Raw genomic sequence first — 72,089 nt, 5'->3', positions numbered from 1 at the left:
CACACAATCTACCTATTGTACTCTTTACTTTAGGTTTAAGAAGCTTTAGGTTTAAAAAGGACAGGGAAATTAACACACAACTGGTATATAATAGTTTGCCCTAGAAATGTCTGATATAAAAAATCATTGATGTAGCATCGTATTCAAAACATGCATAAAATTTCTTGATATCATTCCACATAGGTAATAGGGGTTCACTGTACAAAATCGTTTACAAAGTCACTTAGATGAATGATTTGGGATTATGGTCTATACTACTGTGTGTAGCTTGATGTAAACAGAATCCTACTATGCAATTTTGCATCATTTACGGTGCCATGTTAATACTTATGCTTTGCTTCAGTTTGTTTTCAGAGTTCTGGCTGGTTTCACAACCCTAATCCTACTGCATTGTTTATGGAATGGCCCATTTTGTTGATTGCATTGATTCACTCTGTGTAATCAGCCTTGAGCCCCAGTAAGAAAAGCCGATTACAAATAACGTAAATAAATATCTCCCAGCAAAACTAGGTAGACTTTGCAATCTGCATTAGATATGGATTTAAAGAGTACCAAGTCTAAAATCAGGCTTCTGCTCCCTGTTCAGAAGCAATATACCTCCACCAGTGTGATGTAATGGCTAAGAGCAGTGAACTCTAATCTAGAGAACTAGGTTTGATTCTCCACATGAGCAGCAGACTCTAATCTGGTGGACCAGGTTTGTTTCCCCACTCCTACACACGAATCCCATTGGGCTTGTCACAGTTCTCTGAGAACTCTCTCAGCCCCACCTATCTCATGATCGGGCTGAGACTGCCCTGGTGCCCTCTGCGGAGCTCTTCACAAATGTCTCCCTCAGGGGAGAAAAGAAGGGAGCCGCCATTTTGGCCCAGTAAAAAAAAAGGCGCCAAGAGTCGAAACCCTTTACTAGCCCTTCCTTGCCACCTCTTCCCTACACACACAAACACTGAGGGGAGGGGGGTGACGATTGGAAGACTATAACACTATAAACTAGAAGACAGACACAGGTTTCACACAGCAAAATACTAGCAAGGAGCGGCCAAAGATCCGTGCTCTCCCGGTTGAGGCAGGAAAAATACTGGCCTAAAATGGATGCCAACAGGAAGCTGCAAAAAATTGAAGTTCCTGCCTCCCAGAGACTGGGATGTGAAATCACCCACCGAGATGGCCTCCGCCTCCAGGAGAAAGGCGATGTATAAATCCAAAGCTGCCTTCTCCTCTTCTACCAGTGCCCAAAGGAAAAAGTAGAGAGGAGTGTTTGCTTTCACATTTAGCATGTGGCCTTCCCCTGAAACATCTGGCTAGCCACGGTTGCAGAGAGACTACTAGACAGAGGGACCCTTGGTTTAGTCTGGCAGGGCCCTCCTCATGCTGTTCTTAAAACTGCATGCTTTGCAGTGCAATCCTATGCTGAGTTCCCTAGTTTAAACCAACTTCTTTTAGTAGAATGGCAATAGAATAACTCTGCCCATTGCACTGTTAATCAAATTAATCAACTTGTTGATTTATTTAGTTGGTTGGTTAATCAACTGCTTTTCAACTAAAAAAAGCCCAATGCTATTTACAACACACAAAAACTCAAAATGCAATTAAAAATCAAAATAGAGTTGTGCTGCACCATTTCTTATTGGCGTACTTCATAGACCCTCTCTAACAGGCTGGTGTTCAAACTCATCAAGAAGGCATTTTGCAAAGAGGCTATTCTCAATTCCTGGGAGATAGTGAGGAGCACAAAACCTCAACTTATTTAGTTATTTCAACTAACAACTAAACAGGCCATAGTTAGATGTTGACCATATACTAATTCTTTTGAATCAGTCTACAAAAAGGCAGATGAGAAAGATTCTTTAATCAGTTTTGGATACAAAGAGACATGAAAATTAAGGGCTGATTAATCAGCTTCTCATAAATGTCAGTCAAAAACAGAACTGAGAGGCGCATCACTGAGAGTGTTCAATGGACAGAAGATGTCAATAAACTTCAGAGTTTCTGCTGCCCAGATGGTTTATTCTGGAATCTACTCACATTCTCACATGTGCTGCGAGTTTCAAAGTTTGCTCTTTGATTCTCACCACCCACTATATCACAAACACTCTTAGCACTCAGCAGTAATTAATCTGGAATCACTACTATTAAGATCTGATTGATAGGAGTGGGACCTGCTTTTCCATCTTGTCTTACATCACACTGGTGCTGTCTGAAAATTGCAAGGGCTGAAAGACTCAATTCCTTCTCATGAGCAGGAGAAATTATTTTTCCAAACATACCCATTCACGCATGCCTCTGGTTCACATGTTCACAAGAACACTCTTGAGGGCTCGCGTTTGCGAATGGGCTGTTGCAGATCTAATGACACAGGGAGAACTTGCCACCACAAAGTTGTTCAATGGAACCAGAATCACCTAGGGGAGAGAAATCAAGTGATGTGAATTGCCTGTGTGAGCCAGGCCTAAATGCTCACTTGCTTCCAAAGAAAAAGGAACCTGTAAAGGACAATCTGGTCAAGAATATGAAACAATAAATTCACGCCAGAGGGTAAGGAACAGACAAACTGAAGGCCTATTGAAGTCAGCAGAATGATTTCCATTAGTAACATAATGGTAAAAAACAAATATCATTAATCATTTTCTGCTTTGTTCTAATCTGTTCATAGGCTGCTTTATCTCAAAAATGAAGCTAAGGAAGGGAAAAGGCAAGGAAAAAAACTCTTCAGATTGACCACAAGTGGCATGAAATCATCTTTGTTTATCAGAGTTGCTAAGGGATCAGCCACAGGCTGGGCTAGGCATCCAGCCCTGAGGAGAGCAAACCTCTCAGCCTTGGTTGTTGGTTCACAGTGACGTAGCTGAGGTGGATGGATTCTACACGCTCTCGCCAGCCAATGCCTTGTTTTATGTCCACAGTTCAGTTCTCACAGCAAAAATCTGTTAAAAATCCATACGTTCCCACAGCTACCACAACACAATATTTATTACTTTTCTCATCTGTAACAATTTTGAGGTGAGAAAGCACTTGCCTCAACATTTCCTGCACCAAATCTCAAAGCAATATTTAACATTCTGGTATGATGGAGCAAGTCCCCTTAGTCGCCTCATGTCTAACTCCCCACTAGAGTCACTATCTAATCTTCGTGCTGGAATATATGAAATCAATAGACATTAGTAAATCATGTGGCTTTTTCCACGAAACTATCCGATTTCAAACTGCTTTGGGACTAGTACCTCGGAAAATGTTTAGTTTGGCCATCCAAGAGCGAAATTCTAGAAGTAGAAGAAACAATCAGTGAGCCCTCCATATATCAGATAATAAGCACTACCCAATAAAACTTTGCCAATATAGAGCTACCGCCATCTTCTTTTACTCCTATTAGGTTCATTCAATGCTAAAGATACATTGTATTTACGAAATGAAGACCCTGTCCTTGCTTCTCTGACTCAAAATGCATGTGAGGTACCATGAATCTTCTGGACCCGGGATAGTTCCAGTCAAATCAAAAGAATTCCCCATCACTATCTGAGTTATCATGCAGACAATAAAAATAATAGGCAGGCATGAAATCTTACCATCTGGTCCAAGGAAAAGGGTTGTTTGTTTTTGTAATGTATGTATTTATTTTATTTATTTTTTATATTTATACTGCGCCCTACCCCCAAAGAACTCAGGGACAGCCATTTTCTCCAGCCCTGCAAGCACACCTATGACCACAACATCATCAAAAACACGCCCCAGGCAACTTGTCGAGTGATAACTACTGCTTTCCTGAGAAGAAAACATGCCAAAGACCTCTGTGATAGAACAGAAGACAGTGGGGCATCCCCTCTTCTAGCACCAAGAGAGGCTCTAGCCAGCCGAGAGAAAATAATGAGCAGAGTTGCCTCCACATGTGATGACACCATTAGGTTTCCTGTCTACCTCAGTGGCATCAGGGGAAGCCAAAGTGATTCTGAGGCCCTGGTTTTCTTTCATTCCAGGATGGTGCCACAGAATCACATTCATCCCACCACTGCTACTCCTGCCAGGGCCAAGATAGGAGTGGCTTCAGTGCCAAATATAGATGAAGAGAGGCCCCAGGACAGTGGTGGCAAACCTATGGCACTCCAGATGTTCATGGACTACAATTCCCATCAGCCCCTGCCAGCACAGCCCTAGGCTATTCCACTTGTGAGGCCCCTCAGAATCCTTCACCCTCACAACTAGAGGAAAATGGGTTCCACTTCAGTGAAGTCCTGGAAGGACAAAATCAATCCAGAAATCAATGCTAGTGTAGAGTTATTGGCTTAAGAAAGTATTATTCTGAAATGGAGTGCAAGGAAAACTGCGGAAGGGTTGTTTAGAGACTACAGGGCATGATGACAGCATGTGTAAGAAAGTCCTGGGACAGTGTCAAAAATATTATACACCTCGGCTGGAGGCCCCCTAGATTTTGAGGCCCTAGGCTTCGGCCTGCCAAGCCTATAAGTAAATCCGGCACTGAGTGGCCTTCCCCTCATGCAAGGTGGGTAGGAGCCACTACTGCCAGCAGAAACCAGCTGCCCAAGCTTCAGCCAGGGCAGATGCAAGAGGAGACAGGAGCCTGCTCATCTTCTTTTCTCCCATCCTTTGGGGCCCCACAAGCCTGGGAGAGCAGCTCCTTTTGCCCACTGGCTAAGACCACCCTGACTAACACACCTTAAAACATTCAAGTTTATCAAGGTCCCAGAAGGCTTTGTGATGGGTGCGCCTCCTTTCAACATGGGGCAGCCGAGGAGTAACATGGCTTATTGTGCCAACAAAAAGAACAGTTTCAGGCAGGGACATACCAGCCTAGGGACATGGGGACACCCATGTTCCCAGGTGCATGCCTTTTGGTCACAGATCCTGGGGAGGGTAGAAGTCAGGCTTCAGAGTGCCCGGAGGGCAGGGCTTGGGGTGAAGTGAAGTCTTTATTTATGGTCAATGACCAAATATGGCTTGGTGTGGGGGCATGCCCCCAAGCCCCGCCCCTGAGCACGGGAGGAGGCGCGGGGGGTGCCCGGAGAAGCAGTTGTCTCCAGGCGCCATTCCCCCCCCCCCCACGCCTCTGCATTCAGGGAGCTGTGTGGCCTCGCACCAAACATGTTTGCTCCCTTCACTATTGTTAATGATATCCCCGGTGGCACAGGGAGCAAACACATTGGCATTTGGTTGCTCCTTGGCACCCAAACCTGGCTGCTGGGGCCATTGCACAGCAATGCTGGCATCCAATTGGACACCAGCACAGGAAGGGGGTGGGCCAGGGTATTTCCACATGGGATTTATGGCTGGGAATGCAGTGGCCGGGGCTTTGGAGTAACTTCAGTTAGTCCTATGGAGAGGTTTCAGGTGGGTGGGTTTTTAAAAATTTAAGCTACTTCCCCACAGCGTCCCCAGCCACCTTGGACTTTAGATGGGGGTGCCTGGCACAAAATGAGACACACATTAACTTTTTATCTTTTCTTTGTTCTGGGGAATTAGCAGAAGGAAGTTGCTGTCAAAAAAGCCAGAGGAGTAAGCAACACAAAAGCTAGTTTTTCCCCAAGTACAATTTGAATAATTGAAAAGAATTATGGTTCTGAGAACAATCACAGCAGAGCTGCTGACGCAGCCACAACCACACCTTTGAACAGGCCTGAAAGCATTTACAAGGGCCCAGGGGAGATCTGTGGCTAGATCTTCCAAGCACTTGTCTTTTGTAAACAGCAACCATCCATGGGTCCAATCCAGCTCAGAACTGAGGCAAGGAGAAGACAATGGTCTTAATTCCTTTCCCCATGTCAGTGTTCCAACTCAAAACATTATCGCCAATTGCCACTTTGGGTCAGGAAGGAATTTTCCTCCATGCCAGATTGGCCAGGGATCCTGGAGGTTTTTGGTTTTTCTCAGGCCATAGAGCAAGTTTAATGGAGGGGATGGGGGTATTTGTGGTTTCCCTGCATTGTGCAGTGGGTTGGACTAGATGACCTTGAGGTCCCTCCTAGCTATATTTTTTCTTTTTTTTCACCTCCACTTATTTACTGCCCTGCAGTGGCGGAGCACTAAGGGGACGAGGGGTGCGTCGCGCACCGGGCACAAGCCTGGGGCGGAAAATCGCCCCCGGCCCCTCCCCCTTTTCCCCGCGGCCCCAGCTGGCCCCACGGCACACACACACATTCTCGCTTCTTCCACACTTTGTGCCTACATTCCTTTTTTTAGTACTTTTTTAGGCTGAAAAAAGAGGCCTATTTACAGTTCAGGCTAAAAACTGCCTGAGGAACTACAGTTCCCAGGAGACCTTGGGGCTCACAAGGTCTCCTGGGAAGTATAGTTCGTCAGGCAGTTTTTTCCCTGAACTGTGAAGAGGCCGCTTTTTTTAGCCTCAAAAAGTACTAGAAATAGAAAAGGAACGTAGATAAGTGTGGGGAGGGGGGAGGGGGGCAACACAGGGGGCATGGGGGGTGGAAAAAACACACTGCGGACTGGGCGTAGTTTGGCCCAGCTACGCCTCTGCTGCCCTGATCTGGATGGCCTAGGCTAGCCTAATCTTGGTTCATCTCAGAAACTAAACAGAATCAGCCCTGGTTAGTATTCAGATGGGTGACCACTGAGGAAGTCCAGGGTTGCTACACTCTGAAAACCTCACTGGTCACCATAAATCAGCTGTGACTCGATGGCACTTTCCACCATATTTATTAAAACATTTATTAAAATATTAAAACATTATTTATTAAAACATGCCTTTCTCCTTGGCTCAAGGCTGTGCACACATAATAATTTGAACAGTGTAAGTTAAAACCAAATAAACATTTAAAACCTCAAATAACGCCTTCAAAGATGTCAGTTGTTCACAACCCTCCAAAAGTCCCAGCAAACAAGAAAGGCTTCACAGTGCATCCTGAATATCTCCAGCTGGGGGACTCACCTCAGCTCTTCAGGAAGTTCAAGCAGGAGTTAAGATGGGAAAGGCCCAGACTCTGGTTGATGTCGGGGGCCACCCTTAAGAGGGGAACAGTCACCAGGTGGCAGTCTGAGGACTGTAGCTGGTGCGGGGGGTCATATGAAAGGACCACCAAACTCCTGTTTACTGTTGGACTAACATGGACTACCCTTTTGGAATTATTCCCTGAACAAGTCTATTAGACTTGCTTACTGTCTGGACTCCTTTCCAAAATTAATATATAAAGGATCACCAGAACATTCATAAAATCAAAGTCCCTTCACTTACTTCTCCCAGAGACAGTGCTTCTTTTAACTTCTTTCTCGGTTCCCTGGACACCAAGAAAATATTACCCCTTATCAGTTTTCTGCACAAGTAATCATGTACTTCTCGTTTCAGCGATAGGGCAAACTCCAGGTTACAAAGCATTTACTTCTTGGCAATAACTTCCTCAATTATTGGGGGAAGGTAACATAATCGCCATGGACAAAATGCAGCAGAAAACAGAAAAATGATACTCTAAAAATGAACAGGTTCCCAGTGGAAAAGAACTATGTATAGAGTATACTAGCCATAAAAATTGGAAAGTACGTTTCTGAAGAAAATCTGGGCTACAGAAATGTTGAATTTTTCAGCTGGACGATGCTCTCTCTGAGAGAATACATAACCACATTTCTTTTTCCCCCCAAAAAAAGATTCTATTGATTCTCAATAAAATACATATAATAGAGCACGAGAAAAAAACACAAGAAAAAATGCACTCAGTATCAATTCTGACCTCCATCTCCACATCCATTCCGAGAAATAACTATCTTATATTCAATCTCTCTGACTAATATATGTCATCACAATAATAAATTCATACCCGATACAAAATCAGAAATGCAAAAAGGAACAGAAAGCAAACTGAACTAATGCAATATCCTCTAGGATCAATATCTTCTTCATTCTAAAACTTAAATTCAACTGACAGTAAATCTGAGTCACATTGCTCAATTTTTTTCTAAAGTTAGTTCTTTCAACATTTCAGTTAGCTTATCTAATCCCACAAATTCCCAATTTTTATTTAGGTGGGGAGACAGACAGACAGACAGACAGACAGACAGACAGACAGACAGACAGACAGACAGACAGACAGACAGACAGACAGACAGGTCCAATCCAGAAATGGAGAGATATGCAGAGAATCTACTTCAGGGCACAGATCCCTTTACTAGATCAAGAACTGACCCCAGGGCACCAAAAAACTAGATGTAAAATTCACACTGAACTTCTTGCACCAAGAAGTTCAGGCCCAATGCTGTTGAAAGGGGAAAGACACTTGAGAGGGGAAACCCCTAGATTTTAAGAAGAAAAAACCCTAGCATCAAAAACAAGCCACATAAAAATCAGGAAAATAAAGAAGTTGCCTTTGGACACTTTTTCTGCAAAACCTGAAGGTTTATATCCTCCATATTTCCATCTATTCAGAAGAAGTTCCAGCAGTTACTGTATGGAAAACAACCATTTGAATCACGTTTGACAACCGTAAGCACTTCTATGAAGCTGTCTACACTCTACACAGCCCCATCTGCAGCCAAGAGAGTCCAGATCATCTTTGGCAAAAGAATGCAAAACACATGGGTGGAACAGATATCCAGGCTGAGAGCAGGAGTCTTTTAATCCTTGGCTTGTTTCTGTGGTTGGCAACGTTATGTATTGCAGATTTTCAAGTTTTTAATTCTTTGACCGTGGCAGTTGTATTATCTTCCCTTGATAACAGAGAGTATCTGTCTAGGCTTTTAATTTACTCTCTGCCTGTGTGAACGGGCTCACCATTTCAGCCAATTCATTGGGGATACCAGCAGGAAACAAGCCAACTCTACTCAGGTCACTGGAGTTACCATCAGACTCCCTCCACATCTTTCATTTGACAATTACACCTTGGATTCACACCTTTGTTCTAGCAACTAGGCCGCAATCCTAAAAACACTTTTCTGGGAGTAAACCTCACTGGATAAAATGGGACTTGCTTCTGCGTAGCCACTTGGAATGTTCCTGAGTACCAGTGGATCATTGACAAAAATAGCCAAATGGAAATAATATGTGAAGACTCCAGGGTTCAAGCATGTCTGGAAACCACACACTCAAGAGCTGGAATCACGTGCTTTTTCTAGCAGTGTGGGGGAAATCTGCAAACATTCAGAGGTACTTGATTACAACATCACATTGCCGAAGGCTGAGCAATTTCCAGGGCTGAACACTAGTAAGCCCAGGCTCAAATGAAGTATTAAATAAAACCTCCTATCAACCTTCTAACGAGGGGGAGAGGGGAATCGCCCCACCAAGATGCTCAAGTGGCAAAGAATCCATAGCTCAGGGATCAAAGGGATCAAAAGGCAAGGCTACTACAATGAAGATGCCCTCACTAATTGATTATGCTATCTTCATGGTTACTCACATGCTAAATGGGTAGGGATCTCACCCAACACATGCAAATCAAGCTTGCTAATTGCACCCCTTTACACTTGTTAACAGGCAAATGGTTCTTTCTCCCACCCTGGACATCCCACAGGTATATGTATTCTCCACTTGCTTTACTACCATCAGCTCCTCTGAAGATGCCAGCCACAGATGCAGGCGAAACGTCAGGAGAAAATGCTACTAGAACACGGCCATACAGCCTGGAAACCACATAATACCCCAATCCCTAGCTCAGATGTATTTAAAATATTTATGTGCCTGCTTTCTCCCCAAGCACCTGGGACCCACTGATGTCCTTGCTAGACTGAGGGCACACAGGAAGGGCAATGCAGTGGCAAAAGGGCTTTGCTTTCCCTTATTCACTCCACACAACATGGAAATTTCCACCTCCTCCGCCTTTGCTCCAAGCTTGACACCTGGACTCTAGTACTATGGAGCACAGGTAAAACTGCAAAGTCAGTCAGACATGATGACGCAAGCCTGTTGTAGCCCTCAGATCAGCTGCTGGTCATTCTGAGTATGCTGGAAACACAATACAACGGCAATTCTGATGTTCTGCAGAAGTTGCAATTACAACCGTCCCATTTTTTCACGATGAGAAGTTCTTCTGGCACTGACTCAGGATCATAATGTACTGGGCAGCATTATTTTCTTCCTAATCTATCATTACACAGCATTCTCCACTGAAAAAGAAGGACACCAGCTTAACGCAAAAATATAAGCGACATCCCAAATCTAATTCCTGCCTCACTTTGCTCCTCTCTGGACGGAATGATCATCCGTTACTGAACTGCTTGAAGGACCACAATTAGATCAGTGGAGGACCAGAGGAAATGGCTTGGCTGCCACTCAGGTAGCTCTCCCTTATTTTGGCTGAAGGTTGGAAAGGTTCACTTGTAGCTAGTTAACGGATCATTAGATGGCTATTTAACTGATCAAAGCAGTACAGTAAAAATAATTAACGAATGGGCTGCTTTTGTTATTCGGTCATGAGCACAACTCCAGAGGCGTAGCTCCAAAGGGGCGGAGGATGCGTGATGCACCAAGCGTGCCCCCTGTGGGGCCGTGGCAAGGGCGTTCCGGGGGCACGGCAGGGGCGTTCTGGGGTGGGGCATTCTGGGGCAGGGCAGGGGTGGAGGACACGCCAGTGCACTGGGTGTTTTTCCCCCTCGCTCCGTCCCTGCACAAATCCATCCATGAGATCAATGGGACGTTCCCAGGAAAGAATCTGCTCTAGAAATCCTTCCTTACTTTCGGAGTCTGTTCTGGCCTAACACCACGATCTGTTTCTACTAACCCAACACATGAAGCTGCCTTATACTGAGTAAGACTATTGGTTCATCTGTCAGGAGTGTCTACTCGGACTGGTCGTGGCTCTCCAGAATCCCCAGCAGTGCTTTCACATCACATACCACTTCATCCTTTTACCTAAAGATGTGGAGGGTCGAACTAGGGATCCCCTGCATGCCGAGTGGATGCTCTACCCCTGTGCCATGGACCCTCCCCAAACCATTCACTACATAAGGACAACATATCAGGGCTGGCCAGGAGGATGAATTCCTGCTTTGCCATGACTCTCGAATCATCAGCTGACAGTGGTTCTCACTTGTGTGAAGGACAAATTATTGATTCTAGGCAACGGCATAGTTGCCAGCAGTGAATTATCCAACGGAATGGTAACTGGCCAATCCATAAGCAGCTTACAGTGAGGTCCGTCGAAGGGAGCTGTGATTCTCAATAGCTTATATTCTGATATTCTTATCTGTCTCTAAGGTGCTACTGGACTCATATTGAGCAGTTCTGCTGCAGATCAACACAGCTGCTCTCTTACAGGGCAATTTTAAGTACACGTAAGTAACTCCACTGAAGAGTATGTAACTCCACTGAAGATTGCACTGCTGACAGCTAAGGATGCAAGCTGTGAGCCTGGAAATCGTTCAATGGCCACAAAACCAATGAGCCACTATTGCAGTGGTGGCGAACCTTTGGCACTCCAATTGGCCATGCTGGCAGGGGCTGTTGGGAATTGTAGTCCATAATATCTGGAGTGCCAAAGGTTCACCTCCATGGCACTATTGGCTCAATCTCAACAACATGAACTGCCTGAACCAAACAGCTACTGTACAAATTACATTAAACATATGTTAACAACTTTGAGTGCATGAAAGGAGCTGTCTGCCTTTAGTTTGTAATGCACCAGTTAGTGTCCGGCTGCTGCTGGAAAATGCCATCAAGTCACAGCTGGCATAAGGCAACCAGTGAAGTTTTCAGAGCTAGAGACTAACAGAGGTTGTTCACTATTGCCTGCCTCTGCGTAACAACCCTGGACTTCCTCAGTGGTCTCCCATCTAAATACTAACCATGGGTGACTCCAAGATTTGACCAGCCTGGGACACCCATGTCAGGGCAGTGTGACATTAAGCATAATCCTGTCATCTCCCAACCACTTGCTATTCTGTAACTTGTTACAATGGGCTGCAAAGGATCAGCAGTGTTGCCCGAGAGGCATTCTAGTTCAGTGGTCTGTTTCAGTTGAATCTCTGCTTTGGTTTAAATTGGTTGGTCTTTACTGACCTGAAACTTTTTTGGTGCAAAGTGGTACTTATACTTACAGTACAGGAAAGAGCCTGAATCCCATCGAAACAGCATTCGTGATAAAAACCGAGGCACCTTAAGTGTTTTTAACACAGCAGCAGCAAAAAATGAAATCAGTATTGAATGGCATGCATGTCTTGACTCTTCCAAGAACCAATGATAACAAAGCAGTTTGATGCTGAGTAAGTCACCATACAGGACGTTAACAGAGGACCCCGATATCTCTTTCATTCTATCTAAACTGGGGCTCCCAGACAAAAACCTAAGAACAAAAAGTCAAGAACCAGCTTCAACAACATCATTTCTTCTGTGCAGAGAGTGTCGTAGAGTCTTTCTTTGGCCCCTGGCAGAATGATCATTTTACCCACCCAGAGCATGAAAACAAGCTTGCCCGAGCAGCGTTTTACCTTTCATTAAATGAACATTGGAGCTATTCATCAAGGACTTGATCCCTGAACTCAACGAGAGTTCTGTATTATGTAAAGGTCTTTGTGGATTGAGATAGAAGCAATCTACATGGCAGGCTTAGCTTCCAGGCCCTCTTGACATGGTGGATACTAGAAGGTAATCATACACTTCCTAATGGGAAGGTGTGCATGAATCCTCCTTTAACTCATTCCATTAAAGGGCACTTCTCTATGACATTGTCCGACACGTGCTGACTCAATAAAAGCTCTTTTACTGGTGCTGACTCAGGATTCTAACTCAGTGGACAGGTGTGGCAAGAGTTTCGTTACGCAGTGGCATTACTTGTTCACTTATCTTTCTCGGTGCTTTTGGGAGAAAAAAGAATCCCAGAACTTGAACCAGGAACCTGAAGGAGCAAGAACCTGAACCCGAACTCAGATCATTCCCTGAGATTCTTCTTCAGACTGAGAAGGGAGTGGGGGTGTACATACCAACAGGCAGTATGAAACATCAGGATTGTTTCTGGCTGGATATAAACATTAGAAATCTGGCCTCCAGTCCCTGCTCCAATAGGGTGAACACTTCTCCTGGCTTCTCTTCCAAGCTTAGCGGTTGGCCTCTGAGACCACAAGCTGGTCAAAACACCTTCCCTGGCTAGATATGAGAATGACCTGCTATACAATTGCTACCGTCAATGACATAAAGACCAGCCCACTAAACTGTAATATTAATATTGGTACTTTTTGGAAGTGGTTTGTAATCTGCACATGTTTTGTTAATTGTACAATTGCTTCTCGGCCTTTTGGCTAAGACCAAGTGTTAACTGTACAATTACGTACATGTTAACTTCATTCAATTAGACATTTTATTAATATTGCACTTTAGTTGCTTGGCCTTTATGTCATTGCCCAGAGCAGTGGTATAGCATGTTTTTCTTTGGATTCTGATGTCTCTGTTACACCAATTCTTGAGTTATTAGAATACAATGTTGTGAGAATGAGTCATGGCTCAATAATAAAGCATCCGCTGTGAAGAAGAAGAGTTTGAACTTATTCCCAACTTTTCTCAACCAAAAGGAGTCTCAAAGCAGTTTACAAAGGCTTTCCCTTCCTCTCCTCTCCACAGATACCTTGTGAGGTAGGTGAGGATGAAAGAGACAGAGAGAATGACCATTGGTAGTTACCTGTGAAGGGTTTTTCTCCTCTGAGCAGAAGGAGGACATCTTGTGGGTATTTCCCACACACAGACTAAGTATAGCCTTGATGCCACCTCCTTTCTATGGAATGTCATAATAACCCATATTTCATGCCCCACTGTGCTCTCTTTTGCAAGCATACTTGAAGGCCTCCAAGGTAAACTGCTAATTGTATTCTTAATGAGCCACCTGATCATCTAAGCTAAGAAGACAACTGGGAACCCCATCTAGGCAGTGGCATAGCACCAAGGGGGCGAGGGGGGCGCAACACACCAGGGCGGGAGTGTTCCGGGGCGGGCAGGGGCACAGGACGCACTTGTGCCCTGGCCATAGTTGCCCCTCGCTCCGCAGAGCACTGCATCTAGGAACAGTAAAATTCCATCTTAAACCCCAGAGGCAGAAAGCTAGAAAAATAAGACCTGCTTCTGACCTTCGGGCACATTCATCAAATAAGTATGAACACTTGGCATGACCTATATCTCTGACGGTCTGGGGGGTGATGTCCCACTCTTGCTCCATTTTGGTAAATCCATTCAAGCCAGTATTGACAGCACTTTGCATTTATTCAATGCTTGTTCAGAGCATTTCAAATACATTTATTTCAGAAACCCTTACAAGCTAGCACACATCATGTAGGCATTTCCCATGCCAGAATTTTGCCCTCTGTCCTATCATAACGGCTGACTGCAGCACAGAAAACATGCATGGGATCAGTGATACACATGTTGTGATGACAATCCATGTTCCTAATGCAACATGACAGGCATGAAGGAGCAACACTTCAAAGACAATTGCAACACAGAAGTATTTTACACAGACTGAGCAGGCAATTTCAGCAGGTGCTTCTTGAAGGAGGAAGATTCTCTACAACAAAAAATTGAGAGCACCTGTTCAGGATCTTTTATGCAAGAAAGCTTCTTCATGGTTTTTTAAATCAGCTGTGAAGACCTCTCACCTATCTGATTTGGTCTCTAAAGGCACTTCCAGACATAGGTATGTCTCCAGCAGCAGTATTTTTCTGGCAAACAACCCACTAAAGACCAGCTTGAGGTAACTTTCATATTGCCCACCTACACTAGACCCTGACCCAGAAAGCTAGGCTAGCCTGATATTGTCAGATCCTGGAAGCTAAGCAGAGTTGGTCTTGCCTAGTATTTGGATGGGAGACCACCATACCAGGCTCATGACACAGAAGGAGGAAATGGTAACCACCTCTGAAAGTCTTGTCTTGAAATCCCCATAGGGTCACCATTAGTCAGCTGTGACTTGACGGGAGGGAGGGAGGGAGGGAGGGGAATAATGGGCAGGAATATCAACCCCTGGCCAAGTCACCAAGTCAACAGATACCCTTTCTATAAGAAACGTTCTTTTTTGCTCCCAACTGGGCAAAGCAACGCTTGAAAGCTATATGTGAGTGTCCAGAGAAGCCTTATTTGTCCTGCAAGTACCAAACTCCCTCTCAGGGGAGGCTGACTAAAGTCCATCCTTGAGCATTTTCCAGAAGCACTACAAGGCATTTCCCTGTCTGAGAATATTTTAATGGCTGCAATTAGACAAAGAGGAGGTCTAAATTATTATCCATTAAGGGACACTGGGGTAGGGGCGGGAGATGAAAACATTTGTTAGTCTCCAGATAAACAGCCCTGGAATCATAGAGAGCTATATCAGGCTGTGCGGTTGTAATCCTTTGGATGCTATTGGGAGTGTCTGCTCAGACCCTAGAGAGGGCCTGTTGGAAGAGCAAATTATGGGTTAAGTGGAAGGCTCAGGCACCTAGGAAAGAATTCCTGAAGAGGCCAAGGTTACAAGATCTAATTTAGGAGAACTGGAAGGAAGAGGGTTCTGAAGGAATGGGAAGAAAAGGGCAGAGGGAGATAAGTAAAGGGGAGAGAATACTGAAAGGGGAAAGAATTAGAAGAGAAGATCAGTATTTTGATAAGAAGGTCCAGTGGCAAAGAAAGTCGACATTCACATCTGGATTTTTAATCATACACGAAGACCTTTTTATGGAGGAAATCATGTGTTGCTTTAACATTTCTAGAAATTTCAAGTAGTTTTATTGTATCTTTTAAATTTTCTGTAATCCAACCTGAGAGAAAGGGGCGATCTTAGTGACTCCGGGGCCCTGGGCAAAAGTCCACAATGGGGTCTCTGTACCTCTGCCCCCAAGCGAGGGTGTCCCGTGAGGGATGCCCTGTAAGGATGGGTGGAAGGCACCATGAGCCAGCAACCCAAGCCCCAGACAAGGCTAGCATGATCAGTCGGGTCAGAAGAAGCTAAGTAGCCCTGATGAGCCAATGATCCCAACCCCATGGGAGTCTGGCCTTCTTCTTTTCCTCCCGTCAGGGGCTGGGCTGAGACCTTTTTCAGAGCCATTTTGCATCCCAAATCACTGATCACAGAACACTGGTGGGGGGGGAGGGAGAGGTCCAGTGGTGATTAGCTGTGTGAGGAGGTGGGTCTATAGTTGGTTGCCTAAGTTCTAGAGATGTCAGAAAGGCTGCACTATAGCAGGTGGCCATGAAGTTTCCCCTCCCCCCAACATCCCTTCTCGAGGGAAGCTGCCCTAATTGCCTTCTAGCTATGACTTACTTTTATATGAGAGATAGACAGAGAACAAATGGAGTAAACAAACAAGTAAACAGGTCAATGTTTGGCGCCAAGCCACTAGCTTTAATCTACGTATTGGGGACAGTGTTTACTAGTTTTCCTGGATTGGCATTGGCCGCCTCAAAACTTCAAGAATTAGAATGATTGGATAGAAAAGTATTTGTCCTCCTTCATCAGTTACGTGAATTCACCATCTCAAAAAAATTGTCTTCGTTGGATCGAAAAACTACCTTGGCAGCCGCTAAACATTTAGCTATGGTGATTGCCTATAAGAGGGTTGGAGCTTGATCTGTTCAAGATATTTGAGTTTAAAAAATGTAAAGCAAGACGAATGAGACGGGGGAGCCCAAAGGGTTACTAACAGACCTGGAGAAAATATCCCATCTCCATAAACAAGGCTTAATGTTCAGAGATGGACTGCTGAAACTTTCCATGGCATGCAAGTAAATAATATCATCTGGCAAACAACATCTCATTAAGCCTCTGTTAAAGAGCAAAGAGTTTTTTTTCCCCTTCAGGCAACCCTAGACATAAGGAATTTAAATAATCACAAGGTTTAATACTGAAGAGCAGACTGCAGGTTTCAGGTACCAGATACTGGGGAAAGAATGGAGATGCTACTTTTATGTAGTGCTTTCAAGGTTCCCAGGACAGCTGGCTGCCGGCTGTTAGAAAGAGAATGCTAAAATGGATGGGTGTTTATCAGATCAAGGTAAAACAACTCTGGCACTTTCCAGCACTGGGCGATTAACGCGCAGCAATTAGCACTCATCGGAGTGACGCTTAGCAACACCAGCTCAAGCCCTTCTCAGAGCAAAAGTGTTAGGGCAGCCTCCTGTGGCACTGGAGTTCCATAGGATGCATACAAAGAACAACAATTTATTTACTTACATAAGGAACGGACAAACCACTTTTGTGCTTAGAAACCTCTAGAGATAACAAGGAGCTCTAGTGTGCTCCAGTGGGTAGTATTATGTTTCCAAACCATATCAATGGCAGTACTCGAGGGCCAATATGCCCAAGTAACACGGGCTTGACGCCTCTGTATATGTGGTGAACCTGTAGTAGATTTGCCCCATTATATTTTGTCCTGCCCTTTGTATTCGGAGCCGAGGCTTAAATTCTTAGCTTAATTATTTATAGGTCAAAATCTTCAATCTGATACAGACAAATTGGTCTGTCTGTTACCAGATACGAATCCCTCGATTACTTGCGTTGTGGCATTGTTTGCCCTGGTTGCTAAGAAAGTCCAGGCCAAATTAACTTCAGCGGCATGTCAATGGCACATTCAGAGGGAAGAACTCTCATTTTAACACATATTTTATATCATCATTTATATTTTATTTATGATTTGATTTTGTATTGCTTTTATTTGTTTTTGTTTTTATTTATAAAAATGTTATATTGTAACAGACTTTGGCTATAAGCAATAAAGGTTTTGACTGAATATTAGTGGGTAGACAAGGATTTTGGAGACCCAGGATCAAATCCCTGCTCTGTTGGATGACCTTGGGCCAGTCACCCACAATCAGCTTAACCTACCTCAAAAGGTTGTTTTGAGGGTAACATGGAGAAGGAGAAAATGCTGTACGCCACTTTGGATTCTCATTCCAGTAACATCTGGGCCTCCATTTCAGGTGATGCACCATTTTAAAAAATCCTTTTGCACACCATTGTTTCCACAAATCAGTGAAATGCCCTACAGCAAGATTTTATCTGTCCCTCCAACATGTAAAGTTGCCTTATAGCGATTCAAACCATCAGTTTATCAGGGTCTGTATTTTCTACTAGGCTGGCAATGGCTTTCAGGATCTCAAGCAAAGGTCTTTCACATGATATACTACATTGTCCTTTTAATCAGGATGTTGGGGATTGAGGAAGAAGAAGAAGAAGAAGAAGAAGAAGAAGAAGAAGAAGAAGAAGAAGAAGAAGAAGAAGAAGAAGAAGAAGAAGAAGAAGAAGAAGAAGAAGGACGACGACGACGACGACGACGACGACTACGACAGTTTGAACCCGGGACCTTGCACAGACCAAGCAGATACCCAACACCTGAGCCATGGCCGCAGCCAAACCAACTCATAGCACGCAGAGGGATAGAGAAATACCCTTCTACGCCGTATTAAGGATACCCTTCTACGCTGTATTAAGTCATTTACAATAAGCCCCATGCAATATTTCATTCTTTTATAGGCATGTGTTAAAAGGAAAGAGAAAAAAACCCAGATTGCCAGTACAATGAAGAGTGGTTAACTGATGCTAAACATAAAAACTACAGGTATTTAAATTCTTGATTTTGTCACGAATTGGCCATTACAATGGGAGAAGAATTTGGAGGAAAATAAATTGGATAAATGACACTGAAAAATAACAAGATTTTTTCTGGCTTTTTGTATGGAATGTGATGTGGCGTCCCCGCCCCCCCAAAAGAAACACACACTGAATGTACTTTGTGATTTTGTTGTACTCAGTCTTACAGTATTTCACATTAATCCAGCCCCTCCTAAGTGATCTACAGGTCCTAAATAGGTCCGAGTGTGTGTTTGAAGTGCTGCTAAATCACAGCCGACTTATGGCAACCTAGCAGGGTTTTCAAGGCAAGAGGCACTGAGAGATGGTTTGTCATTTGCCTGCCTCTCAAGGGTGAGAGACTTCTGAAAGAACTGTGACAAGCCAAAGGTACCCCAGCAAGGTTCACGTGGAGGAGTAGGGAATCAAATCCACTCCTCCAGATTAGAGTCTGCCGGTCTTAAGCAGTCCTACTCAGGAGAACATGATCCCATTTTATTCAATGGGATGTACTTCTAAAGACAGCAGCCCTACTTATCGGTAAGTACACACCCTGTGGAGAACAAAAATCTCCATCTTGCATAGAAAGAGGAGAAATGTTTCACAACAATTTAACTACCTTGTAAAGCTACAGAAATATAAAGTGCCTAAGGGGTTAAAGAACTAAAGGCAGTCCTCTGTATAGGCACCAGGTCATTACTGACCCATGGGGTGAAGTCATATCGCAACTTTTACTAGGCAGACTCTGTTTTACAGGTTGGTTTGCCCCTGCTTTCCTCATTTCTATAATTTAAGACCAGTTCATAATAACAGGAGAAGAAATAAATGTGTAACCACAACTATGGGTCCCTGCCTATAACTAACAGACATGTACAGCTCTCCTGAACTAGCCCAGATAGGATTCCCAGTGAACTAATGTTTTCATGGTCTTACATATAACCATGTTCTGCCTAAATCTTCAGACTTGAAAGTAAGTCCACAAAGTTGATTTGTTGCCTGTAAAATGCCCACAAACCTCTCTGCTGAGAATAATTGGCACACTAATAGCCTGGAACAAAAGGAAAACCAACTCCCTTCAAACTGATAAAAGTATTTTTACCAGGTGATCACCCGGAGTAAATTCTCACACACCTCAGCCGAACAGGCCAAGCTGGAAATCATCCATTGGTCCCAATTCCTTAGGTACAAGCAGCCCTTTAAATTCCAATTCCTGACCGTTCCTACCAGAGTCTGACTCTGCCCAATCCAGAAATCTGGAGCCGTCGATTCTCAATCTGAAGATGATTATCATATTTGTTCAAGAAAAAAAGGGCGCCCTACCCTGCCCCACAAAACATCACAAGGCCAAGATTTAATTGGTCGTGGTGGGCTTTCCGGGCTGTTTAAGATTTAATCCTGTCCAGGAAACACTGGGGAAATCTGTAATACCTTTTCAACAGGGGAAAAAAAACACATTTTCTTCTACAGACTAACTTCCTGGTCGAGTCCGCTCCTTAGGGAAGAAACCAGTTCGTGGATCTCCTCGATGCCACCGAACTAACCCACCAGATGTATGGGGGGAAATAATGAGCTGGGATACACCGCTGTCAAATTTGTCCAACGTAACCCAAACATTTTCGTTCATGGGGATGCTGTGCCCCCCCTCTCCTCGGATGCAAAGGGGATCCACCCTTTATATAATCCAGGTGGCACGACTCTATCAGATGTGCTTTCTAAAGATCCCCCACCCCCCCCGCGCTTAAAGGGGCTGCAATAGACAGCCGGCCAGACTAGCTGGTCCAGATTGCTTTTTAACGCTCGGCTGCAGGTGCATCTTTGCAAGCCTTCTCTTACCTTTGTGATGGTCATGCAGCCTGACGGGGGGTGGGGTGCAGCGGTCAAAGGATGAAGGAAGCGCCCACCCGGGTTGTCGTAGTCTCCCCCCTTTTCTCTCTCTGCAGCAAGGCTTTCAGATGCTATCTGCACCACGCCTCTCTCTGGCTTCCTCCTTTGCAGAATGTCTCCCCGCTTACAGGTGCTGCTGCACGACCCGGGAATGACGTTCATTCATTAATCATGACCAGCGTGGCAGGCAAAGCGTTGCAAAAGGCCGGTCGAGGAAAGTCTCTCTCTCTTTTTTTTACATCCCACCTTTACCATTGCAAAAATAATAATCTGCCCGGTTGTTCCAAGCGGGCTCCCTCGGGCAGGGCGCTCTTGCAAAGTCACTGCAGAGTACACACGAGCTGGGGAGAAGACGGAGGTGGGTGGAGCTGCGGGAGAAAAGGGAGAAAGGCCAAGATGCCCCCTCCCTCCTGTCCTTTGTGTGCCGCCCTCGGAGTCCGGCAAGCGCGATCCGGGAGCCTCGGCTGGGGGTATTGTTGATGAAGGCTTGGTGGAAAGAGGCTGGCAGAAGTGCAGCCCCTGCAGGGCGGGGAAGCTCCCTGGGGGAATGGGGATACTGCAGCACTCGCCTCCGGCTGCCTCTTCTCGGCACTTGTTATCAGGGAAAATAATATTCTGCACGCAGCCAGTAGGATTTCGGACTAAGAAAGGGCTGGATTTTGAAACTCGGGATGCAGAGTAAGCGCATTTGCAGAGGTTCTCCCCCTCTCCACGTGCACATGCCGCTAAGAGATGCTGTTTTGTACAGTGCGGTTTTTGTTTTTTTGCAGACCCCTGACACAGACGAATGTAGGCACTGGTGGTATTAAGTCCAAGGAGCCACGTTTGCAAATTGCAATTACCGTCAACCAAAAGAGCGATGCCCACATGACTACAGTATGCCTTGCGTGCCGGTGCCACCCCACCAAACATGCACATACAATAAAACAAGATGCAGCACCTAATTTAGAACAGGCAACGAAGTTTTTGAGTTTCCTCCTCCACGCATGTCTCTCGCCACCGCGGCTGACCCTTAGCCAGCCCCTGTCCATCTGCAGTGCGGGGAAGAGCTTCCCCCCTGCTTTCTCGCTGCCTCCGCAGTACGAGGCCCAGAAGAGAGAGGGAGATCGTCAAAGTAAGGGAGTAAGTAGGGGTGCCAACTTTGGCTTGACAAATTCCTGGAGATTTTGGGGGCGGACTTTAGAGAGGGTGGGATTGGAGGGAAGGGACCTCATCAGGGATTAGTGCTTCAGAGTCCAGCCTGCACAGTAGCCATTTCCTTCAGGTGAACTAATCTCTGTAGCCGGAGATCTGTCATAATTCTGGGAGGTCTCTAGCCCCCACCTGGAGCTCGGCAACCATAACAGAAAGCTGTTCAAGGAAAACGGGGAGTAGTCCCCACCACACACACGCACTGAGGACAGGTTGCTCTTTGTTGTTGCCAAAGGGCTGATGGTGGTTTACCTACATCATCTATCCAGTCAGTTTGTTGTCCTCCCTGAGGTTGCTCAGATGCCAGGATGAGGGCTGGGAGGCTGAGGCGTTCTTGGAGAGGAAAGGTTCTTTAGGGTTACTAATTCTATTTTTGGAAATTAGTGGAGATTTGTGGGTAAAGCTTGTTAGCCTCAGTGGAGTATAATGCTGTAGAGTCCACTCTACTAGAGGTGTCCAACTCTGGTGTTTCAGATGCTCATGGACTACAATTCCCATCAGCCCCTGCTGGCCAGACGATCTCCAGGCCCCACCTGGAGGCTGACAACCCATTTCATCCCTAGCATAGGGTTCCCAGACCAGGAAAGCCTCACAGCTTACACACCCATCAGTTCTTCTAGCAGCAGCTTTTAAGGTATCAACCACCTGCTAACCACAACCCCTGTCAAACAATGGCGTTTCCCTCCATCCTGAAACATAGAGACAAGTACCACATTGGGGAACAACATATACATGACCCACAGATGGCTCCTAAGCCACTGAGTACTGCTGGGTTAACTAACACTCCTATGCATGAAGCCTGCTGGATGACCTTGGGTTGGTCACAGTTCTCTCAGAATTCTTTCAGCCCCAGCTACCTCACAAGGTGTCTCTTGTGGGGAGAGGAAGGGAAGGAGTTTGTAAGCCGCCTTCAGACTCCTTGTAGGCGTGAAAGATGGGGTATAAATCCAAACTCCTTCTAACAGTTCAAATGAATATGTGAAATTCAGTCTCCTCTTTTGCGCCCTCATGGCCCCCAAGGGTTGCCGAGGCCCCAATGCAACAATGAGGGTAAGAAATGTTGCCAGGGTTGGATTTTCGACCTGGCAACTCACCCCCTCCGCTGCTGGTTCACTGCCCTCTAAAGTACACCCTATTGCTCTTCTCTTTCCTATCAATTCAGCCCCTGGCCTCCTTTTCCCATGGTTCCACCACCCATGGTTCCCTCAGGCAGCTGATCAGGCTATGGCCTACTTCCTTTCACCACCCTGTCCTTTGTCCCTGCTCCCCCCATAGTCTCTTACCTCAATTCCCACCTCCCCCTCTCCTTTTCTCTCCTTTTCTCTCTTTTGCCAACTAGCCTTCCTTCAAATTCCTCTTTCTCAAACAGGGCCCTTCATTCAGCCTCCTGTCTTCAGGCTTCTCTGTCCTTTAATTTTGTCCCTCAAGGACTACATTGCATGATCAGCACCATGGCCATGCTGGAATCTTAACCATTGGGCTGACAATTGAAATTGCTCCTCAGCTATTTCTGATGGGCCCGAGCACATGTACATGCATTTTGAACACTATGAAGGACAGAGCAACTTGGGATGATGAGAAGCTGATAGAAGGAAAATGGTTATGCAGCCCCCACAGTTTTTGTGCTTCAAATCCACATATTCTGAAGCTATTTTTCCGTATTACAATGGTGTCAAGGCTATTTCATATCTTTCTCAACGGATCACATGTAGTTAGACTCTCTGTTAATATTTCTATGTCACTATGTTACCATTTGAAAGTTAATCTCTTTGATTAATAGAGTGCATGTAAGATTAATTGTGTACAAGACTTGATCACAAAATGCAAATAAATATAGAATTTGAATTCTGATGATGTATAATTGACAGACTGTACTTGGGAGAAATCAGCACAATAAAACAGGAGTCCTCTGGTATCTTAAAGACTAACAACATTTATTCCACAATAAGCTGGCATGAGTCAGAGCTCATTCTATCAGATGCACTGAAGTGTCGTCCCCCCCCTCCAAAAAAAAATCATTGTGAAATATTAAATAGCCACTTGTCTGTTCATCTAGGGCAGGGGTAGGGAACCTGCGGCTCTCCAGATGTTCAGGAACTACAATTCCCATCAGCCCCTACCAGCATGGCCAATTGGCCATGCTGATGGCTGATAGAATTGCTGAATTCAACATCTGGGCTGATCTAACAAAAAGCAGAATTATGAGGGATTATTCAAGGACAAAATAAAAATGGGTGGCATCATCATCTTCTCCTCCCTCTTCATTGCTACAAGATTAGAAATGGCTAGAAAATGGAAAACAGCCACATGCTTCTGTGTTGAATCCTGGTGCAAGACGTTATGGGATGAAGCACTGACAGAAAAGCTACATTTTCATTTATCCTGCCTGAAATATTATTCACCATTTGCGAAATTCATTCAGAATGATCAACATTTTTGCTCTTTGTTAATTAAAATCCCGATATTTTTAGACTTACTTCAAAGGTGACTACTTTGAGGACAGATACTATTGCTTCTTAATTGGCAATGTCAGGTGCTTTGGAGTTTCTCCTTCCTTGTTTTAAATTTAGATTATTTTTTATAAATCATCTTTTTATGGTTTATTTAGCTGTATTTTAATTTTAATTTAGCAGCATATACACCTACACACACTTTTCCCCAAGCAATCAAGCAGAGATATTTTACAAATGCTGCTGCTGTTTCTTCCTCTTCTCTCCCCCCCACTCCCCCCGTTTTCAGAACACAAATGACTAACATAAGTCTACAGGGGCAACTAAATTATTACAAGTTTTTGTTGGCTGAAAGTATTTGGGTAGATTTGCAAAGCTGATGTTGTGACAAAGAAAGAAAGAAAGAAAGAAAGAAAGAAAGAAAGAAAGAAAGAAAGAAAGAAAGAAAGAAAGAAAGAAAGAAAGAAAGAAAGAAAGAAAGAAAGATATGCAGTTATAAAATAGGTCCAACTTTTCTGAGTAAAGCACATCAGGAATGGCTGCCAGCTGACCCCAAACTTTTCCAAGTCTTATTTTCTGAATATATATCATTCTTTCATTTGCTGCCAGAGTATGCAACTCCCATATCACCATTTCATGATAAGGTAGAGTTTTGGATTCCAGACTGCAAAAGAAGGTATTTAGTGAGTATAACTCATTGCATCTAAGCCTTAAGGTGCATATACATTTACCTTACCTCAGCACCTGAAATGATAAAAATCCTCATTGTTGTTTGCCAGGACCCTACTTGAGAGTGCACTGTAGGGTCATTTGGTCATCTGTCTGAGCTCTTCAAGGCCTCAAACTACAGAAAATAACACGGAAATTTTATCTCATGCAGTTCTCCAGGAAAGCTGCAAATATTTAGAACTAAATATATGAGCTTGATTACTGCCATCCATCAAAGAGCAATAACTCTATTCAGAACACATACATGAAATTCAGCCTTCGAGAGTCCACATCACAATCAGGCATCTGAAGCAGAAGTGTGCGACCTTTCAGAATCCGAGAGACAAACTATGCTAGAAATTCAGAACAAGAGATCAACAAAGCACCAGTACAGTATAAGAAAGCCTATTTGTATAAGATAAACTATGCAACTTGACATTACTGATCACTGGTGTGAAAAAAAAAACTGGTAAAGAAAAGGTATGCGCTTATAAAGCAGGTCCAAGTTCCAAAAAGTTTCCACAGTCCAAGCACTGGATTTTGAGAATCCTTTATTAGGATGTGTCACTTAGGATTGTTCTAGCAACACACCTGCTCCCCCAACACAGTCTTAACTTACAAACTTAATATTCTTTTTAAAAAGAACCATATTTGTGTCCATACTACAGAAGACTACAGAACTACAGCGAGGCTGGCAGAGAAATGATGATGAGACTACCAGAGCATCTTATCGGGGGCTTATGAAATCCTACAAGATGGCAGTCAAGGTGACAAAGAGGGTGCCATGGAAGGGAAGGGGAGGGAGGGAGGGAGGGGAGGGAGGGAGAGGTGACATGCAAGGGAGGGGAGGGAGGGGGCCCGGCATCTGGGATGGGCTCCACCCACCCTAGAAGCAGAGGGAGGGTTGGGAGGGAGGGAGGGTATGCAAGTGGGAGGGGAGGAGGGGCCCGCAGATCTGGACATGGGCCCACTCCACCCTAGCAGAGGGGAGGGAAGGGAGGGAGGGGTGGCATGCAAGGGGGTGGGGGGGAGGGGGCCCGAGCATCTGGACATAGCCCACCACCTAGCAGAGAGGAGGGGAGAGGGTGGCATGCAAAGTGCATGAGGGGAGGGGGGGCCCGGCATCTGGACATGGCCCACCCACCCTAGCAGAGGGAGGGGAAGGGGAGGGAGGGGTGGCATGCAAGGGAGGGGAGGAAGGGGGCCCGGCATCTGGACATGGCCCGCCCACCCTTGTTCTGAAGCATTTGTTCTTGTTTTTTCCCCTATCAGCATAAAATATCTGTATTATTTCCGGATCTCACATGGCGATGCCGAAATATACGCAGTCATGCCTTCTGAGATTCAGATATGCATGTTTATCAGTTGATCCTGTAGCAATGCCTAGGTTTGTACCCAGCAAGCAGTGGGATTGTCCCGAGAGGGAATAGGTGTGCTTGAGGCAACAAAACATCTTGAGCCAGTGTATTGTTGAAGGCTTTCACGGCCGGATTCAACTAGTTGTGATGGGTATTCTGGGCTGTGTGGCCGTGGTCTGATGGATCTTGTTCCTAATGTTTCGCCTGCATCTGTGGCTGGCATCTTCAGAGGTGTATCACAGAGGGAAGACTTCCCTCTGTGATACACCTCTGCCTTCCCTCTGTGATACACCTCTGAAGATGGCAGCCACAGATGCAGGCGAAACGTTAGGAACAAGATCCATCAGACCACGGCCACACAGCCCGGAATACCCACCACAACCAACATCTTGAGCCAGCCTTGTGCTTATGCTTAACAACTTCACTAACTTAATTTTACCCCTCAGTCTTCAGCTTTTCAGATCTGAGTCCCACTGCTTGCAATAAGGAATCCACCTTTAATTGTGGAGTATATTTGTCCATCTTCCTACCTTTTCTGGGGGAAGGGAGTGTGTGTGTGTGGTGAGACTGAGTCACACTGAAAGGGAATATAAGATTTGTGTACCTTATGTAGAGGACAGAGTTTCAGTATATATGACTTACCTCCTCAAGGATTAAAAAAAACCAGCATCTACACAGAAAAGTAAATGATAGTAACACAAGTGCTATGGTGACCCTGTTTAGTTTGTAACCCACCCGTGGGCTCTAGCCTACCACTTGAGATTCTTGTATGAACTATATATTGGATAAAGCATCCCTACCGTAGTTGCTGGATTCAATATTGTGTTGTAAGACCTTCCTGATAACAGAGTTCTTCAAACAGTCCCAGCGGCAGATTCTTGTGTCTGTGGGTATCATTATACTCAGAATTTTACTGACTGATCCTGTTCCTAAACTTTGAAAGCACTTTGCTGCAGGGCCTCACCATGATATGAAGAAAATCTTTATTCAGTATATTGCATACATAGTATTTGCCAGGGGATGCAGTAACTAGCTGGAGCCTCTAAATTGCAGTGCAGATTCAGAGTGTTAGATATGCAACTCTGCGTAGCAGATAATTCTCTTAGAATTATTAGTTATGATGGTTACTACCTGGAGAGGTTATATTCACGTGAGAGTAACAACAAAGGCAGCCAGCTAAGCACAGTCTTGGGATGGCTGTGAGATTTTCAGAATGTTCAGGTTCTCAAGGGAGTGAGATATGTGAGCTTTTTTCTTTGCATATTCTAAGTGTGTTTGGCAGGGGAATCCCATGGCATGCAAGAAAATCCTGCATTGGGCGGGGGAACTGCCCAGCCTCAACCTCACGACCCCTTTCCGTGAGGTGCATCAATTAAGACAGGCAGACTGTAATCAGGTTTGGTTTCCCATTCCTCCACATGAGTGGCGGATTCTTATCTGGTGAACTAGATTTGTTTCCCCACATGAAATTCCCCATCTGGTGAACTAGATTTGTTTTCTCCTACACATGAAACCTGATGGGTGACCTTGGGCCAATCACAGTTCTCTTAGAACTCTTTCATTGCCACCTACCTCACAAAGTACCTGTTGGGGGGAGGGAGGGGAGGCATTTAAGACTCCTTGTGATAGAGAAAAAGCAGGGTCTAAAACCAACTCGTCTTGTTCTGCCACCCATAAATATTGCCTGCAGCAAAGGCCTATGGGTACTAGCCCTGAGCAAGAGAGCTTGGCTCAGGTTGTGCAGTCTCATTTAACACATAATTACATTATATGTTCTGATGACATTCTTGCTGAAAACCTTCAAAACAATTAAACTATACCTTTGTGCTGATTTGCAGGTGAGAAAAGAAGAATCCCTTTAATGAGAGCCAGGAGACGATGTGATTAGGAAAGCCAAACTGTGCTAAAGTCCAGGAATGTATTTATTGCCACTATAAATGTATCAGTATCGAAGTCCAAGCAATGTCATACCCATCCATGGGAAAGTCTGTAATAAAACCCTGCAGCTGCTGTCACGTAGCCACTCCGTTGCAGTGTGTGTTGCAACATTAGTGTTTTTGTATGGACCTGAAGTGCTAGAATTCAAAGCATTTAGCTCAGTTTTGTGGGGGGTTTTCCTCTTTGTCCCATAAACTTTGAAGACTTCAGGAGTGGACACAGTGGAGCAGCTAAAGGAAGTCACAAGCTGCTGTCTGTCCACCCCAACCCTCCCATTCCATCTCCAATACACAAATAATTTTGAAGGCCTGCTTCACAATATCATTGTAAGAATTGCCGAAACGATGTGTGAAATGCTTCCAGCCTTGAGGAAATACACCATGGAAGATGCTAAGTATTATCACTACAGGTTTGAAATGATCATCAGAGAATCAAAACAAAGAAGACTTGTGGCTGCAAACTTTTTAAAAGTGTCAGATCTGTAGTAATAGAATGTAAAATTTAAAGACATTCCCTTTTATAATGTTATGGAACTGGTAACTTATGGAGTTGCCCAGGATTATATAACTTTATAATTGTTCCACAGAAAGGTGATAGTTTGGTCAGTTGAAGTGTAGCAGCTGAGAAAATTGTATGCTTCTGCATTAGAATATAGGCCTGAATGAATATGAGAATTATTCATTTTTATGCACTGCCTTTGTCAAAACCATTATTTTGTGCATTATTGGACATAGTACTTTGATGTAAGAGGACTTATGCCAAAAAGATTTTTTAAACTTTCAAACGGATGGGGGAAACAGGGCTAGGTAAGTACTAGGACCAGTCGGAGCATTCGACAGCAAAGAAAGTCTGGCATGCTTCTTTCTGTGGCAGAGGAATATACAACCCTACTATTATCTTTCTGTGGAACAGAGTATAGTTATTGTCGAAGGCTTTCTCAGCCGGATTCAACTGGTTGTTGTGGGTTTTCTGGACTGTGTGACTGTGGTCTGGTAGATCTTGTTCCTAATGTTTCCCTGCATCTGTGGCTGGCATCTTCAGAGGTGTATCACAGAGGGAAATCTGTTACATAGTGTGTAAGTTAGGGTGTAAGTTAGTTCCAGAATAAGATTTAGAGATTGCTATGCAATATATTCAGTTGCTGTTTCTGTTAGATTTGTGTTAAGCCTTTCCTCATTCTGTTGATCTGTCAGAGGACTGAGAAATATTACAGAAGTTTTTTTTAACTAATTTAATTCTTCTTTGGGCCTCACTCAAATGAATCCTTCTCAGCTTTTTGGTATTGTCAGGTCAGCGCACAACATTTTGTTAGCACTGCCTTCAGTGCAACGTTTAATATGGACTAGCAGCATGTCCTGTATGAGTTAAATTTTTCCAAAGTGATAAAGACTCAGCATAAAAAAGGGTGAATTATTAACTTTGGGAGCAGATTCCATCGTAAAGAGCTACAAAGAACCAGAACTGGATAGTTTCTGTTGCTATTGGCCTGCATGTCTTGAAGGGTGGGAATTATGATTTATTCCTCCTTAAAACAGCCAATAGAATATGGAAAGAAAGCTCAACAAAGCTTTGCAACTACAGTAGAACCTCAGTTTTCATTGGTAATCCGTCCGAAAAGAATCTATGAGAACTGAAACCGATGAAAACCGAGGCAAACTTTTCCATAGGAATCAATGTAAATCCAATTAATCCGTTCTAGGCACTTCAAAAAACATACCAAAAACACATTTTTAGGTGAATAAACATAGTGTTTAACGCTGAAAACAGTAACAAACAATAACACTAGGACCAGCTTCAGAGCCAGTGGACCAATGTTGCACCAGAAAGCTGTCCAAAGAGGTCTGTTTCTGACGCCTCTTTAAGATTTGTCTGAAATGGGGCAAGACATTGTCATTAAACAAGTTGCACGGCCTGCAACAGCTTTGTCCGGGTGATTTTTCTCCACAAACCCCTGCACCTTACTGCAAATCGATGAAAACCGAGGCAAATCGATGAAAAACGAGACACATTTTTCACTGAAAAAATCGATGAAAACCAAAACCAATGAAAACCGAAGGTAATGAAAACCAAGGTTCCACTGTATTGACTTCTGTAGCTTTTGCAATACCAACCTCTGCCTGCAAAACCACAATGGTATTCTGTATCCAGGGCAGGCCAAACTCCACATATTACTTTCATGATAAAAGGAACAGCTCCATACCTGGCATCAGGCAAAGGTTCTTTCCATCAGCAAAAAACACCTCAGATATCAGAATGAATCTATAGAATCCAGCCCAGAGTCAACGGAGATGGGCCTTGAGCTTTTTTCGCCCCATCAAGTCACAGCTGATTTACAGCAGCCCCCAGTGGGGTTTTGAAGGGAAGAAACATTCGAGGCTGGTTTGCCATTTCCTGTCTCCACATCACCCTGGTATTATTCCTTGGATGTCTGTCATCCAAATATGAGCCAAGGTCAGGAATGAGAGTGTGCTTGATCTAAATAGTAAAGGACTCAGGCTAATAGCACAAGATCTATTGGAGGCCAGATGGATGCGTGAGGTTAGGGGAGGCCTGAACAAGAGAGGGGTTTTCACTTAGCACACTATTAAGTCAAGATTTATCTATATCTAAAAGTGTTGTTAAGCAGACAGTGTGAGACGTGGCTCGCCAACAAGACTTACCAGCGCTCCCTAATTTCAAGCTTAAGTCATCACATAAATATATATTGAATCCTTCCCCTTATCTTTATGATCTGGATATTCAGTCACTTAGGAGAGCTTTTACACTCGCCACTGATGTGATGCCCTTCCATCTGCAATGTTTGATGGTAGATATAAGAAAATACCGTACATTGATAGGCTTTGTGCATGTGAGATGGCGGAAATAGAGACCCTGGCACACATTTTTCTTCTATGCCCCCTGCATAAGGAGATGAGGGCAAAAATGTTTAGCTCTCTCCCATTAGTAATTTTATCTGGTTCAGAGGAAAGCTGTATGAAAAGACTTTTAGAAGATGATAATCCTAACATCACAAGAGTGATTGTGAAATTCAGCACTTATATTGTTAAAAGTCATAGATATAAACAGGGTAATTTAAACACAAATTAGTGGTAGGCTATTTGGATGATCAATGTTATATTTTGGTTTTAAACATCACTAGTGCTTTCTGTTTTGAGATTTGATTTTATCTTATGGTTTTAACATTTTGTATCTGTAAAATTCTTGCAGCTTTAAAAATATTGTACATTGTGGTTTCTGCACTCTGTATTTAATAATTTCTGGTCTTCGGCCATAATAAAACTGATTGATTGATTGATTGATTGATTGATTGATTGATTGATTGATTGATTGATTGATCGATCGATCGATCGATCGATCGATTGATCGATCTATTCCACCCATAATTTCATAAGATCTTGCCTTTTTGGTAGTCTAGCAACAAAGGAATATGCTGTTGATAGCAAGTGTTTGGGTGACATGGATATTTAAGTGGGATGGAACTGTCTACTATTTGACCACTGCACTAATTTGAAGAAAGAAATGTCCCAGTAGGAATGACCCATGTGAATATTCATCTCTTTTGTAAAATAGCATACATAACATTTTAAAAATACCCATTGTAGCGGAAATGGACACTGCTTCTAGTAGTTGTAGTTTCAAGAAACAAGCATGGGCTGCATAAAAGAGTTTCCCTTAAAATTAAGTTTGGAGGCATACCCATAAAGCTTTGCTGTTACTTAAAAGGTAAAGGTTGTCTCCTGGGCAAGCACTGGGATATTACTGACCTATAGGCAGTGGTGGGATTCAGCAGGTTCGCACCACTTCGGCAGAACCGGTTGTTAAAATGGTGCTTGTAAATAACCAATTGTTAAATTATTTGAATTCCACCATCAGAACCGGTTGTTAAATTATTTGAATCCCACCACTGCCTATAGGGTGACATCACATCACAACATTTATGAGGAAAACTATGTCAGCTTCCATTGGGATCATCATGGGCACAGCTTGGACTACAGAACTGCAGTTTACCACTCTATACCACGGGACTGTTGTTGGCATGTTGCTATTAGCTATAACATACATCCAACAATTTCTTTCTACGCAGCTCTTTAAGGTGATCCCAGATTTAACTCGCTTGCTAAAAAGGCCTGCAGTTGCAAGTGGCAACCAGTAGAGGTCACTCCAGTACCTGCTGACAGGCAGCCAAACACTTCAGTAAAGTAGGAAGCAGCCAGATCTGCAAGGAATCATACATAGTGTATAACAGTGTACATATCTTTGTGATACATCTCTAAAGATGCCAGCCACAGATGCAGGCAAAATGTTAGGAACAAGAACTACCAGACCACGACCACACAGCCCAGAAAACTCACAACAACCAGTTGAATCCAGCCGTGAAAGCCTTCAACAATACATTAAACCATATTTATGTTCAAAATATGCTGACATGACTTGGGGAAAAGCTCCCTTTTTTCAACATACCTCATTAAATGTGTACAGGAAGATCAGGCTTTTAAGCCTGAGCTCCCAAAGGCACCTGGTGGGCCACTGCGAGTAGCAGAGAGCTGGACTAGATCAGGGGTAGGGAACCTGCGGCTCTCCAGATGTTCAGGAACTACAATTCCCATCAGCCTCTGTCAGCATGGCCAATTGGCCGTGCTGGTAGGGGCTGATGGGAATTGTAGTTCCTGAACATCTGGAGAGCCGCAGGTTCCCTACCCCTGGACTAGATGGACTCTGGTCTGATCCAGCTGGCTTGTTCTTATGTTCTTAAGCTGAGTCAGTCCATCTCATGTTGCGTCTTCCTCTTTTCATGCTACCTTCCAGTTTTCCTAGCTATGTTGCCTTTTCCAGCGAGTCTTATTTTCACATCATGTTACCAAAACACAATAGCCATAGTTTAATCATTTTAGCTACCAGGAATAGTTTGATCTAGAACTCACCGATTGGTCTTTTTGGCGGTCCACAATATCTGTCAAACTCATCTCCACCAACACCACATTTCAAAGAAATCTACTTTCTTCCTGTCAGCTTTCTTCAATTTCCAACTTCCATCCCCATACACAGTAATAGAGAATATTATGGCATGATTTAACTTGATCATGGTTGCCACTGTGACATGCATTATTTATATTTACTCATTTATTATTACAGCACAAAGTGTATAGTTGTTACATAGCATGAAAAAAAGGGTCCCTTTCCCTCAGGACTTTGGAGTCATAAACCTTGACAATTATTTGGGTGGGGAAGATGACAGAATAGTTCACAGATAAGAGAGTTTTGTGGGTGAGGAATCTGAAAGGGAAACATCTCATCAGTTTTTAGGGAAAGTAGTTTTATAGGAATGAGAGAGAATGGGTATGATCCACTGAAACCTCAGCTATTATATTTGTTTTGCTGTGTTAAGAGTTTGAGTTCATCTTGTTTATTTCCTATGCTCCCATGCATTAGTGAGGACACATCTAAGTTCATTCCCCTGGCTGCTTATTTGAGTTTTTCCCTTCCTACTGTTGGGTTCTTGAACTATTTGCTCAGTTCTCTCTATAACCTTTGGACTATTATCTCTAGCACTCGATGAAGTCCGGCCTGCTTGAATACTGTCTCCCTCCCCCCGTAACTCCTGATCGAGTCTGTGAGCCTCCTAGTAAAAATGTTCCTACCTACAGCCGTGAGGTGAAACCCATCCCTTGTCAGTAGCCCATCTTCGTGAAACCACAGGTGATGGTCCAAGAAGCCAAAATGTTCCTGGCGGCACCACCTGCAAAGCCGGTTGTTCACCTCCACTACTCCTCTTTCCCTCCCTGGGCCACGTCCTTCAACCTGGGAGAGGAGATGAAATGACAACCTGTGCATCCAGATCCTTCAGCTTCCTTCCCAGAGCCTCAAAATCCCTTGTCCCAGAAGCTATCTCTTATAAACTGCTAGGCAAGATCTTATGTACAGAAAGCTAGGTGTCCATTCATGACTCCTTAGATCAGGGGTGTCAAACATGTGGCCTGCTAGGCAGACCAGGTCCGATCAGGAGCGGGGGGGGGGGGATGCCTCAGCTGGCTCATGAGCCCAAGAAGCCTCTCAAGGCAGCCAAACGCTCGCCAGTCCAGGTACTCCCCCAGTGCTATTTTGGGGGCAGTCAAGGCACCCGAACCCAGGGCCTAACCCAACCAAGTCGCGTTTATATCATATCCGGCCCTTGTGACAAATGAGTTTGACACCCCTGCCTTAGATTTTCTTGGCCTCTTCCCAATTCTGCAACTTACATGGAAATGGGTAGGCAGTTACTTCACGTCACAGCACATTTTCATCCATAAAATTTCTGGTTTCAGACTGGAGAACAGAAATCACAGTTTTAAGGAACTAAATATGTACAGCATAATGTTACTAGAGAGAAGTCTGAAAGAAGTTGGGCTGAGATTGATGGCAGGTCACAGAGAATTTGTGGCAGGCAATCTCATGTGATTTTCAAAGCAAGAGACCAACAGAGGGGGTTTGCCATTGCCTGCCCCATGTACCAACACTGGACTTCCTTGGTGGCCTCCCATCCAATTTCTAACCAGGGCTGACCTTGTTTAGCTTCCATGATCCGGCAAAATTGGGCTACCTGGGCCACCTAGACTGGGGCTATGTATAAATTCATGGACTGAAATAAGCAGGTTTAGGCAAGGAATCTAATTGGCAATAGTGAGTAGTTTATTTTATTAAAATGTTTACATTTTACATTAAAGTATATCAAATCATGGAGACAGAACAATAAAATCCAGCCATCAAAAGTCATGCATCAGAACAAAACAGCTAAGCAGCAAGGCCATAGGGCCAGATATGACCCACAAAGGCAACACAACTCTGATTTCATTGGCACTTTCTGCCCACAGTAAGTAAGTAAGTAGGTAGGTAGGTAGGTAGGTAGGTAGGTAGGTAGGCAGGCAGGCAGGCAGGCAGGCAGGCAGGCAGGCAGGCAGGCAGGCAGGCAGGCAGACAGACAGACAGACAGACAGACAGACAGACAGACAGACAGACAGACAGACAGACAGACAGACAGACAGACAGACAGAAAGAAAGAAAGAAAGAAAGAAAGAAAGAAAGAAAGAAAGAAAGAAAGAAAGAAAGAAAGAAAGAAAGAAAGAAAGAAAGAAAGAAAGAAAGAAAGAAAGAAAGAAAGAAAGAAAGAAAGAAAGAAAGAAAGCTGTTCTCACCATTCACCTAGCTGGATCCTTTGGCAGAAATGGGGCCATGACTGAAAAGGCACTGCTGTTTGTTAGCCCATGATATACCTCAGCTAGTAAAGGAATTATCTGTTAATGCCTGGGGAGGAACGTGGGAAAAGATGTTCTTGCAGGTAGCTTTGGTCTGTATTAAAGATTAACACCAGCTCTTTGAAATGAACCTGGAAACACACTGCTGAGCCAATGTCCCCAAATCTGAGTCAACGTAATAATCCCAAGAAATGGCCCATCAATGTCAACAAAATGGCTTCAATAAGAGCCAGGGCTTTCTTGGCCCTGGCTCCAGCCTGGTGGGACCAGCTGCTGGGGGATGTCAGAGCCCTGCAAGAACTCTCGCAGTTCTGCAGGGCCTGCAAGACCTGGCTGTTTCCACGAGGCCTTTCCCACCTAGCCAGCCGCACAGAACACAGCCATCTTCTTTCGGCCTCTGGGGAGGGAGGGGGATATCAGGATGATCTGGAAGGGACTTAGTTTCCGACATCTGTTTTCTACTACAGCTTAGTGTTATATAGTTATTGTTGGGCGTTGTAGAATATTGTTGTTTATTTTTGTACAATTCTTTGTTTTAAATGTTTTTAAATGAATTGTTTTAATCTGTTGTGTCTCACCCTGAACCCTGTTGGGATAGGCCGGGATAAATAAAACAGAATCAAAGAAAACTTTAAAAAAACTTTTGAGACTAGAACCCACGCCCTTCATAAACGAACTGGAGGAGGTAGCAACTACAGATAGCAGGATCATCATTTATTTGAGAACAATTACAATAAATTATAGTCTTTATGGACATCCTGTTAAGAAAAGATGTCTGAAAATACCTTTGGGTTTCCCTTGAAACTACTCACATATTTCACCTGCAGGAGGAATGCTTCAACACAGTTGAAACAACAGACATCACAATATAGTTGGCCTTGGATTCTATCACTGGGAATTGCATGCTGAAATTCAGGGGATCCAATTCAGATCAGGTCGGTGCTAAGTGAGGAGAGGGGAGATTAAGTCTCCCTCCTGACACCATTTTTCTGACATGAAATGGTCACCATTTGCCCTGTTGAGGAAACTTACAAGTATTTCATCAGTAACTCAGTGTGGTCTTCCAGGACTGTTTCTGCTTGGGAAAATGTGCATAGGAGAGAAGGCCATAGCTTTGATCTGAATTGGGGCTTCATGAACCTGGGAATTAAGTTTTGACACAGAACTTCCAGTGCTCATTTGGTAGACAAGAGATGGGGCAGGCCCATAAACATGCCAAGTAGTGAAGCCCTGGAAAGCGAAAGGTAGGGTAATCTAGGAGGAGAAGCAAGCACATGAGATAGTTCTGATTGCTTAACCTTGGTCAACAGATCAGAAGACATTACACCTACATCAGGCCACAGTCTCATCATAAATCTTCAAATAGTAAGATCTACAGCAGAAAAGAAGTGCATGTCTGTATAAAAGTAACACAAATCAGAGAAGGTTTGGGCATAAGGAAAAGGGTAGAGTAATGACAGAAGGAAATGTGAATCTATCCTTATGGACCAGTGGTTCTCAATCTTCCTAATGCCACGACCCTTTAATACAGCTCCCCATGTTGTGGTGACCCGCAACACTAACATTTATCCATTTTACAGATGGAGAACACTGATGCAGAGAATCTTAGGTGACCCCTTTGAAAGGGTCATTTGACCCCCAAAGAGGTCCCGACCCCCAGGTTGAGAACCACTGTTATAGGCCATTACTCTTTGCCTTAATTAATACATTCTCTAAACAGCTGGATCAGAAGAGAACTGCAAGGGTAAATTTTAAAAGAATGATTTCTTTTTTCCCCCTGAAGATTTGTAACATGGATGGCTTCAGTCCCAAGGAACCATAGAGGGGAAGTGCACACAGAAGCAACATCAGCAATGAACAGGTAGGTCAGAGGAGCACCAAAGAGGGGAGAGAGGGGAACAAACTCCATAGGACCGTGGTGGTGAACCTGTGGCACTCCAGATGTTCATGGACTACAATTCCCATCAGCCCCTGCCAGCATGGCCAATTGGCCATGCTGGCAGGGGCTGGTGGGAATTGTAGTCCATGAACATCTGGAGTGCCACAGGTTCGCCACCACTGCCATAGGAGCATCATACTGGGGTTGGGGGAGGGTTCTGCCTTTTTCATGATGCTAGACCCTGGGGTCACCCAGCAAAGACGACTGGTCTTAACTTCAAAAATTGACAGAAGGATGCATTTCCTCACATAACAAGCAACTGGCCACGCAACCCTTTGCACACTTGACCTGGGAAGAAAGTCCTATTGACTACAGTGAAGCTTTCTTTTGCATAAGCTTGTACTCTTTTGCATAAGCTTGTTCACCACTATAAAATCTGGGGATGGTCACTAGCTTCAATAACTTTATCAGAATTTTTTTTCCCAGAGGTGTGATAGCTAAAAAGGACCTCCGTATCAAGAAACAGTATACCTCTGGAGACCAAATGCCAGTCAAGTGATGGACTTAGGAGTGAATCATGAACTGTGGACTGTATTGGGATAATGGGAATGTGGAAAATTGCATTCACACAGACACCCCTTGGAAATGCAGTTCACTAAGTATAGTTAGTAAGTGACTTTTTAAAAAATCCCTTTGGAACTTGTACCTCGTGGCTCTTCCTTGAACAGAAGATAAGAATTATCAATAAACTTAAATACTTCAGATCCGAAGCATAAACCATAGAGGCAGCCTTAGGTGTGCAAAAGAATCTGACAGTTCAGTGCAAAGGACAATAGCTTCCAGGGATGTGACATTGTTTAGATAAAGGTCACTAAAACGTACATATGTCTATTCAGCCACATGAAGACATAACACACACACCCCTCCACCACATACAAAGTAGTCCTGATCTAAATCAGGTCCATATGTCCCTTTGAATTAAATGTCATAAGCCAGTGAAGTGGTTAGTGTCAAATTAGAATCTGGGACAAGAAGAGGAGGAGTTTGGATTTATACCCTGATTTTCTCTCCTGTTAAGGAGACTCAAAGCAGCTTACAAACTCCTTTCCCTTCCTCTCCTCACAACAGATCCATTGTGAGGTAGGTGGGGTGGAGAGAGTTTCATGTGTAGGAGCAGGGAAACAAATCCAGTTCACCTGATAAGAGTCTGCCACTCGTATGGAAGAATGTGGAATCAAACCTGGTTCTCCAGATTGCAGTCTACTGCTGTAAACCAACACACCATGCTGGCTACATCCAAGTTCAAACCCCCACTTTGCCATAGAAGCTTGCTGGGTGACTTTGGGCCAGTCACACACACTCAGCTTAACAACCTCACAGGGCTGTTGTGAGAATAAAATGGAGGAACTATGGAAGCTTCTTATAAATGAAGTTAATCATAAATAATGTATACATATTTGATCATGCAGCACAGGAAGAACCTGAGGAAAGTTTAATATGTTGTTACGCCATTTGTGCATGGTTCAGTTTTTAGTAAGGAATACTGAAACCTTAGACAGCAACTGCGAGCACAGCCAGGTGGTGTTGAACTAGACAGACCAATAGTCTCATCTAATATAAGACAATATATGTAAGACAGCACCTTCAGACTAGGAGCTTTGTCACAGACTTAAGAAAACTTCGAATGGCCTCAAGAAAAGCAGTCCTTCTTAGTCTGACTCACTCTTGACTATTGTACCAACCCGCAACTTTGCATATTTGGAATTTCTCAGGGCCGGTTTCCCCACCCTTAAGGCAAACTTCAGCATTTCTGATGGAGAACAGAATGTAAATACAAGCTGGGGAAGGTAGAAAATTAGTACAGAATCCCAAACTGTAATTAAACACATACACAGCAAATGCATACAGTTAGTGCATTAAAAGAGGAAAGGGGGTTAAACAATACATGCACGCAGTAGTGGATCTAGGGAGGGAACAGTGGAGGCATACGACCTAGGAGCCCCTTTAAGGCATCATGTGAGGGGCGCCACTGGGTTGGTTCCCCCCACCACCACCAAAAAAACCCCTTTGGGTATGGTGCCTTTAAAATTCAGAAAGTCACTGAGTAGCGAAGGCGGCTGACTGCTTTCCCACTCCAACCAGCCCACAGGAGAGGCAGGGAGTGAAGTAACAAGTGAATAAGGTGAGTTCAGGTGCTGGGAAATCCCTGGATGGCCACTTAAGTCAGTGTTGGTCTGGCTTGAAGCAACCACAAGGATCTGTTAGAGGCAGACCAGGGCTGTGTGTTACCATTCCAGGTCTAGATTTGGAGAGGGATGTTCTTCAGCCCAAGATCTTCAAGAGGAAACTAGAGCCTGAAGCAGCGCTATCAGAAAGTACTGCTCTGTTACCTCACCAAGCGGCCAGGCTTCTAGTATTTATTTCTTTTACTAAAAGAGAGTTCAGCTAAGGAGAGTGTCTAAAGCAGTGATGGCGAACCTTTTCGAGACCGAGTTCCCAAATTGCAACCCAGAACCCACTTATTTATCGCAAAGTGCCAACATGGCAATTTAACCTGAATACTGAGATTTTAGTTTAGAAAAAATGGTTGACTCCGAGGCGTGCATTACTCAGGAATAAGCTTGGTGATAGTTGGTGGCTTTGCTTTGAAGCAGCCATGCAACTCTTCCTACGGGTGGATCATAACCCTAGGAGGGTTTACTCAGAAGCAGGCCCCATTGCCAGCAACCGAGCTTACTCCCAGGTAAAGGATCGCACTTTAGTTCTTCACATGAAAATCAGTGGGGTTTAACAGCGCTTAACAGGGTTACCTACACTGCTTCCCCAAAATTAGGTCTTAGGTTTAATGCTAATAATCGAGTCCAGCAGCCCAGACCAACCTAGGTGTGTGTGTAGGGGGGGGGGGGTTTGACTCTGTTTGTGTGTGCCCACAGAGAACCATGCCATAGGTTCGCCACCACTGGTCTAAAGTGTCTAAAGAGAGCTCAAACCTGAGTAAACACAGTCTCAGGTAGCTCATTAGAGTCTTTTTCAGCCCCAGACTAGGAAGTTCTGGGTTCAAACCCAGAGACCAGAACAAACATTCTTAAAATCCCAGAAAAACAGATAGCAAATGGCACTGTATAACCAAATGCATGCCACACCTCAAATATGAGTTAGGAATCCTCAGCCAACACTTGACGGGGTGAGAGCCCTTAACCATACGACAAGTTTGAACAGTGTCACAGGGTGAGTGCCTTTTCATTGGAAAGATTAACCCGCCATTTAGTCACTTGTCAAGTGAAGAACCATGCACGCTTAGTTTTAAGTGCTGCTTCAGAATAACGTGGAGAATTTTAGTGCTTTGCAGCATTGTTTAGTTTGCTGCTGTGGAAGCCCTACATATATTTACCATAAACGGTTTATTTGGATGAGCACCTGTATGTGGAGGGGCACTGCAGACATGAATAGAGGCAGGAAGAAAGAAATACTACACTTATGAAATGCTCCAGTTTTTAAAGTGCTAAATAAACACAAGAATCGCCCCACAGAAACAATGGCTCATTCCGCACATGCAGAATAATGCACTTTCAAACTGCTTTCAGTGCTCTTTGAAGCTGTGCGGAATAGCAAAATCCACTTGCAAACAGTTGTGAAAGTGGTTTGAAAACACATTATTTTGCGTGTGCGGGCCAATGTGACTACTATCAAGCACGCAGTTTTACATCGGTTCATGTGCATCTCTGGGCCTTTCCCCACTCTCGTCGTTCCCCTCTATGCCGCGCGCAGCATCCCAGGCGCGCGCCTGGCCGTCCCCACGACCCCGCGCTCTGCGCGGGGCCATCAAAAGGTGCCGTTAAGAACAGCGCCTGGGATGCCGCGCGCTGAGGGGGCGCAACAGCGGCAGCGTCGGGGCGGCTGCGCTGTCGCCGCCCCTGTCGTGGGGAGCGACGAGGAACCCCACGCTACTCTCCTCAAGTAGCGCGGGGCCAAAGGTAAGTGGGGAAAGGCCCTCTGTCACTTGCACTCATACCCACAGCATGGATTCCTGTTAGAAAACTTGAAAAAAGGGGAAAAAATTAACACTGTTTAAAAATCCAGACTTCAGACGCATATGCAAACCCACCATAAGGTGGCTGATTACAGTCAAGGAAGTCAATTCAATCGGAGTGTACATATTTATGTAGGCCCATTGCTGGTCAACAACAGAAACTGAAAAAAGTGCACAAAAGGGGGAAAAATCAGCAAGGAACTGTCTAAAGTGGGTGTTTAGCACAGAATGGGTTATCAACCTCCAGACAGGTCTGTCAAATGAAAAGGGTGAGTGTTAGCGCAACAGAGTATAAATTAGAGCCAATATTGCGCAAAAGCGGCTGGCGGTCAGAACAACTGAACACTTTCCATTTTTACTAAACTAGTGATATCTGCACAATTTACAAAGAACACTTCAAATCCAGTTTTGTTCAAATTCCCACTCTAGTGCATCCAACATTCAGGCTACACAACGTCCTGAAGCACGACTGAGATGAATGATTAACGCTATTTTATCTGAGGACATTAGAGTCCCTTTTGAAAATCCCACAAGCCTCTGGAGACACATTCGAAGCCAGTAACGTACCAGCAATTGGCCAGCTTGTGGTTTGCTGATATTGTACCAAGGACTCTCTGTGTTATTACTGTTGAATGACTCATGCTGTGTATGTCTACTAACAGACTTTATGCCCAGAGCATGTGATCAGTCTGTAAGGCACTGTAGGGTTGGAATATGAACAAAACTTGATTTGAAGCATTCATTGTATGTTCTGTAAATATCACTAGTTTAGTAAAAACTGGAAGTATTCAGTCATTCTGACAGCCAGCCACTTTTGTGCAATATTGGCTATCGTTTAACCTCCAGGTAGGACATGGAGTTGTGGAATTATGCCTGATCTCTACATTAGAGAGGTCAGTTCCCCTGAATAAAATAGCACCTTTAGAAGGTGGCATCACATCCCTGCTGACAGGTTCCACTCCCAAATCTCCAGGAATTTCCCAACCTGGAGTTAGCTAAACACAATGATTTTCAGCCTTTTCAGATTTGGGACCCACGGAGCTGCCAACTCGTGACATCATAGTTGAGTGACAAGAAGAGAAGGGGCAGAGTTTAGGTGTTAAGGACCAGACTAACAACAGACCAAGAGAATCTGGGGCAGAAAACACAAGCTGAGCACCAGGAGGTATACTCTAATGGCGAACAAGCTGAAGGTCAGAGTTGTGGAGAAGTCCTCTCCACCATGCAGTGATCTCACGTTATCTCAGCAAGTGTGCAAAGAGAAATAGGAGACATGGTACCCTTATCCTCTGTGCATTAACAGGAAAAGGAGATCTTTTCAAATGGCAACTCAAAAAACTACAGTTGGATAAGGCCTCACAGCTCAGCAGCTAGGGTCTCCTTCAGTGGCATACCAGGGGTAAATGGCGCCGAGACAAATTGTCTCCAGGATGCCCCCAGGCTCTGCCGCCCGCCCGCCCCCTCAGCCACGCCCCCTGATGCCCCCAGGCTCCACCCCCCACTGCCCTCGACCCGCCCATGTCATCATGGACATGAGCAATGTCTAGGGTGCCCACCTCCCCCTCCCTCCACCCCCCCGCCGGCTGGGCTCCCAGCCGGGCAGGCCAGAAGAGACTGAAGTCCCAGCCTCGGAGACCTTCTTTTATAAGCACTGAGGCCGGGGATGGGGCTTGGGGAGCAGGAAGGTGTGGGACTTGGAGGCAGCAGGAAGTCCTGCTGCCTGGTCATTTTTGCATGCCTCGGTCGGGGTCAAGGCGCAAAAACGACAAGACAGCAGGACTTCCTGGTCACGTGGGGGGGCGATTTTGTGCCCCCCACGTGACCAGAAGAGTGGTGCCCGGGGACAAGGGGTATCCCTTGTCCCTAGGCAGATATGCCACTGGTCTCCTTGAGTGTTATGACCCACTACCAGAGGATGAAGACAATTAATTTGCCTCAGCAACAGTCTATCAGTAAGTTTTCTCTGTTTGGCTTCTGGATATTGGAAGCACACAGGACAAGAAAACTGAGTGACAGACAAGGGAGAGGGAACAGACTGCTATAGGGAGAGCATGAACGGTATCAGCTGTTCCAGAAAGTCAAGAATGTACATTGTGCACAATAACATCCAGTCCACAGAACATCATGAGAGATATTCGGAAAGATCATTGGTGGGTACAATTGCACATAGTATACAATTGCTTCTGAAATATGGAAAATCCAGTGTACCTCCACTCAGTGCTCAAACGTACCATAGTTTATCCTGAACAAAACAACAGCCGCTTTTCTGTTCTGAGAAGATAAATGTCTGAAAAGAGGCTAAGAGGAACAAATGGGAGTTACCCGTCCTCCTCATCCTCGCTCACAGCACCATCCACGTGACTGACAACATGTTCTGCCTGTTCCTTCATGAACTGGGCTTTTATCTGCTCGAGCTCTCTCAGTTCAGCCTCCAGTTTTAACCTGTGCGCTCCACGTCGATTTTGCAGCAGCTTCATGGGAAACGGATTCATGTCACTGAAAGCAATGTTCATCAGCTTCCTGCAAAAGGATCAACATGTAAGCTGGGTAAAGAGATGAGCAGAGAACCTGGCCCTAGATTGAATGCAACTCCTGGACAAGTCTGAGGAAGTCCCCTCGTGCTTTCTCTATTCTCTCAGAAGGCTGAGATGGCTCTCAGAAATGGGGCAGCTTTTAAAAAACTGAATCTGCCAGCAATGGCTCAAAACTTCAGAGCTGTTCAGCATCGGAATTGTCAATCTCACCATGTTCCTCAAGATTAATCCTCAGGAATACCCATGTCTTTAACCATCTTACTGGTCTGATTATTAGTAGAAACCAGCTATTCAGAATGTAATATCTTCAGGGAAATCTTTCCAGGTGTCTTTTAAAGAATGCTTGTGTGTTCCTCAGGATTCTGGGGCATGTTCTTTGGCCAGTGTTCACAGAGAACTGACTAGGCCTGTGTGGTCTTACCATCACAGTCTGTGAACAGAAGAAGAGTGAAGAAGAAAAAGATAGAAGAAGAGTTGGGATTTTATACCCAGGTTTTCTCTACCTTTAAGGAAACTCAAAGCAGCTTACAATCATCTTCCCTTCTTCTCCTCACAAGAGACACCCTGTGAAGCAGATGGGACTGAGGGAATTCTGAGAGAACCGTAACTACCCCAAGATCCGTTTTGGGACTAGTGCTCTTTAACCTGGAAGTAGGGGTGGGTAGCGTGGTGGCCAAGTTTGCAGATGATACCAAATTATGTAGGGTGGTGAGAACCGCAAAGGATTGCGAAGAGCTCCAAGCGGACCTTGATAAATTAGGTGAGTGGGCTAAGAAATGGCAAATGCAGTTCAATGTAGCAAAATGTAAAGTGATGCACATAGGGGCAAAAAATCCAAACTTCACATACTCGCTACAAGGGTCAGTGCTATCAGTCACAGACCATGAAAGGGATTTGGGCGTCTTAGTTGATAGTTCCATGGGAATGTCAACTCAATGCATGGCAGCTGTGAAAAAGGCAAACTCTATGCTGGGGATAATTAGGAAAGGAATTGAGAATAAAACTGCAAGGATTGTCATGCCCTTATATAAAGCCGTGGTGCGACCGCACTTGGAGTACTGTGTTCAGTTCTGGTCGCCACATCTCAAAAAGGATATCGAAGAGATAGAAAAAGTGCAGAGAAGGGCAACGAGGATGATTGGAGCACCTTCCTTATGAGGAGAGGCTGCAGCGTTTGGGACTCTTTAGTTTGGAGAGGAGACGTCTGAGAGGGGATATGATTGAAGCCTATAAAATTATGCATGGGGTAGAAAATGTTGACAGAGAAATTTTTCTCTCTTTCTCACAATACTAGAATCAGGGGGCATACATTGAAAATGCTGGGGGGAAGAATTAGGACTAATAAAAGGAAACACTTCTTCATGCAACGTGTGATTGGTGTTTGGAATATGCTGCCACAGGAGGTGGTGATGGCCACTAACCTGGTTAGCTTTAAAAAGGGCTTGGACAGATTTATGGAGGAGAAGTCGATCTCCATACCAATCTTGATCCTCCTTGATCTCAGATTGCAAATGCCTTAGCAGACCAGGGTCTCAGGAGCAGCAGCAGCAGCAACCCATTGCTTTCACATCCTGCATGTGAGCTCCCAAAGGCACCTGGTGGGCCACTGCGAGTAGCAGAGTGCTGGACTAGATGGACTCTGGTCTGATCCAGCAAGCTAGTTCTTATGTTCTTATGTCATCCAGCAGGCTTCATGTGCAGGAGCGGAGAAACAAATCCAGTTTACCAGATAAGAGTCCACTGTTCATGTGAAGGGATGGAGAATCAAACCTGGTTCTCCAGATTAGAGTCCACCGCTCCTAACCACTACACTTGCTGGCTCCACAAGTTCATCCTGAGACACATAATGCTGCCTTCTGGTTACACATTGCAGAAAATCAGTAGTGATGGGCACACTTCAGAGAGGTGTGTTCCACGTTATTGATCTGCTTATCAAAAAACTCTTGAAGAACTTCTGAGCAACCTCACTAACAGACCTAATTTGTATTAAGAAAAACTCATTTTAGTCCTGATCTGTTTCTGCTGATCTGATTCTGCTCTAGGGTATGTACACTTCCTGGTTTCCAGCTTTCCTCAAAGACTGTGGTATCCAGTTTGTGGTTTCATTCGTGACCATCTTTTGTTGTTTATCATTCAGTTCTTGCATTTCTCTAGGCTCCAGAACTACAAACTGGCTTTTCCCTATATAAGTCTCTATTAGGCCAGTCTACCTGTCTGCCAGTCTCCACTCCAAGTCTCAAACCCTTGACAAGAAAGACCTCTGTTACCTGCTGTCACCTATTGTTTTGGTGAAAAACCGAAGGTACTGGTAGATTTCCAGGCTGTCTTGGATCCTTAAGATTGCATCTTCGTTGTATTTAAAGATCGCCAGAGCATAACGGAATATCACCTAGAGCAAAGGAAAACAAGGCCAACAGTCAGAATTCACAGCATACCTTCACAGGTTATAATGATGGCAGCAATGAGAAAGAAAGATAGGCATTTGAGAAAACTATCCCAGAGCCCAGAAGCATGGCCCTGGGGCATCTCTGCCTTGGAGACTGACATGGTATCCAGATGAGATTTCACAGATGGATGGAAAGGGTCTTCCCTACCTTTGTCCCTTCATACAGAAAGGCATCCCAGACCCTGAAAAGGATGTCACTGATAAGACTGTCGACAAAGACAACCAGAAACCAGTTGAAGGTCACAAGGCCCAAGTCTATCCGGTGCTGCTCCAGATGAGCCGTCAGCCTGGGAAGCTTCTCTGACAAAAAGTCTTTGAAGACTCTTTGATCGACCTGAGTTGAGAAAAGAAGAAAAAAAAGCAATAACAATAGACCTGCCTGAAAGGGGGTTTATTCTGGAGATGGTCTTAGCCAACAGGCAACAGGGGCAGCTGCCCTGTGACCTGCCCTTGGGGACCTCCAACTGCTTATGGTCCCTCCCACCAAAAGGGGAAAGAAGAACAGCAGAGTTCTCATGTCGCTTGTACCTTCCCTATCTTGGGCTTGAGCTGCTGGCTTCTGGTGGCAGCAGTAGCTCCTGAATACCTGGCGCAGGATGAGGACCAGCACTTGCTTGGCTCCAGCAAGGGGCTCAGTGAGGTGGCACTGAGTTTGGGGCCCCATCCTGGACTTTTGCCCAAGGACCCCAAAATCACTAAATGTTCGGATTTGCAAGTGTTTGTCACAACCAGTCATGAAAGTGTTAACTATATGTTTATATATAAATAAGGTGTTGTGGTCACACTCTAATGAGCTGACCTATTGATGACGCATTGGCCAGTGTAATAGCCATTTGTTACATGTCTACAAGCACATATACCTGAGGTTATAAAGTTAACTTGTTTTCTTTGTTCTGTGCCCAGTCGCACTGCCCAGCTGGACCATGCGCCAACATGCGGCACCATGCAACATGTAACAGTATGGCATGGTGTTTATTGTTTCTTTCTCCAGGTTACCTTACCCCAGCGGTGGCGAACCTATGGCACGGATGCCAGAGGTGGCACTCACAGCCCTTTCGGTGGGCACGTGTGCACAGAGTTCATCATGTGGGGGGGCAGAACATCACCCTCCCACACACACACCTAGGCTGGCCTGGGCATGATCCTTTGCCTGGGAGTAAGCTCAGTTGCTGGCAGTGGGGCTTGCTTCTGAGTAAACCCTTCTAGGGTCATGATTCACCCATTTGAAGCGTTGCACAGTTGCTTCACCAAGCGTACTCCCGAGTAATATGTGCCTCGGAACCTACTGTTTTTTTCTAAACTAAAACCTCAGTATACAGGTTAAATTGCCGTGTTGGCACTTTTGATAAATAAGTGGGTTTTGGGTTGCCATTCGGGCACTCAGTCTCGAAAAGGTTCGCCATCACTGCCTTACCCTTTTAAGCTAGTGAACTTTTATATAGCGAGTGAACTCACTAGTATCCGGGTCTTTACTGGTATCTGCTAAACTTTGCTACTAATGTAAATCTGCCAATACCAAGACCACCTCTGATTTAGCTTCAGTTTTTCCAGCATTCTCCAAATCGTAGGCATCAATCTATTTGAATCCCCTGATCAAATCAAGCCTCCCACTTATGGGTGTGCATACAACCATCCACTGGCAAAGTTGGTCTTTACCACTTCTCCCTTCTCATACAGCCCTCTGCGCCTCCAGCAATTTTTGGGTGTGTGTGTGTGTATATATATATGGATGTGTTTGTTTGTGTGTGTGTGTGTGTGTGTGTGTGTGTGTGTGAGTGAATGAGTGAGTGAGTGAGTGAGTGAGTTGAGTGGACCAAAAAAACAGCACAGAGAGCAGCATGAAGTGAGAGAAGGAATCAGCAGAGTCACTTCTCCCTCTTCTGGAAATAAAAATGCCATTCCATCAGGGGCACCACATGGTTTGGCTACGTGCCACTGTGTTGAATGCTCTTTGAAAAGATGGTTTCTGACAGTAGGGGTGGATTATATATTCCACATTTCTATTGACAAAGAGCTTAAATTCTGCTCATAGAAAGTTACAGCGCAAATCCAGTCAAAGGAACAATGAGAGGATTTTATCTAATACTAAAAGAAACGAAGGGCATCAGGTTGGCAGTCAAACACACTCACAAGATATAGATCAGTGGTTCTCAACCTTCCTAATGCCGCAACCCTTTAATACAGTTCCTCATGTTGTGGTGACCCCCAACCCTAACATTTATCCATTTTACAGATGGAGAACACTGAGATACCACTCTGAACAAATTATTATGCACTTGCCTCCAAGAATTGTCCTGAGTGCTATACATGAAAGGCATTATGTATAATAAACATCATACATGATAATGTTAATAGGCATGTTAATAAAAGGTTTCCCACCAACTCTGAGGAACGCTGCTTCTTGTGGCAGAGTGTCTAATGACAATCTGATGCCCCTTTAAACTTCCCACCCAAAATTGTCCATTGCAGCAAGCAGCCTGTCTAAACGCCCCCCCCCACCCCCAATAGAATCTCTGGTTTCACACTGGAGAAAAGAAATCCAAGTGTAAGAAACTAAACATGTATAACATAATGTTACTAGAGAAAAGTCTGAAAGAAGTTGGGCTGGAGATGTACCAGGATCTTACATTTCTGCTGAATCGTGGTAGAAGGTGCTGTCAACTCACAGCAAACTTAAGGCGACCCTGTGTGATTTTCAAGGCAAGAGACAAAACAGAAGTGGTTTGCCATTGCCAGCCTCTACAGAGCAACCCTGGACTTCCTTGGTGGTCTCCTATCAAAGTACTAACCTGAGCGAACCCTGCTTAGCTCCCAAGATATGACAAGATCATGCTAGTCTGGGTCATCCAGATAACTGCCAAACAGGCAGCTAAATCAATCAGCTTCTACAATTTCAATGGGGCTTTAGTTATATTTTCCCTGAGTTTGACTATAGATAAGGAATTGTGAGCACCCCATAAACTTGCATAACCTTCCTTCCCTTCGTGTCAAATGTGGGCATCCACACATATATCCTTTTCAGTGTGGAAGCTAAACATAGTTGCTGTTATGTTGGCACTGATGTTTTCACAAAGCACAGTTAGCCTAAACCACAGTTAACTAACTTGCTTCTAACCATGGTTTAACTACAGCTTGGTACGTGCCCCAGTTAATGAATATTGCTGATGCAGTTACAACAGTATCTAAAGCTAGATCCCAAACTTGACGGGGAAGGAGGAATGCCAGCCCAAGAAGGAAGGAGTGTGAAAGCTCTCAGGAGGGTCTTGGGCATGGTAAGGACATCAGGAAGTATGAGGATGGGACTTAGCAGAAGTTTTCTGAACTGACTTCTTAAGTCTGTCCTGTGTTTTACCAAAAGGCCCCCCAACCTTCCTATCTAAAACTGACCACATAAACAAGCTCTTTCAACCTCCCTTGACAGTCAACGCATTAAGGAATTATATTACAGAACTTGGTGAAGGGCTAGGTTTCCCCTAACGGAAAACTAAGGAGGAACTGAAACTGAGAATATTTCAGCATTTAGGAAATTAATAGATGACAACAACCACTCATCTTCCTTGTGTCAATTACTCAACTGCTCATGCAACAATCCGGGGAAAAACCCTTGTCTGCTAAAATTTAGCTAAAATCAATCAGCCTCTATAATTTCAATGGGGCTTTAGTTAGCCACCTTTTAAGAATTACAATTATTGACGACTTACTGCAGAAACAACTTCAATAGATGACCCACACTGCCAATCTCAGAATACTTTCGTGAGAGTAAGCTGCACTGGAATAGACTTGAGAAGGATTCATAGACCTGCTTTGGACTGCTTTCTAAAATCTTTTGCTGCTTTAACAACTAACTTTAATGGGATCATGAGCCCAAGCCTATCTTTAACCATGCAATCCTAAATAGATACATCCTTTTACATCCATTGAAGTCTACAGACTTAGATGGCACTGTAAATGATACAAATGGTGACCTAAATGTGGTATTCCACAATGCTATGTTGTGTTGAGAAATGCCAAAGTCTCCTACTACAAATTATGCACGTTTGACGAACTCTTACAATTAGCAGTGCTAAAGTTATACATACATCTCAAAATTACATAACCTTAGGTATCTTTAATACTGACTAATTAGGATTTTTTTCTTAAAAATTTGAATATTCCCAATTAATTACTCCCAACCTCATTCTGCACACGCTTTGGGACACCCATTCAGAGGTCCCTTTTGCAGGTCTTCCAAAAAGCGGGCATTTTCTTACCCTAAGACAGTGATGGCGAACCTTTTCGAGACCGAGTGCCCAAATTGCAACCCCAAACCCACTTATTTATCGCAAAGTGCCAACACGGTAATTTAACCTGAATACTGAGGTTTTCGTTTAGAAAAAACGGTTGGCTCCAAGGCATGCGTTACTCAGGAGTAAGCTTGGTGGTAGTTGATGGCTTTGCTTTGAAGCAACCGTGCAACTCTTCCAACGGGTGAATCACGACCCTAGGAGGGTTTACTCAGAAGCAAGTCCCATTGCCAGCAACCGAGCTTCCTCCCTGGTAAAGGATCGCGCTTTAGTCTAACAGCGCTTAACAGGGTTACCTACACAGCTTACCCAAAACTAGGGCTGAGGTTTAATGCTAATAATCGATCCCAGTGGCCCAGACCAGCCTAGATGTGTGTGAGGGGGGCACTCTGCGCATGCCCACAGAGAGGGCTCTGAGTACCACCTCTGGCACCCGTGCCATAGGTTCGCCATCACTGCCCTAAGATAATGGTCTGTATAATACATTCTACTAAGCGCTCATTTAAATAACTTCTGGATTGAAATGGTGTCCTTGACACAGCAAGGCCTGCAAATAAGTGAGCCCAGGGCAACTCCTGGAGGAAGGAACGCCAAAGTTTACAGGCTGCCACTCAGGAGGTCCTTGTGGAAGCCCCCACCCAATATAGCTGACAATGTGGTCAGGCTGCCAGGTTGCCTCCTATGGGAGATCTCCTGCCAGGTAGCAGGAGATCTCCCAGCCCAGTCCTCCCCTTCCCCATTGCCACTTACAGACCAGTAGGGTAAAAATGCAAGGGATCATTGGTGTTGCTGAGGCAACCCTGCCCCCCACTCTCAATCTGGCCTGGCAAGCTGGGCTGGAGGGGTGTTGCCCTAGCTCAGGGGTAGGGAACCTGCGGCTCTCCAGATGTTCAGGAACTACAATTCCCATCAGCCCCTACCAGAGACAGCCTGACAGAGGCTGATGGGAATTGTAGTTCCTGAACATCTGGAGAGCCGCAGGTTCCCTACCCCTGCCCTAGCTGGTTCGTGAGCCTGCTAACCCTGTTAAGCTGAGGTACTAACCCCCCCAGTCCCAATCTGGACTGGGAAGCCTCCAGCCTAGGCAGTCACAATCCCACCCTCACCCAAACCCAGTCCAGCCAAGTCCCATTTATATTATATCCAGTCCTTGTAACAAATAAGTTTGACACCTCAGTCCTAACATCTCTCTAAGTACTGATTCCACATCAATGACCAGCAAAGTACCAAGGACAGTCCACCGCTGTGTGTCCTCAAATTGCAGAGGACTCATGGTGAACCCCGCAAGGAACTTTCAAGGCAACATAGACCCAGATTCTCCTCGTTTTCCCTTTATTTTTCAATGTATTGCTTCATTAATTGTCTTGTTACCACGTTTCTCCGAAAATACGACAGTGTCTTATATTAATTTTTGCTCCCAAAGATGCGCTATGTCTTATTTTCAGGGGATGTCTTATTTTTCCTCAGCTGCATGCTCTGGTGTTCTGTTCGACGGGCATGCTTCCAAACAAAAACTTTGCTACGTCTTACTTTCGGGGGATGTTTTATATTTAGCACTTCAGCAAAACCTCTACTACGTCTTATTCTCAGGGGATGTCTTATTTTCGGAAAAACAGGGTAGTAAACACATTATATAATTAATATGACTTTATTCATAAACTGAAGGGCACAGAAGTAACTGGGAAACTCCTACATGCAAATTTGTGTTGCAGTTGCAGCTAGCTTCTGCAATAACAGCATGTTAGAAGCAGAAACTAGCCAACATTAAAAAGCATCATTTTCGGAAGAATATTTCAGGGAATGGGGAGAATCAGCAAATTCATGTCAAAAGAGCACCTTCGAAAGACAGCTTCTTTGCATATCTCAAGAAGAATTTATGAAAACTCATCAAAAAAAGGTTTTTAGGCATCTGCCATACGTTACGCCACATCAGCATCCAGAAATGAACGTTGGAAGACTGCTTTACTACATTATCTGATAGGCCAAAATAACCAAACATGTGGCTTTGAAAATCAGGGCATTTACCTTGAAAGTTTGGTTCCCCTCCAAAGCAACTGGTTGGCTGCTGTATGAAATAGGGTGCTGAATGGACCACTGGTTTGATCCAGCAGAGCCCCTTTTTGTGTGGTACTGTGGTATAGTGGTTAAGAGCAGGTTGACTCTAATCTGGAGAACCGGGCTTAATTCCCCACTCATCCACATTAGCGGGTGACTCTTATCTGGTGAACCTGATTTGTTTCCTTGCTCTTACACACAAAGCCTGTTGGGTGACCTTGAGCTAAGCACAGTTTGTTCAGAACTCTCTCAGCCCCACCTTCCTCATAAGGTGTCTGTTGTGGGAAGAGGAAGGGAAAAGAGTTTGTAAACCCCTTTGAGTCTCCTTACAGTAGAGAAAGGGGGTGGGGGTATAAATTCAAACTCTTCTTTATCTTCTTATGAAATTATTTTAGCAACTCTTTAATCCAGTAATGCTACAGGACTTGTCTGAAAAGGGTGGGAAAGTCTACTTGTTCCATTTTAGCAACATTAAGTCTATTGCTACTATTCTCACCGTGATTATGTTTAAATACATTAGGGAACTTCGTGACTCCTTTATTCGGTGACAGAGAGTAATTCTTGTGATAGAGTCACTCTAGTTCATTTTCCATTTTTAACACATAACTTCACAATGTTTACAAAGTTATACTTTTCACTTATTCCCAAATCCTCACCCAACACTAACCACTACCTCCCATTGTGCCTAATGCAGATAGTACATCCATCAAATTCCTTTAACCCTGTGCCTCATTCTTCCCTCATAGTTCTTTCAAATTCTGAATTTGTGCTCACAACCAGGCTTAAGAAAAGAAAATATCGAAGTGCTTAGGGGTTTTTGTTGTTGTTATTAAGCATTTTCTAATGATACTTTAATTATATTCTGATAAAAGTGAATTCTTTTTAAATGAGACTGTTTCTTTATGGCTATCCTATTGTTTGGCTCAGATTTACCTGCATATAGACAGGGCTATGGCTAAATGGTCAGAGGCCTTTAGATTTACCTGTGAGCCTATCAGAGTGTTGCTGTAGTAATCCGGAGGCATTAGATTCTCAACAATGTGGACCAGGCACCAGAAAGCATTCTCCTCCTCCTCTAGGACCAAGAGGGCTACAGCTGCTAATCTAGGATGAATGAGACACCGCTATAAACAAGACACAATCAAATGGTTACAACCAGGGATTTTCACAACTTTGGTGGAAGAAATAGTGATCCTCACACTGGTGTCAAACTCTTGACCCTCCAGTTGTTATGGATTACAGTTCCCATCATCCCCTGCCAGCATCGTGCTGGCAGAGGATGATGGGAACTGTAGTCCACAACATCTGGAGTGCCACAAGTTTGACACCTATGCACAGTAAGCCCCTAGGGTCACAGAGAAAACAACCCAGGGAAATAGTGAAGGGTCAGGGAGCACTTTGAAATTTGTACTGTATGCAGAAGTTCAGGGGCAAACCGACCATTGCATTTGATGCTTAAACTGAAAAGCTGCTTTCCTCCAGCAGTGCAAACAGCCACAGTGGAAACATTAAAGAAGCCCCCAGGTCTGCAAATGGTTGTTTCTTGCATCGATGCAGCTTGGCAGTATTACAGAAGAAGAAGAAGAAGAGTTTGGATTTATATCCCCCCTTTCTCTCCTGCAGGAGACTAAAAGGGGCTTACAATCTCCTTGCCCTTCCCCCCTCACAACAAACACCCTGTGAGGTAGGTGGGGCTGAGAGAGCTCTGAGAAGCTGTGACTAGCCCAAGGTCACCCAGCTGGCGTGTGTGGGAGTGTCCAGGCCAATCTGAATTCCCCAGATAAGCCTTCACAGCTCAGGCGGCAGAGCGGGGAATCAAACCCGGTTCCTCCAGATTAGATATACGAGCTCTTAACCTCCTACGCCACTGCTGCTCCAGCCGTAAAGGACAAATGCAGCAACTGAATTTTAATTCAGGAGGCATTCAAACACTCTCCAACCCAATGGTTCAGTTCAGACACAACATGAAGACATTGTTTTAACCATGTTTATAGCATGCAACCAGGATTTGACAGACAGTATTTCTGGCCAGCTTTGACAAGTAATGCTTTTCTCCATTGCAGAGATCTGGCTAGTATCCTGTTCTGCATTGCAACGAGGGCAGTGCCGGGGAACAGTCGAGGATTACCCCAGATTCCCATTTTCCTGCATCACACAAGCCCATGGCTGAGACTAACTGTGGCTAAAAAACCTACTGCAAACCCTGGTTTCAAAGCTTAGTTTTATGTACCCCAACTAACCATAGTTTGCAAAGTCACCTTTATTGAAGCCTGCTAACTATAACTAATTTTAGGGAAAACAGGTTTTTTGTATGACATCTGGACGGAACATGAGGGCCATTAAAGATTCCAAATATCAGCATTTATAAAACAGTAAGCCTAGAAGGTAGAGATGACACTTCTAACCAATTGTCATGCACATATGGCTTGGGGGCGGAGCCTATGCAGAACTGGTACAAACCAACTCAACCAAAACAGCAGAATTTGGCTGTTATTTGCTCTATACCCAGCAGACTGCTTAGCTCGAGGTCTAATGAGACTTGTCTAGCTTGGACCATCCAGGTCAGGGCACCCCAGGTAACCCCAAAGTCTAACTTAGAAAACATTTTGAGCTATAGGGAGTTGAGAAAGCGCCCTTCTACAATGAGAAGGCAGCTGGTGACATGGAACCAAGCGTGAGGAGGAAACACAGGAGGAGTTGGTCTCCTCAGTGGTCGCCGTTAACCCACCAATAGTTTTCTAGAGCCTGTTGTACATGCAATAACTAGCAGCAATATGCAATAACTACTGCTAGTTATTGCATGTTTGGGCCCCTGTATTATAAGCAATAATCATTAATACAATTCCAGGTTTTACATTACTTTGGAATTATTGTCAAAAATATCTCATTTTTTAAAAATTACAACTAAGTGGGGACTGCGGTGGAAACTCCCATCCATCTGCAGCCAACTTTTGGAGATCCCATAGGATTTTGAACAGAGGTGGTTTGCCATTGCCTGCCTCCGTGTAGCAACCCTGGACTTTCTTGGTGGTCATCCATCCAAATGCTAAGCAGGGCCAACTTTGCTTAGCTTTCTAGATCTGAGGAAACAGACTAGCTCGGGCCATGCAGATCAGAGCAAACTGGGTCTATTCAACTCCAACAGTTAATGGATAAGGTGCATTTTTGCAAGCAATGAAGAGTTAAAAATATTATCAATAAGCCAGCACTCCTTACCTGTTCAATCCCTGGCAGTAGCCAATGGTGGGATTTTGCCGGGAGAATGCCAGTAAAACCCTTCGGAGTTTTGGAACAAGCTGGGAGGTAGATGACGTAAAGTGTTTATTGTTGGTCAACGTGCGGGGAAGATCCAGCTCGATCTGCCGGGAGGCCGGATGTTCAGCAATCTCACACTGCTTGAGCAAGTTCTGATAGTGGCCAGGAGAACGGATATGCTGCACCTGGTGACTCACGATCCACCTCCACACTCTTTGGCGGTGCTCTACCGGGACACCACAGCGCAGTAGACTCTTTAACTCTGAGGAAGGAATCAGTTCACCGAGGTTATTCCACCGCTCGAAAAGGGGTTTCTCCAGAGCATCGTGGTTCAGGAGATGGCTGGACTTGATCTCCAATGCCTGGATTTTTGCCAGCAGTTTCCAGTCTTCGGCTTCATAGTCAGGAACCGTCATAAAACCATAATAATCATATTGACTGGTAAGTGAGAAAAGAAGGGGTGGGAGAAGCAGGGTATTAAAGCTATCGATTGATCAATCATTTATCTATGACCCAATTACATTAAAAAAATGTCCATCACACCAAGGCCTCAAAGTAGGTACCTTTTTCAAACATCATACAGTTATACTTCTTTCAATAAATTATCAAGGTTACAAACACCATTACCCATTGTCAGAAACCGAGGTCTCCTTTAATATCTTATATTACACTAACATAAGGTTATCACCTTATTAAATCTTACAAAGTAATCCTAGGCAAAGCTGAAGTCTTCCAGATCCCCTAAAATCAAAGCATGTGACTCTGATTAGGGTTCTACTGTTAACTATATATTTTTTGATAAATTAACTCTTTAAAAATAAAATTTGTATATATTTATGAATAACTCTGAAAGAAAGGAAAAGAGCCTATTTTCTTTTGAGATGATATATGCCTATGTCACGGCATTCCCCTTCTCTGCTGTACAGAAGAGGAATGTCTCTCTAAGATGACAGCCATCATCTGTACTTTTCTAAGTACTTATATTCAAAGATAATACATTTCAAAATGTTGCCTGACATAATACAACCAATTATCAAGGCTTTCTCTGTGATTGCTCCCAAGCACTGGAATAATATCTCCTCAGAGGTTCACCGGGCACCTACCCTTTATGGGTTTAAGCGCCTGAACAAAGACTTTCCTCTTCTCCCAGGCAGAGGCATGGTGGGGGTGGAAGTGAGGGGTTGGGGGAAATGCATCTGGGGCAAAACCTGTTCCTTGACTATCAGGTGAGGCTCCGCCGGCCGAAGGAGCAACCTTCCCACATGTCCCCATAAGTGCTCTGCCTCTGTTCCCAGGCATTTTGTTAGTCTCCCTGGATGGCCCTCTATGATGTTGATGGTGGGGGGGAGGGGTTAGGGTTTTTCACTTTTGTATGCTCTGTTTTTAATAGATGTATTTGTTTAAGGGGGTGTTTTTAATGTTGTAGCCACCCAGAAATCCTGTATATAAATGTCAAAAAAATTAATTATTTAGAACAGGCTAAAAATTTGCAGCCTTAAGCAAGAGCCAACTTTTGATCTCTGAACCATCCATTTGGTAATTCTGCAACACAGTGCAATCCGACATGGAGTCACTCTGGCCTGAGCCTTCGAAATCATAGGCTTGACACCATTAGAAGAGCAGCCACTCTTTGGGCCTTTTTCCACTTACCTTAAGCCCCGCACTACTCTCCTCAAGTAGCGCGGGGTCCCCCGGCACTCCCCATGACAGGGGTGGCGACAGCGCAGCCGCCCCGATGCTGCCACTGTCGCGCCCCCTCAGAGCGCGGTATCCCTGGCACTCTTGTAAACAGCGCCTTTTGATGACCCCGCGCAGAGCCCCTTGTTATATGAAAACACACACATTGTGCCCTTACTTGACTGGGCTCTGGGGAACAGGAACTGGGGCTTCCTCCTTCTCGCCCCATTGCAGCGCCTCCTGGATGAGGCCCTTCATCATGTCCATATGTTCACTGGTCAAATCCGGCAGTCCTTGCAGCTTCCGCAACATCGTTAGGTATTTGCTCTCCATCTGGCAGTTGTGGGCTTGCAGCCGAGCACACTGATGAGATGCAAAGTGAGAATTGCTGCCATCAAGACCCCAGAGCTCATTAGGACATTTGTTGCCTCAAGAGCAGCAATGCATAAGGCAGGCAACGATCTGTGGACAATTTTGAATCTCCTCCGGCTTCCAACTTATGAGGAGGAAAGAGGTACTGCCACTTAGTACACCTTGGGCGTTTCCCCACTTATCTTTGCTGCCCTTTGCTGCGCGCTACTCTCAGCGCGCGGCATCTCTGGTGCGCGCCCGGGTGTCCCCACGACCCCACGCTCTGCACGGGGTCATCAAAAGGTGCCATTTTGAGGAGCGCCAGGGATGCCGCGCGCTGAGGGGGCGCGAGAGCGGCAGCGTCGGGGCGGCTGTGTTGTCGCCGCCCCTGTAGTGGGGAGTGCCGGGGGACCCCGCGCTACTTGAGGAGAGTAGCACGGGGCTTAAGGTAAGTGGGGAAAGGGCCCTTGTCCTTTGGCTTGAGAGGGGGAGCAGAGTATTCTCAGGCTTAGAGGGAGATCAATGGACTCTCTCACAAAGCTACTCAATTTTACCCACCTATTCCCAAAATGTGCCTGCTATGGGATTCATAGTAGTGTGCTGTGAATGGGGCATTCCAGCACAACGCTGAGATTACAATATAATACATGATAACCGTTGAGGCAAAATAAACTTGACTATCAAGAGAATTTTTCCTGGGAAGTAAGCCAAGCCTACGTTCATTTATCCTCCCTGAAGAAGCTGTTTTGTGAAACTTATGTGCACATCTGGCTGGAGTGATTATGAGTTATTGCTAGTGTATTTCTGCTTGTTAAAGTATGCTACTGTGCAGTGTTAAAGTTTGAAAATGGTTGCAATGTGATTCGCACTTTAAATTGCAAGGGACTATAATCCCAATTGTAATAGTGTATTTCAGAAAACTTGTTCCCCAGGTAAAGAATTGTAAATGGTCGTTAGGTTTTTTTTTGTCCTCCTAACCCTGCATGGGATTCTCATAAGTTGTAACTTGCTTCTGCATGTTATCTTGTGTTTAGTAAGTTTTGCTGTTGAAGTCCAGTGAGGCAACAACTGCATCATATTAAACTCTTAATCAAGCTCGTTGTGACTACAATTTAACTTGTCCTCATGGTTGTATTGTATTTGGATTCTTCCATCCATCTTGTCAGTACTTTATCACAGCATCAAAGGTAAAGCCATCAAACATCACTGGTATTCCTAATTTGGCCCTGTCTGGGAACCACGCCCTTGGACTCCTGCCCAGGCCAGGAGAGGGCCCAGAAGGCGGCCCAGGAGTAAGACTTACCCAGTCTCCAGGGGCACACAGGGTCCCAGTGATGTGAGGCCGCTTGCAGGGAGGAGCCTCACACTGGGCCAGTGGCAGCCAGGGCTCCAAAGGCCACACAGTGGCAGGCTGAACCAAGGCCAGGCAAGGCCAGACACCATGCCAGAGGCCCAGGACCTCGGCAAGGGGCCTGGAGCAGGCCCAGAAGCCCAACTGAGGCCTCTGTCCTCCTAGTGCAGTAATGGGGAGGTCTAGGGGCCCACCCTGGCGAGGAAGGAAGAGGAAGGAGCCATTGGATTAGATTAGTGCCCTTAAAGGCTCTGAGGGAAGAGTCAGGGGGAAGGGGGAAGAGCTGGAGGCAGAGGAAATAAAAATGGGGAGGGGCCTGGATAGCCAGGGTGGATGCTCCCATGTAGCTACGTCCCAACGCAGGGCCTGTTGGCCTTGGGCTGAAGCTGAAGTGCAGCTGTACTCAAATGCCCAGTCTGACACCGGAGGAACGGCTCCTAAGACCCTGGGAAGGGGCGTCTCAGGACGTCCTGAGGCTCAACATAATGAGAACCTTATTAATGAGAACCTTATGTGAAGCACTCTACTTTTCTCCAGTGGAATTAACAGCAACCAGCCATTCACTATCATAGGGGTCAAAGAGGAACCAATGATAAAAATGTGAACACATGAAGCTGTCTTATACTGAAACGAACCCGTGGCCCAGCAAGGTCAGTACTGTCTACTCAGACTGGCAGTGGTTCTCCAGGGTTTCAGGATATGTCACCTACTACTTCATTCTTGTAACTGGAGATGCTGGGGTCCGAACCTGGGACCTTCTGCAGGCTCTACAACTGAGCATGCACCATGAGCTGAAGGAAAACTCTGTTCTGGACCTCTGGTGAACCCAGTCAATCTCTCTAAAACTGTATTTAGATATTTATATCCCACTGGCGATTCACAGAGGCCTGCAACATTCTTCCATTTTTATCTTCAGAACAATAAACCCTGCGAGGTAAGTGAAAGAGCGGGAGAGTGATTGGCACAAGATCACCCAGCAAGTTTCCATGGCAGAGTGGGGATTCGAAACCTGGGTCTGCCAAATCCTCCCATGATACTCAAACTGCTATATCATGCTGCCTCTCTACTAAGAATCAAGGCCACTCCTATGTAGACAGTCAATTATTCAGTTTTGTTTCTTTTGTCACAGCGAAGAGGGACAGAATGGTAGGAAAGGGAACTAAGGGAACTCGCACTTTAGAGAGGGAGAGACAGAAATCTTTCTACAAATCCAAAACTGCAGAGAAAAGAAGAGCATGACCCAAGATGGTGGATCTCCACAGAGAATGTTACTGGGCTCCTTACTTTCATCAGAAGGATCTTCTCTCTCTGGGCCACCGTGCTCCAGATTTTAGTCACCTGGTGGATTTCAGAATTCAAAAACTGGTTCTGAGTTTTATATGCTTCTAGGTCATCCTGGCAAGACAAGAAGAAGAAGAAAATCATTCAAAACAAACTGTCAGCACAACTATATCATTCATTAGCTGGGGGGGGGGGGGTTACCACAAAAGGTCCTTGTGTTAGTTGTCTGTTGGTAGACGAATACAAATGCTACAGTCACATCGATAACAGCCAACTGTAAGTCATTGTTCTAGTTAACTTTTGTCACGCGATGCTTTGTTTCAAGGAGCTGAGTTAGGAGCTGGAGCTACAGGATGAAGTTCTGGAAACGAAACATTGTCACATGGAACATTCAAAAAGAAATATGGATATTCTTCAAGGCCTAGGTTGAAGGCAGAAACCCTCTGCTTCATTTTGGCAGGGATCTATACGATGACACTACCTCCTGGTAATGGTTTTATATTTTATTTACTTCATTTATACACCACTTTTTTTTTCAATGGGGATCCAAAATGATTTACAGTGCTTTCTCCTTCCTCCATTTTACTTCACACAACCCTGTGAGTAGGTTACGATGATAGAGGCTCATTCCGCACATGCAGAATAATGCACTTTCAAACTGCTTTCAGTGCTCTTTGAAGCTGTGCGGAATAGCAAAATCCACTTGCAAACAGTTGTGAAAGTGGTTTGAAAATGCATTATTTTGCGTGTGCGGAAGGGGCCAGAGTGTCAGGCTCAAGGTCCTCCAGGGAGCTTTCACAGCGGAGTTGGGATTTGAATCCCATTCTCCCAGATCCTTGTCTATCACTAACTATACACCACTCTGGCTATCACGTGACCACACTAGTTGTTTGATCCTTAGCAACTATTAAGGCTTAGTTCTCATGAGGCTGATAAACCCGGCAAAGCCATATCAGATTGCAAATGGTTACTCAGGAGGGAAAACCTGCTCATGTGAAAATGCCAGGGAAAAGGATGGGATACAACCTTTTTCAACATACCAGGTTTCTTTGCAGAGGATTTGTGGGGGCCAGGTACAGATCATTTAATCATGCAAACCACACCAACAGTTTGGAGTGGCACAGCACAGGGACAGGTTGACTACCTCAGAGAGAACTGAGCCCTCCGAGGGTTGGGCGGTATAAAAATCCCATAAATAAAAAATAAATAAATAAACTAAGACCCAAGGCACACCTCCAAGCAACAATAAGAGGCACCCTCATGTTTTTAGGCAAGTATATTTGACTCAAACAGGTGAGTAGTAATTCTTTGTTTCCTTGTGAACTATACATTTATTTGTATTTATTTCCAAGACGAACTGTGCACTATGTGCAATCCTGTGTGGAGTTGCTCCTTTCAAACTCACCAATTCCAATGGACTCTGACCACAATAACTATGCATAGTTGTTGTTGTAGAGTAGTGTCACCTCAACAGTGCTGCAATTGACAAATGAAAATCTACTGGTGGTCCCTGGTCTGAGAAAGGTCCAGCTAGCCTCAACCAGGACCAGGGATTTCTCAGCCTGGCCCCTACCTGGTGGAAACCTTGGTCGAGTGAGACCAGGGTCTGCGGGATCTGAGTCAATTTTTCAGGGAATGTAAGACAGACCTGTTCCACCAGGCTTAGTGCTGAGGCAGCTACATTCATTTTCAATCAGAGGCGTAGCAAGGGGGGAAAGAGTCCGGTGCACTGGTGCATCCTCCGCCCCCGTCCCGCCCTGGAACGCCTCTGCCCCGGAACGCCCCTGGAATGGCTTTCAGAATGCCCTCATCACACCCCTACAGAGGACTGCACCCTGTGCGTCACCCCCGCTTCCCCTTGGAGCTACGCCTCTATTTTCAATCACTGGGCCTCCTCCTTCTTCCATCTTCTCCACCCTTTGTATTCCTCCTTGTACAGGTTACAAAGTTGCTGTGACTGGCTGCCACCAGTTTAGATTAAATTTTAAACTGTACTATTGTTATTTTATACTGCTTTGTATTTCACATGGAAATCTGGAAGCTGCCCTGAGCCTGTAAAAGGAAGAGTGGCAAATGAGTCTGATAATTAAATTTTAACTTGTTCCTGCAACTAGGGGGTGGTGCTAAAATAAAGCAAGCTTTCAGTATCAGGAGCTTGGAGAAGGGAAGTTGGGAACTAGAAGGGAGGCCTCACACAAAACAGAAAGCTCAGAACTAAGGAGCAGCATGCAACTGAGGCGCAACTGGGAGAGGGTGGAGTCAAAGTTGCCGCCTGACACTGAGCCCCATTGTCTAAAGGAGCTCGTTTCTGGCTTTGTCTCAAGTACCTTCAAATGTTCAATCTCTTCCTGCTGCTTATACAAGGTCTCTGCAGCAATGGTATCTGCCTCCCCAGGAGAGTCCAACATTTCCCTGCTGAGCTGCTCTGTCAGCTTCAGGACGACCTGCTGCTTGGCCTGGTTCTTGTCCATCAGGAGCTGCACGTGGTCCTGCAGTTCCTCAATGTGCTCTTCCTTCAAAGCAAGCCGATGCTCCAGATCCTTCCTCTCCATCTCCAGAGTTTCAACCCGCTTGTTCAGCTCTGCAATCTGCCTGACCTTGTGCCGCACCAACTCCAGCCTGTCCTTTTCCTTAGTTGTGGCCAGGTACTTGCAGGACTCTCGTTTCTCCTGCTGAGCTGCCTCCAGAGCTTTGTGGAGAAGTTTAACCAGTTCCTGAGGAAGAAAACACAAAACCAAAAAATCCCCATCAGGTAAAGACTTGCATGTATGAATGATCCAGTATAACAGAGGGAACTTTCATAGCACTTAAACGCATGAGGGAACCAAACTGTCAAGAGACTTCAGCTATGTGCACCAACAATGGACAAATACCCCCTTTTCCCAGATAAATTATATCACATTAGGTTGGGTGCTGTGTGGTTTCCGGGCTGTATGGCTGTGTTCTAGTACACAATAATTTTTCTCTAAAAGGAAACACAACCAGTCTTTATTGTGTTCTACATTTTAAAGTCACGGTTTACGTTTTCAAGAACACAGAATTTCATTTCAGAAGCACATAACTCCAACAACCGATCTATAAGAAACTTGGCTTGGGCTTTGTTTGAATAAACAGGTAAGGGCAAACCCTTATTTTGAGGAAACATCCCCATACATTGCAACTCTATCTAGGCAATGAGGTTTAGGTCCAAATCCTCACAAACTCATAAAGCTCGCTGCATACCCTTAGAAAAATCGCTCTCATCCCAACCTACTTTACGGAACTACAGTGAGGATTAACAGGAAAGGCAGACGTATAGCAGGGAACTTAAAGATATGACACATGGTTAGTGTTTCAGTTCAAACTCCATTTAGAAAGATTCCAGGCAACCACCTGGGAAAGATTCCTCCCCAAATTATAGAGACCTGATGTCAGTCAAAGTAGAGGTTATTGGACTAGAAAGACTCACAGACTGACTCAGTATAGCCCAGCTTTATATGCTGCTCTAAGTTCCTGGGTGGAAGGACAGAACAGAAATGTGATCAAACATTTCTGATTCTGGATAGGAAACAAATAACACATTTCTATCATATGATCATGAGCTAATTTTCCATTCCATACAGAGGTTCAGAATGACCGGTAGCCACAATCAGTTCAGAACTATTGTTCTTAAAGTAATTCATAAAAGTAAAATAAAGTTGATGATGTACTGATATTCTAGAGTAGACCAACTTTCCCAAACTTTCCCAGAGGCACCTAATAATACTTCCTGTCAAACTTTTCAGAAAATGGGCAAGGCCTTTGTAAGGCAAAAATGTGGAACAAGACCTCCTAAATACACATTTCTAAATCAGGTTTACCTTCTGAGATTTAACTTCTTCTGTAAGGGCTAAAATTTGGTGCTTAAACGAAGCTACTTTCTCCTGTCCTGTCCGTTCTGCAATGCGAGAGAAACCGCCGTTTCCTTTTTTGATTTTTCGAGTAAAGGAAGGCCTGCTCTTCATCCTTGTATTTTCTTGGATTTCTGTACTGACTGAGGAGGAAATAAGTAGGGTTAAAGAACAGAACATTCTCCTTTACCAAGGAAGAAATGAGTGGTTTAACATAAATTTGGGATTGATATTGAAGAAATGGGAGGTGCGCACTACCTCTTCTAGATTTAACAAATTCACATTTAACTGCTCAATGACATTCAGTGATGGAAACTGCCGTCAAGTTGCAGCTGACTTATTGCAACCCCATAGGGTTTCAAGACAAGACTTGGTTTGCTCCTGCTTGTCTGTGCACAACAACCCTGGCCTTCCTTGGTGGTCTTCATTCAAAGCATTAATCAGGGCTAACCCTGCTTAGTTTCCAAGATCTGACAAGGCTGGGCTAGCCTGGACAGTCTAGGTCAGGGCTCAACGAGATTTGTACCTCAATGGATTATTCCAAAACAAAATCTCATTGATTTCAGCAAGCTTATTTTAAGGTTTATCTGCTTAGAATATAATAGTTTTTCACTGTAACTTCTCTTCACTGGCTCAGTCCAGCTTACCACAATGATGTTTCCTGTATCTCATGGCCCCAGTACTGATATACAGATTGTTCACTGGCCATAGCTCAACACTGTGCTCTTTATTTGAAAACACAATGATCAAAGGGGGGGGGGCGCACCTGTTTCCTCAGGTTCTGCTTCCATATGCTCTTCCTCAGCTAGGATTTCAAAATTTTCTTGAGTCTCCTCAAAATTAAAGATACCGCTGCAGTCTCCTCGGTTTTGCCGGCTGCCACAAAGATTATGCACAGTGTTCCTGAGGTCACAAAAACATCAGAAAAGGGTCAGGAAGAAACTGTAATGACTGATTTAAACAGAGGCCTAATTTTCATTGAGGCAAATAACCCAACAGCATATGTCACGTCAGACAGGGAATGAATACACCTTCCCACAAAAAATCCTTCCATGAGAAAATCTAGATGCCAAGGAGAAGGGTTCTAGCCTAGTCTTCTTGACATGCTTATTTTCTAAGTGGAAGGGTGGGTTTTTAAAATTTCTGCTATTAGAGAACTTTAACTTTTAATTTCATAATCCTTTCCCCATATCCAACATATGCACAACACCCAAAAAGTTAAGGATTTATTTCAGGGTTTGTTGAAATTATAAGCACGACTGTGCCCAGATAGTGGGCACAGTAACAAAATTGTTACTATGAGGGAGTGAGACCAGTTGCATAAAAGTTGACAAAGAGACTGGACCAATCACAAAGGTTGACAAAATTTTAGGAAGTCCCAACCCAAGCGTGCTGTTATGCAACTACTTCTGAATGGGTTAAATTACTGGGTCTCTTATAAAGTACTTCCTGAGTCAGTGAGGTGGAAGAAAGTCAGGATCCACTGTTGGACCCCTTGCAATTTGCATACCGAGCAAATAGATCGTCAGATGATGCTGTTAATATGGCTTTGCACTATATCCTACAGCATCTTGAATCGCCAAAGACCTATGCAAGGGTCCTCTTTGTTGACTTTAGTTCAGCATTCAATACTATCATACCGGACATTCTTCTAACCAAACTAAATCAGCTAGCAGTACCTGAGCATATTTGTAAGTGGATCACAAGCTTCCTAACAGATAGGAAACAGCAGGTGAAGCTAGGAAAAATTACATCAGACACCTGTAAAATGAGCACAGGGGCCCCCCAAGGCTGTGTACTTTCACCACTTCTCTTCTCTCTGTATACCAATGACTGTATCTCAAATGATCCATCTGTTAAAATACTGAAATTTGCAGATGATACAACAGTGATTGGTCTCATTCGAGACAACGATGAAACCACATACAGACGGGAGGTTGAACAACTAGCCTCGTGGTGCCACTGGAACAATCTAGAACTGAACACACTTAAAACCGTAGAAATGGTGATAGATTTCAGGAGAAACCCTCCCATCCTACCTCCTCTCACAATACTAGACAACACAGTATCAACAGTAGAGACCTTTAAATTTCTAGGCTCCATCATATCTCATGACCTAAAATGGTCACCTAACATCAAAATGTCATCAAAAAAAGCACAACAAAGAATGTTCTTTCTGCGCCACCTCAGGAAGCTCAAACTGCCCAATCAGCTGCTGATACAGTTCTACAGAGGAATCATTGAGTCTGTCATCTGCACCTCTATAACTGTGTGGTTTGGTTCTGCAACCCAACAAGATCGACACAGACTTCAGAGAATAATCAGAACTGCAGAAAAAACAATTGCTGCTAACCTGCCTTCCATTGAGGACCTGTATACTGCACGGGTCAAAAAAAGGGCTGTGAAAATATTTACTGACCCCTCGCATCCTGGACATAAACTGTTTCAACTCTTACCCTCTAAACGTCGCTACAGAGCACTGCACACCAAGACAACTAGACATAAGAACAGTTTTTTCCCGAATGCCATCACTCTGCTAAACAAATAATTCCCTCGATAATGTCAAACTATTTATTATATATTTATTATATAATTACTGCACTACTTTTTTCATCATTCCTATTACCCATCTCCTCCCACTTATGACTGTATGACTATAGCCTGTGCTGACATTTCATTTATTTTATGATTTTACATTTTATGTTTTTATTACTATTGATTGTTTCCTGATTGCTTACTAGACCTATATGACAATCATTAAGTGTTGTACCTTATGATTCTTGACAAATGTATTTTTCTTTTATGTACACTGAGAGCATATGCACCGGAGACAAATTCCTTGTGTGTCCAATCACACTTGGCCAATAAAGATTCTATTCTATTCTATTCTATTCTATTCTATTCTATTCTACTTCCTGAGTCAGTGAGGTGGAAGAAAGTCAGGAGTGGGCTCTTTGCGTCAGAAATAAAATGCTTTGAGGAAGGAACAAGTGGATTCCAGGAAACACATTGGTAGGCATTATGGTGCCCATGGATTCCATGTTGGGGATCGCGGGTCACCTTAATGCATCTGACAAATTAAACACTTGCCTTTTAAAAACTCTTGGCACTATACACTGGTAGATCTTTGAGGTGCCACAAGGCACTCTGTTATTACTGGTAAAACAAACTAGCCACTTTTCTGGAATGTCAGTATATGAAACTACTTACTGTATTTCAATCCACGGATGCTTGAGGGAGAGATTCTGAAAAGACACAGAGGTCTGTGGCGCTGGTAAAGAAGCTGCCTTTATGCCAACCACATCAGTGGGAGTTTTCACAGGGGGCAAAAAATCATGTTCTGCCTCAGCTAAAAAGAAAGATAACAGTAAGAGCTACAAAATACTTGATGGAGTTCAGGAAGGCTGTATCAGAAAGTCCACAGAGAACAAAAATATGCAAATAGTACATAATTTTTGCTTCTCATTATGCAAACAAAGGACAAATGCTTAGTCAGACAAAATGCAAATCTCAGTTTTGGGATCTGAGGGATCTCAGTTCAAATCCCCACTCTGCTGTGGAAACCTGATGGGAAGCCTGGGCCAGTCAGACACCCTCAGCCTGGCCTACCTTTCGTAGGCTCATTCCGCACATGCAGAATAATGCACTTTCAAACTGCTTTCAGTGCTCTTTGAAGCTGTGCGGAATAGCAAAATCCACTTGCAAACAGTTGTGAAAGTGGTTTGAAAACGCATTATTTTGCATGTGCGGAAGGGGCCAATGTTATTGTGAGAATAAAATGGAAGGGAGATGTTGTAAGCCACTTTGTGTTTCCATTGGGGAGAAAGGTGGGGTGTCACTTAAGTAAATAAACAAAGAAACTTTGTGTTAAAAATCTCTGACATCCTGGCAAACAAATAGATGCTTGAGGGGTTAATCTTTGGCAGATCCTAACAACTGCTGGCTTTCATATTTTCAGAGGGAACAGAAGCATTCTCCCATACCCCAGAACAGAAGAAGAATTTGGATGTATACTCTGCTTTTCTCAATCGTAAGGAATCTCCTGTTTGTGGGGCAAAAGCCTAATGCAGTTATATACGGTAGTTGTTACTTACTGCAGCTGAACTGGACTTTGTTCACCGCATCCTCTACCAAACTCCAAGGCTGCTTATGACAAAACTCCCAACGCTTGATCTGTAACTGTTGCAACCAGTACATCATGGCTTGCTTATCGATAGCCTGTAATTAATTAGAATAACAATAATAATAATGTCGCATCTTTGTAATTCTAGTTTCACCTGCAGATACTACTAAATTCTGCCACAAATGAAGTCTGGTAGAAAGATAATCTCCCTGGAAGAGACCAGTTCAGCAAGTAATGGGATTTCCAATCGCGTGCCTCTCATGATGCGCCAGTCAAAACAGGAGGTCAGGGGACTGAATTCTGGTTTCCTCAAAAAGCAGAAGGCTGGCCTCATGATGAAGAGCAGCTTCCTGCAGACAAAAAAATATTTCTCTTCATCAGAATGAATCAGAGCATTTTGCAAGGGGGAACAAAAAACTACTGAAAACATGATCAGGCCATTCAGCGTCCCTGATCTTTGCCAACTGGTTCAATTTGGTTCTGTGTTAGTGAAACATTAATTGATTGATTTACTTCATTTAGAGACGGCTGTCAAGACTCAAGGCAGATTACAGAATTAGAAAACAATGCAATATAGACTGTATAACATACAAGACACAATGTTTAAAAAAACTGCCTGGTTATTAAGATCATCTGGGGAAGGCTATCTCCCCATCCAATCTATACATCTGGTAGACACCTGGGAGACAGCCTTCTCAGGCCCCTTCTGCACATGCAGAATAATGCACTTTCAATCCACTTTCAATGCACTTTGCAGCTGGATTTTACTGTGCGGAATAGCAAAATCCACTTGCAAACAATTGTGAAAGTGGATTGAAAGTGCATTATCCTGCAGGTGCGGTAGGAGCATCAGTGACGTGCTCAAACTTTGGGATGCTCTTCCTGCAGAAGCCCAACGTACTCCTTCTTTACTCTCCTTCCATCTGTCGATGAAGACATTTTTATTTCAAACAGTTTTTAACATCTAGATTTTAGGAAGCAGCATTTCAGATTTTATAGGTGCATTTTAGTGAATTTCAAAACAGTATAGCATGTTTTTAGTGTGTTTTATTTATTGTTCTTGGCTTTATTGTTATTGCATTATTATATTTTATTGTATTGTAAGCTGCTTTGAATATGGCTATAGAAAGGCAGGGTATAAAATACTTTTAATGACAGACAGGCAGGCAGACAGACAGTGCTTCTCTGAGAATGTAGGGAAGAGGCATGAATAAGTTGGCCATACACACATACCCAACATCTGCCTCGCATCATGGATCTGAGCAAAAAGGAAGAATGGTAACATATTTCCAGTAACTTGAAAAGATGGGAGGTATAATTTGGCCACTGTTTTACTGGCACACCCACCCAACCCCATTTGAGCTCTGCTTCAGAGTGGGACCATAAGGCAATACTGAGACACTGGAACTTCCTGCAATTTCCTCTTCATGGAGTGTGGAGAAAGTGGATTGAACCTTTTATCCCTCTACCATCATTACTACAAGTTGGGATCTCTCGAGAAACCGAGGCCCCTTCCACACATGCAAAATAATGCGTTTTCAAACCACTTTCACAACTGTTTGCAAGTGGATTTTGCTATTCCGCACAGCTTCAAAGAGCACTGAAAGCAGTTTGAAAGTGCATTATTCTGCATGTGCGGAATGAGCTTCAGTGACCAAGGCAAACAAAAGGAAGCTGACTTGTGGAACACACTGACACAAGATATGATGTTCACAGGCTTAGATGATGGTGTAGATATGATCTGACACAGTATTAGGCAACCTTCTGCTAGTTAATGACAGTCTTTCTTGAGCAGTGGCTAAGGGGGTCAGGCAAGAGGTGAAGTGAAAGACTTCTGCCTGAGACCCAGGAGAACCACATGCCACTCAGAACAGACAATTCTGTCCTTGACAAGCCAATGGGCTGACTCAATAGAAGACAGCTTCATGCATTTGAGTGAGGGGTATTGCCGGTAAGCCCCACTTGGTGCAGTGGTTAAGAACAGGTAGACTCTAATCCAGTAGAGGGATTCAAATAACTTAACAACCGGTTCCAGTGGTGAGATTCAAATAATTTATTAACCGGTTGTTTACAAGCACCATTTTAACAACCGGTTCTGCCGAACTGGTGCAAACCTGCTGAATCCCACCACAGCTCTAATCTGGAGAATGGGGTTTGATTCCCCACTCCTCTACCTGAGCAGCTGACTCTTATCTGATGAGCCAGATTTGTTTCCCTGCCCCTACACATGAAGTCTGCTGGGTGTCCTTGGGTGAATCACAGTTAGTTCAGAACACTCTCAGCTCCACCTACCTCACAAGGTGTCTGTTGTGGGGAGAGGAAGGGAAAGGAGTTTGTAAGCCCCTTTGAGACTCCTTACAGGGGAGAAAGGAAGGGGTATAAATCCAGACTACTACTCCTCCTCCTTCTTCTGAGCTTCATCCTGGATTTGACTAGCCATCAACAATAATACCCTGGTACTCAATTCCCCATTCCCCTATTTCGCATACCTTAAGGATAAATTCTTTGCTGGGAGTCCTGATTTCAAAAACACCCTCGCCAGCTCCTGCCTTGATATCGAAGCTGGCACTGGAGACATCAATGCTTCCCAAAGGATTAACATCTTGGGCTGTCCTGTAGTAAAGCAAATGGCATTTGCTCTCCTCGTAAAAGAACCAACGAGACTTCCAAGTCTTGATTGGTGCTTTCCCAGCACATTTTTGTAAATAGCCACAAAGTTTCCTCCTGGGTGCTTCTTTGCCAGGTTTCAGACAGGCATTTTCCAAACCTTCATGGCAGGAAGGCTCAATGGCTTCTTCAACTGTACTGTTTTGCCTGCCTCCAACCTCTGCTGCCTTTTTCTCTTCGAATGTACTTGAAGTTGCAGGCAAAGGAGCATCACAGATCCCAGAATCTGGTTCCATGTTCCCTCACAGGGCAGATTTCTTGTTACTGGAAGGCAAATGGCAAAAACAGACGGAAAAAAATTACTGGAAAAATTCCAGTGCATGCTTGCAGGGGGAGGGGGGGGCATGGATTTTTTTTTTTCAAATAGTTGCTGAAAATTAAGCCCCTGCAACTATAATATAAACAGATTCTTCTAGCCAAACCCCAAACAGATTAATAAAGACAAGGGAAGTGCTCCTGCACATAACTTCTACTATACCAGCTGCTTCAGAGTAGCTTATACACTTACCAGAAAACTCAGGAAAACTCTGCAAAAAAATTTGATCTAGGTTTGTTTCTTTAAGCTGTTTCTTCATAGGATAGCAGGGGAGGTGTAGTTTGGGATATTTTTCATTAGTTTGAAACAGCTTTTAGGAAATAAAAGGTTAGCACCCGCCCTATCTAGCTATGAAGCCCCACATCTATCTATATGATTTTAACATTTCCCTTATTCAGTGTTAGTGTTATTTGATACAGCAGGTATTCACCTGCCTAGGCTTAGTTCTGTGTAGTCATCTGAGGTGGTGGTCCCGGGCAGAGACTTGAGGATGAGCAGAAATGTTCCAGCCACCACTAGGGTTGCCAGCCTCCGAGCAGGCCGTGGCAATCTCCCAGAATTATAACCAATCTACAGTCAATAGAAGTCAGTTCCCCTGGAGAAAATGGCAGATCTGGGGGGTGGGCTCTGTACAGTGGTGGGATTCAAATAATTTAAGAACCGGTTCCGGTGGTGGGATTCAAATAATTTAACAACTGGTTGCACTCAAGCACCATGTTAACAACCGGTTCTGCCGAAGTGGTGCGA

At 44.4% G+C, this 72,089-nt stretch overlaps 1 protein-coding gene across 1 annotated transcript; it reads right to left on the bottom strand.

Moving 5' to 3' along the window:
- Positions 1-43,242: 43,242 nt before the first annotated feature.
- Positions 43,243-70,878, bottom strand: TBC1D2 (TBC1 domain family member 2). The gene is made up of 15 exons (XM_048503884.1): positions 70,849-70,878; positions 68,331-68,454; positions 67,447-67,585; positions 65,003-65,139; positions 64,207-64,379; positions 62,695-63,081; positions 60,371-60,481; positions 57,589-57,747; positions 57,272-57,293; positions 56,396-56,405; positions 55,669-56,145; positions 53,436-53,556; positions 46,263-46,448; positions 45,936-46,057; positions 43,243-43,654 (listed from the first exon to the last, which is right to left on the bottom strand). The coding sequence occupies exons 2-15, from the start codon at positions 68,434-68,436 to the stop codon at positions 43,453-43,455; spliced, it is 2,352 nt and encodes a 783-aa protein (XP_048359841.1). The 5' UTR covers positions 68,437-68,454; positions 70,849-70,878; the 3' UTR covers positions 43,243-43,452.
- Positions 70,879-72,089: the final 1,211 nt, after the last annotated feature.

Source organism: Sphaerodactylus townsendi, linkage group LG07, assembly GCF_021028975.2.
Source record: "Sphaerodactylus townsendi isolate TG3544 linkage group LG07, MPM_Stown_v2.3, whole genome shotgun sequence".
Taxonomy (NCBI): Eukaryota; Metazoa; Chordata; class Lepidosauria; order Squamata; family Sphaerodactylidae; genus Sphaerodactylus; species Sphaerodactylus townsendi.
The sequence above is the reverse complement of the archived record's forward strand: the minus strand, read 5'-3'. Positions and strand labels throughout refer to the sequence as shown.

Bases quoted from the DNA above. Each gene is read 5' to 3' on its own strand.
- TBC1D2 (XM_048503884.1), bottom strand. From the start codon at position 68,436: ATGATGTACTGGTTGCAACAGTTACAGATCAAGCGTTGGGAGTTTTGT. The intron at 65,140-67,446 runs GTAAGTAGTTTC...TTGTGACCTCAG, and splicing joins CATCCGTGGATTGAAATACA to GAACACTGTGCATAATCTTT. The intron at 53,557-55,668 runs GTAAGGAGTGCT...CATTCATCCTAG, and splicing joins TACTGCCAGGGATTGAACAG to ATTAGCAGCTGTAGCCCTCT.